At 48.6% G+C, this 65,654-nt stretch overlaps 1 long non-coding RNA gene across 50 annotated transcripts; it reads right to left on the bottom strand.

The window, feature by feature from the left end:
• Nucleotides 1-2,745: 2,745 nt before the first annotated feature.
• Nucleotides 2,746-60,737, bottom strand: LOC111559176. Of its 50 annotated transcripts, none has more exons than XR_006593280.1 (11): nt 54,262-60,733; nt 47,847-54,101; nt 41,429-47,682; nt 35,004-41,256; nt 28,569-34,827; nt 22,137-28,392; nt 15,706-21,960; nt 9,275-15,529; nt 4,984-9,101; nt 4,135-4,216; nt 2,746-2,984 (listed from the first exon to the last, which is right to left on the bottom strand). It is a non-coding gene; the product is annotated as an uncharacterized LOC111559176 (long non-coding RNA). The 50 variants fall into 50 exon arrangements; XR_006593288.1 differs by lacking the exons at nt 2,746-2,984; nt 4,135-4,216 and having other exon boundaries at nt 6,581-9,101; nt 54,262-57,149; nt 58,280-58,337; nt 59,249-60,734; XR_006593281.1 differs by lacking the exons at nt 2,746-2,984; nt 4,135-4,216 and having other exon boundaries at nt 6,581-9,101; nt 54,262-54,399; nt 55,550-55,631; nt 56,399-60,733.
• Between the last annotated feature and the right edge of the window lie 4,917 nt (nt 60,738-65,654).

The following is a 65,654-nucleotide window of genomic DNA, read 5'->3' on the forward strand; positions in this document are numbered from 1 at the left end:
CAAAGGAATGATCTATCAAACTCATTTTGAGAATTCCTGGTGCCAGCCCTGTTCTGAGAATAGAAAATCTCAAGTCACCCTGTGGGCACGTGTCCTGACTGTTCTAAGTGCAGAAGGAGAAATCAAGGCACATGGAGACATGGCCTGCCACCGTGCAGCCAGAGAGCTTACTGGATGAAGTTCAGACAGTACTGCTGCCCACCCTAGGCAACCTTATGATGGGCCCACCTCTTCTCTTTCTCCCTCTCATTTTTCATGCTTATGTCAGTTTAAGTAGCAGTGAACTAATTTAATCATTTAGAAGTAAACAAGACAGGGAAAAGTATTGTGTCTTTAACACAAACACCTCAAAACCTTCTGAGAAGGCAAAAATGGAGTTGAAACCAGATGGTTAGAGGAACCAACCATGTAAGGATTCAGGGTGAGACTTCCAGGCAGAGACAACTGTGATCACCAATGTCCTAAGGAGGTAAGAAGCCTGGTGTGTTCGAGGAATAGGAGTAGGCCAGAGTTACTGCCGTGAAGACAAGAGATGAGCAGATTGTTCGGATACGAAAACAGTAGCAGTAGATGAGCACAGAACGGGATGGATGGATACAGGATGTTTTCAGAAGATCGAATCCAGAGGACGTGGTGCTGGGTTGCAGTGGAGACCAAAGGAACACGTCACGTGAAGAGGCGTGCTTGGGACATGTTAAGTGTCTGCTCCCTTCTGGTCATCCAGCAAAGACACAGACAAATGTGGGTCTCAGGGGACAGGTTGATGCATGAGGTACGAACGTGGGAGGTCCCGTTGTGTCCATGCTCTGTGCTGGCACCAAGGATGAAACAACCCACAGAGAGAGTGTAGATGGGAAGGGCCCTGTTAAAAGCCCTGTGGAATAGGGAGTGAGCAATAAACACTGACAAGGAGCACAGTGGCCACTGGGGTTGCGAGAACATCACCCAAAGAGTAAAGTTTCAAATAGGCCAAAATACAAATTAGAAGAAAGGGAGGGAGGGACATTTTCAAGAACCAGGCAATTGTTAAGTGTACCAGAGCTATCTGAGAGGTACAGTAGGTTGAGGAGAGGACATCATCAAAGGGATTCACTGGTGCCCTTGACAGCTGTTTTCATTTGGGGGGCAGGCTGATAGAAGCTGGACTGGAGAAGTTAGCAAAAAAAAAAAAAATGGTTACAGAACAAGGAAAGACTTGCTGTTTACAGCAAGCGAAATGTGGCAGTGTCTCAGAAAGATATGGGATAAGGGATGGCTTTACGTTTTACTGCCTCTTGTATCATAGATAACAGAATGATGGAGAAATAAATGGATAGGTGATAATTGGAATCATTGCAAAGTCCTACTCCTCCTCCAGAAGATGGGCATGGGATCCAGGTGAAGGGCCTGGCCTCAGGTAGGATAAGGTCCTTTATCCCACAGGGATAGCAGAGATACAGGTGCAGATCAGGTGTTGCTGTGAAGTGGTGAGAGTTCCTGTCTGATAACTGCTCTTTTTTCTTTTCTTCTTCTTCTTCTTCTTCTTCTTCTTCTTCTTCTTCTTCTTCTTCTTCTTCTTCTTCTTCTTCTTTTTAATGTATTACCATTGAACTTCTTGAGAAGCGTGGGTCATAGAGCACTAGAAGGTTACTGCAGATAGAGAAAAGATACAGGTCAGGAGGTTGCAGGATTTCGTCTTCATTAGGGTGTACCAGGAGAGGAGAGAGGAAGGAGCAAAGACCTGTTTTGCGCGGGACAATTTATAGCCCCTTAAGCTGGCCTAATAGAATGTGACATGACCTAGTGGCCATGGAACCGGGGGTTCCCTAAAGGGCTTAATGCCTAGGCTGTAGGCGCAGTAGAGGGAGGGGGCTGGAGAACAGGCCTTTTGGGGGTGATGAGAGAGAGGAATGCTAGACAGCGACTCCAGGGAGGGGAGCGGGGTTCCTGATGTCCAGGGCCCAAGGCAGGTCCATGGGCAGCTGGATATTCGTGTTGGGGAGAACAACCCTGAGGACGGAGAGGACCGGGGGTGGCCGGTTCGTCTTCTAGGGCCTTGATAGGCCTGGAGGCAGCAGGGGAGGGAGGGCTGAGAGGAGGATAGCAACTGTGCCTTGGGACCAACGTTCACAGGCTGGAGTGGGCAGAACAATGACCAGGGGATTCGGACACGCCTCGCCCAAAGGACGGTCTGAGAGTCCGGGGATCGAGGAATAGCAGCCGGATAACAGGGGTTTGGGGCCTTGGACGAGTATGGAAACCGTCTTCAGAGCTGGGCACACAGACTGGCAAGGACCTCACTCAGTCGCCGGAACCAGGCTCAGACCCTCACAATTGGAACGCATCCCGAAGCCCTGCCTTTTCCTCTACCGGGCGCCGGAACTTCCGGACGCGGGCCTTCCTGCTTCTGTTGGCTTAGTTCCGGGGCGGGACCATAGAAGGCTATTGTGCCGAAGACCGTTGGCCGGGCCACTTCGATTGTACCGCAGCCTTCGCTCCCCCGCAGCAGCATTCCTCTTTGCCACCTCAGCTATGATCTGCAGGGCTCTTTACAGGCGAACAGAGGAAACGATGGATTTTCCTTTGTGATGTGTGTCGTTCCGTTTCTCTGGCCAGTAGGTGGCAGTGTTGCGCACTGTACCAGTTCGGACCACCTCTTCCCCCGCCTTCCGAGTTTGAAAAAACTCAGAGCTGCCTTCTTTTAAAAAAAAAAAAACAAACAAACAAACAATAACAACAACAACAAAACCAAACACAGGACCTTCCTTTTACGCATGCGCGCTTTTGGCTGCCCTGGCTGGAAATAGGTTTTTTCTACGTGTTAGGGACCCAATAAAACATGCAGCCCTGGGATAAAATCTTTCTACCTTTCAACCTGCTTTTCTTAAACTGCTGCCGAGGTTCTTCACCAACTTGGATGTCTGCGTCTCTAAGTCGTCTGCTTTTTGGCTTTTCTCCACACGTAGTGATTACCAGGCGCGGAGGGGAAGCGGTACTGGGGGGTTCTTAATGAAAGAGTACAAAGATACAGGTCGGATGATGGAAATTTTGGAAATGGATGATACTGGCGATAGTTGCACAACAGTGTGAACTTCCTGATGGAACCAACCGACGCTCATTTAAACATGCTTAACATGGTACGTTTTATGTGATCGGTTTTAGTACCACAAAAGGGAGAGAACACAGGTGACATAGGATAGAGTTTGTCCTAAATAAGTAGTTACACAAATAGGTGGAAATGAAATGCGGATTTCAAATAAGCCGTGAAAGAACCGGTAGATAACTACTGAAAAGGTACATTGCCCCTCTTGCCTTGCTTGATCTGGGTTGGCCTGCATTCCCTCCCCATTGTCTCATCGGGTCTCCCCCTTGGTACCTATTGCCTCAGTCAGTGTGCTGCTCTGGGCTGGAAGCAGTGCTCCTCTGTATCCGCGTGTGCGTGTGTAACAAGCACATTTATTGACAGTCAGGACCCTTTCTCTATGGGTGGCCTCCCACAATACATCCTGTGGTTTAGTTTCTACTCCCTTTTGTGGCTTGGGCTTTTTTCCTCTTGAGTCAGATGGATGAAGCTTCAGTTACCCTGGTAACCATTTTTCTCTTTTTAAATCATCTCAACGTCTCATCACAAAAAGACAAGGAGAGGGAGACAAGTGCTTTCCCATCTATCCTGGACCTTCAGGCAAGCTGACGCCTGAGACTGAGTGACCCAGTGAGGAGCTGCAGAAGAATGTTGCCATGACAACAGAATGGCTCACCCCCTTCCGGCACACAGCCCCTTCTCCCTCCCTCTCACTGCCTGATAGATCTCACTTCAGAATGGGAACGTGCTTTGGCTAGGACTGAAGGGATAGGTGTATCGTAGAGGATGGAAGGAGAGAGGTATAATCCTGAGATGCCTTCAGAAGGAACTGGGGGAGGAACCACAGCCTCCCCAAAAAAAGCATCCTGCACAACAGTGAGGTCCCAGAAGGCTACGGAAGCAATGAAAGCAGAGTAGCTCTAATGTGTTTGTGATTTTCTCCAGCCCTAAAGGATGCTACAGCATTGTATGCATGGCTCAGGCCCTGGAAAAGGGGGCCTGTGTTGTTAAAGGAGAATGGAGCCTGGCATCACTCGTGGAGGGCATGACAGACTTGAGAAGGACCTGCTCACCTCAGTGACAGCTCTTATGAGTTACTCCGCTGTGTCTGTCTGGTCTGCTCTTCCTTCTGTGCTCTGCTTTGGGGGTCCATTTCTGGGACATGAAACGTTGTCCTAGTTAAAGGAGAGGACAAGGCAAGGATGCCCCATCCTCCTCTAACATGGACTGATTGGAGGGTGGACAGAGCAGGGGCCTGTGGGGATGGTGAGCTGGGATCACAGATTCACCAGTGCTCCTCAGACCACAAGGGCACGGTGGGTAATTGATTCTCTCTGGCTGATGTGATCTTCATGATTATTCACTCTCAGGACTACACAGAAAAGGAGCCAAAACCCCCACTGAATTCATTGATGGTCTGCTAAGCATCTTTGATATCAATCACGTGACTGGTCTAGCTGAGGAAGTGCTCAGTCGCTCAGATTTCCACCACACCTTCCTTCTTGCCTCCAAGTGGGGAAGGTGTATGTGTGGCTTACAAGTCTCCCCGGGTGGTGCTGGAATGGGGTGTATGAAATCCTTATGTTGCTCACAGTGTCCTGGGTGGTTTCTGAGGGAAGGAGGACTCTTGTGTCCCTGGTCCACCTGGTGAAGTGACCTGCACCACCTTGCATGTGGCTGGTGTAACCTGCTTTTTCCTCTCTCCTCTTGGCCAGTACCTGCTGCTTCCTGGCTGACCCAGCCTCAGCTCACCTGTGTTGGCATGTGGAGACCTCTTGGATTCTTGGTCTCAACGTCCATCACTTCTGTGGGAAGGGCTGTTGCTCCACAGCCTCAGCTGCAGGGTCACCTAGTCTGCTGCATGCTTAGTCCTCCTTCATTAACCCCTGATGGGGAGTCACTCACTTTCCACATTTCCTTACCTGGGGATGCAGCCTCTGGAGGGTCACAGCACAGCAGGAGCCACGATCAGCTCCAGAAAGCTAAGTTCCTAAACTTCAGCCATCCCTCTGCCCAAAGAGACTGCTGGGTCAGCCTGCAAAGTGAACTCCTCTGAGTCCCAAACGCAAATCGGTGCAAAATCCTTTCCTCCACTTGTCTGATACATCTCACTTGTCCCCTCCCATTCAGGGGAGTCTGACCTGAGAGCCTTACCTCCATCGGCCACCTCTTTGTGTCATGTACTCCTCCAATACTGGGAGACAACATTCATCTTTGCTTGACCTTCATGCTGACAAGACTCCTATAGAGTATATCCAGATCCCAAAGGGAAAGCTTTAGGATTTGCTTTTATTATTATTAATTATTATTATTATTAAGCAAAAAGGGATTGGCTAGTTGAGAAAGAAACATAAAAGAGAGAGGATTACCAGTCAGTCATGCACCCTTGTGCCATTGTCAGTACGGACGATCTATAAAAGTAAACTCAGAGTTCAAAGACAGACACCATGTTTTAAAAGGGTCCTAGGAGATGCTTGTCAGCAATTGTAACATCAGTACCCAGAGAGCTTCAATCCTAAATCCTCTGCTCCCACCAGCACCTGGATACTCGGCAGCAGAGATGAACTTACCCAAAGCTTGTGATGTTTTCCAAGGGTTCTGGGGCAAATCTGGGTGTGTCTTCCTAGGTGACTAGTCCAGGAGTATTTGGAGGTTTGGCAACCTTTTTTCCAGTCTCCTGTTTACCACATAATGAATTAAAACAGCAGCACGGAGACTGGCTCCATAGTTTAATCGTTCAAAGTAACTACTTTTCTCATTACCGGGGGAAGCACAGTCTACATGACTGGAAAACAGAATTAAAGAACAACTGCCCTAAAGGTAAAATCCCCAAAATGAAAGTGTTTGCTTGAGAACTTCCCATTCTGGGCACAATGCCTTTAGTGGCCTTCCTGCTGGAGTTACAGTACAGGTTCCTGGCTCGGTCCTAACCAGGACAGTTTCTCCCTAGCTACTTCCATGGGTGTGGGTCCCATACAGACAATACACGTGGGAACACTCTGGCCTCCAGCAGCTCTTCTCAGGCTCCTGATTCTCCCACAGGCAGTCACTCACAATGCGAAGCAATGATTTATCAAACATCCTGAGAACTCCTGGTGCCAGCTTTGTTCTGAAAATAGTTTCATTCACCTTACGGGCACATGCCCTGACTGTCCTAAGTGCAGATGGAGAAACCAAGTCACAGGGACACTAAGGAACGCGCCTGCTGCTATGCAGCCTGCGAGTTCACTAGATGAAGTCTTGAGAGCACTGCTGCCCACCCTAGGTGTCCTTATGATGGGCCAACCTCTTCTCTTTCTTTCTCTCATTCATCATGGGTATCTCATTTTAAGCAGCAAGTGAAGTAATTTAACGACTGAGAAGAAAGTTTTTTTGTGTGTCATTAGTACAAACACCTCAAAACCTGCAGGAGTTACCATGGGGCACACGTGTTCCTGTGGGTTTAAAGGGAGATCATCCAGGAACCCTCCCCCGCCCCAGTGATACCCTTTCAGTAACCCACAACAAAGCAACAACAGGTGTCAGGTGACCTTTTATTCGGCATTCCATAACATTAATGAGAGCCTCTCTTAATAGGTGTGTGGTGCTCTTGTACAAGCTGGTCACGTAGCACTTATCTGGGGAGTGAGAGAATACAAACCAACCAACCAACCAACCAACCAAGGAATAAGCAAATTAGTGGGCTGTTAGGAAGAAAATAACCCAGGTCCTAGGCCAGGAACAACCTACTTTACACAAGGTGGTCACGGAGAGCCTCTCTGAGGAGGCAATAATGGAGCAGAAACCAGAAGGTTAGAAGGAACCCACCATGTAAGGATCCAGGGAGAGACTCTTCCAGGCAGCGACGACTGTGATCACCAGTGTTCTAAGGAGGGAAGAAGCATGTGCAAGGAACAGGAGTAGGCCAGAGTTACTGCCGTGAAGACAAGAGATGAGCAGATTGTTCGGATACGAAAACAGTAGCAGTAGATGAGCACAGAACGGGATGGATGGATACAGGATGTTTTCAGAAGATCGAATCCAGAGGACGTGGTGCTGGGTTGCAGTGGAGACCAAAGGAACACGTCACGTGAAGAGGCGTGCTTGGGACATGTTAAGTGTCTGCTCCCTTCTGGTCATCCAGCAAAGACACAGACAAATGTGGGTCTCAGGGGACAGGTTGATGCATGAGGTACGAACGTGGGAGGTCCCGTTGTGTCCATGCTCTGTGCTGGCACCAAGGATGAAACAACCCACAGAGAGAGTGTAGATGGGAAGGGCCCTGTTAAAAGCCCTGTGGAATAGGGAGTGAGCAATAAACACTGACAAGGAGCACAGTGGCCACTGGGGTTGCGAGAACATCACCCAAAGAGTAAAGTTTCAAATAGGCCAAAATACAAATTAGAAGAAAGGGAGGGAGGGACATTTTCAAGAACCAGGCAATTGTTAAGTGTACCAGAGCTATCTGAGAGGTACAGTAGGTTGAGGAGAGGACATCATCAAAGGGATTCACTGGTGCCCTTGACAGCTGTTTTCATTTGGGGGGCAGGCTGATAGAAGCTGGACTGGAGAAGTTAGCAAAAAAAAAAAAAAAATGGTTACAGAACAAGGGAAGACTTGCTGTTTACAGCAAGCGAAATGTGGCAGTGTCTCAGAAAGATATGGGATAAGGGATGGCTTTACGTTTTACTGCCTCTTGTATCATAGATAACAGAATGATGGAGAAATAAATGGATAGGTGATAATTGGAATCATTGCAAAGTCCTACTCCTCCTCCAGAAGATGGGCATGGGATCCAGGTGAAGGGCCTGGCCTCAGGTAGGATAAGGTCCTTTATCCCACAGGGATAGCAGAGATACAGGTGCAGATCAGGTGTTGCTGTGAAGTGGTGAGAGTTCCTGTCTGATAACTGCTCTTTTTTCTTTTCTTCTTCTTCTTCTTCTTCTTCTTCTTTTTAATGTATTACCATTGAACTTCTTGAGAAGCGTGGGTCATGGAGCACTAGAAGGTTACTGCAGATAGAGAAAAGATACAGGTCAGGAGGTTGCAGGATTTCGTCTTCATTAGGGTGTACCAGGAGAGGAGAGAGGAAGGAGCAAAGACCTGTTTTGCGCGGGACAATTTATAGCCCCTTAAGCTGGCCTAATAGAATGTGACATGACCTAGTGGCCATGGAACCGGGGGTTCCCTAAAGGGCTTAATGCCTAGGCTGTAGGCGCAGTAGAGGGAGGGGGCTGGAGAACAGGCCTTTTGGGGGTGATGAGAGAGAGGAATGCTAGACAGCGACTCCAGGGAGGGGAGCGGGGTTCCTGATGTCCAGGGCCCAAGGCAGGTCCATGGGCAGCCGGATATTCGTGTTGGGGAGAACAACCCTGAGGACGGAGAGGACCGGGGGTGGCCGGTTCGTCTTCTAGGGCCTTGATAGGCCTGGAGGCAGCAGGGGAGGGAGGGCTGAGAGGAGGATAGCAACTGTGCCTTGGGACCAACGTTCACAGGCTGGAGTGGGCAGAACAATGACCAGGGGATTCGGACACGCCTCGCCCAAAGGACGGTCTGAGAGTCCGGGGATCGGGGAATAGCAGCCGGATAACAGGGGTTTGGGGCCTTGGACGAGTATGGAAACCGTCTTCAGAGCTGGGCACACAGACTGGCAAGGACCTCACTCAGTCGCCGGAACCAGGCTCAGACCCTCACAATTGGAACGCATCCCGAAGCCCTGCCTTTTCCTCTACCGGGCGCCGGAACTTCCGGACGCGGGCCTTCCTGCTTCTGTTGGCTTAGTTCCGGGGCGGGACCGTAGAAGGCTATTGTGCCGAAGACCGTTCGGCCGGGCCACTTCGATTGTACCGCACCCTTCGCTCCCCCGCAGCAGCATTCCTCCTTGCCACCTCAGCTATGATCTGCAGGGCTCTTTACAGGCGAGCAGAGGAAACGATGGATTTTCCTTTGTGATGTGTGTCGTTCCGTTTCTCTGGCCAGTAGGTGGCAGTGTTGCGCACTGTACCAGTTCGGACCACCTCTTCCCCCGCCTTCCGAGTTTGAAAGAACTCAGAGCTGCCTTCTTTAAAAAAAAAAAAAAAAAAAAAACAAACAAACAAAACAACAACAACAAAAACCAAACACAGGACCTTCCTTTTACGCATGCGCGCTTTTGGCTGCCCTGGCTGGAAATAGGTTTTTTCTACGTGTTAGGGACCCAATAAAACATGCAGCCCTGGGATAAAATCTTTCTACCTTTCAACCTGCTTTTCTTAAACTGCTGCCGAGGTTCTTCACCAACTTGGATGTCTGCGTCTCTAAGTCGTCTGCTTTTTGGCTTTTCTCCACACGTAGTGATTACCAGGCGCGGAGGGGAAGCGGTACTGGGGGGTTCTTAATGAAAGAGTACAAAGATACAGGTCGGATGATGGAAATTTTGGAAATGGATGATACTGGCGATAGTTGCACAACAGTGTGAACTTCCTGATGGAACCAACCGACGCTCATTTAAACATGCTTAACATGGTACGTTTTATGTGATCGGTTTTAGTACCACAAAAGGGAGAGAACACAGGTGACATAGGATAGAGTTTGTCCTAAATAAGTAGTTACACAAATAGGTGGAAATGAAATGCGGATTTCAAATAAGCCGTGAAAGAACCGGTAGATAACTACTGAAAAGGTACATTGCCCCTCTTGCCTTGCTTGATCTGGGTTGGCCTGCATTCCCTCCCCATTGTCTCATCGGGTCTCCCCCTTGGTACCTATTGCCTCAGTCAGTGTGCTGCTCTGGGCTGGAAGCAGTGCTCCTCTGTATCCGCGTGTGCGTGTGTAACAAGCACATTTATTGACAGTCAGGACCCTTTCTCTATGGGTGGCCTCCCACAATACATCCTGTGGTTTAGTTTCTACTCCCTTTTGTGGCTTGGGCTTTTTTCCTCTTGAGTCAGATGGATGAAGCTTCAGTTACCCTGGTAACCATTTTTCTCTTTTTAAATCATCTCAACGTCTCATCACAAAAAGACAAGGAGAGGGAGACAAGTGCTTTCCCATCTATCCTGGACCTTCAGGCAAGCTGACGCCTGAGACTGAGTGACCCAGTGAGGAGCTGCAGAAGAATGTTGCCATGACAACAGAATGGCTCACCCCCTTCCGGCACACAGCCCCTTCTCCCTCCCTCTCACTGCCTGATAGATCTCACTTCAGAATGGGAACGTGCTTTGGCTAGGACTGAAGGGATAGGTGTATCGTAGAGGATGGAAGGAGAGAGGTATAATCCTGAGATGCCTTCAGAAGGAACTGGGGGAGGAACCACAGCCTCCCCAAAAAAAGCATCCTGCACAACAGTGAGGTCCCAGAAGGCTACGGAAGCAATGAAAGCAGAGTAGCTCTAATGTGTTTGTGATTTTCTCCAGCCCTAAAGGATGCTACAGCATTGTATGCATGGCTCAGGCCCTGGAAAAGGGGGCCTGTGTTGTTAAAGGAGAATGGAGCCTGGCATCACTCGTGGAGGGCATGACAGACTTGAGAAGGACCTGCTCACCTCAGTGACAGCTCTTATGAGTTACTCCGCTGTGTCTGTCTGGTCTGCTCTTCCTTCTGTGCTCTGCTTTGGGGGTCCATTTCTGGGACATGAAACGTTGTCCTAGTTAAAGGAGAGGACAAGGCAAGGATGCCCCATCCTCCTCTAACATGGACTGATTGGAGGGTGGACAGAGCAGGGGCCTGTGGGGATGGTGAGCTGGGATCACAGATTCACCAGTGCTCCTCAGACCACAAGGGCACGGTGGGTAATTGATTCTCTCTGGCTGATGTGATCTTCATGATTATTCACTCTCAGGACTACACAGAAAAGGAGCCAAAACCCCCACTGAATTCATTGATGGTCTGCTAAGCATCTTTGATATCAATCACGTGACTGGTCTAGCTGAGGAAGTGCTCAGTCGCTCAGATTTCCACCACACCTTCCTTCTTGCCTCCAAGTGGGGAAGGTGTATGTGTGGCTTACAAGTCTCCCCGGGTGGTGCTGGAATGGGGTGTATGAAATCCTTATGTTGCTCACAGTGTCCTGGGTGGTTTCTGAGGGAAGGAGGACTCTTGTGTCCCTGGTCCACCTGGTGAAGTGACCTGCACCACCTTGCATGTGGCTGGTGTAACCTGCTTTTTCCTCTCTCCTCTTGGCCAGTACCTGCTGCTTCCTGGCTGACCCAGCCTCAGCTCACCTGTGTTGGCATGTGGAGACCTCTTGGATTCTTGGTCTCAACGTCCATCACTTCTGTGGGAAGGGCTGTTGCTCCACAGCCTCAGCTGCAGGGTCACCTAGTCTGCTGCATGCTTAGTCCTCCTTCATTAACCCCTGATGGGGAGTCACTCACTTTCCACATTTCCTTACCTGGGGATGCAGCCTCTGGAGGGTCACAGCACAGCAGGAGCCACGATCAGCTCCAGAAAGCTAAGTTCCTAAACTTCAGCCATCCCTCTGCCCAAAGAGACTGCTGGGTCAGCCTGCAAAGTGAACTCCTCTGAGTCCCAAACGCAAATCGGTGCAAAATCCTTTCCTCCACTTGTCTGATACATCTCACTTGTCCCCTCCCATTCAGGGGAGTCTGACCTGAGAGCCTTACCTCCATCGGCCACCTCTTTGTGTCATGTACTCCTCCAATACTGGGAGACAACATTCATCTTTGCTTGACCTTCATGCTGACAAGACTCCTATAGAGTATATCCAGATCCCAAAGGGAAAGCTTTAGGATTTGCTTTTATTATTATTAATTATTATTATTATTAAGCAAAAAGGGATTGGCTAGTTGAGAAAGAAACATAAAAGAGAGAGGATTACCAGTCAGTCATGCACCCTTGTGCCATTGTCAGTACGGACGATCTATAAAAGTAAACTCAGAGTTCAAAGACAGACACCATGTTTTAAAAGGGTCCTAGGAGATGCTTGTCAGCAATTGTAACATCAGTACCCAGAGAGCTTCAATCCTAAATCCTCTGCTCCCACCAGCACCTGGATACTCGGCAGCAGAGATGAACTTACCCAAAGCTTGTGATGTTTTCCAAGGGTTCTGGGGCAAATCTGGGTGTGTCTTCCTAGGTGACTAGTCCAGGAGTATTTGGAGGTTTGGCAACCTTTTTTCCAGTCTCCTGTTTACCACATAATGAATTAAAACAGCAGCACGGAGACTGGCTCCATAGTTTAATCGTTCAAAGTAACTACTTTTCTCATTACCGGGGGAAGCACAGTCTACATGACTGGAAAACAGAATTAAAGAACAACTGCCCTAAAGGTAAAATCCCCAAAATGAAAGTGTTTGCTTGAGAACTTCCCATTCTGGGCACAATGCCTTTAGTGGCCTTCCTGCTGGAGTTACAGTACAGGTTCCTGGCTCGGTCCTAACCAGGACAGTTTCTCCCTAGCTACTTCCATGGGTGTGGGTCCCATACAGACAATACACGTGGGAACACTCTGGCCTCCAGCAGCTCTTCTCAGGCTCCTGATTCTCCCACAGGCAGTCACTCACAATGCGAAGCAATGATTTATCAAACATCCTGAGAACTCCTGGTGCCAGCTTTGTTCTGAAAATAGTTTCATTCACCTTACGGGCACATGCCCTGACTGTCCTAAGTGCAGATGGAGAAACCAAGTCACAGGGACACTAAGGAACGCGCCTGCTGCTATGCAGCCTGCGAGTTCACTAGATGAAGTCTTGAGAGCACTGCTGCCCACCCTAGGTGTCCTTATGATGGGCCAACCTCTTCTCTTTCTTTCTCTCATTCATCATGGGTATCTCATTTTAAGCAGCAAGTGAAGTAATTTAACGACTGAGAAGAAAGTTTTTTTGTGTGTCATTAGTACAAACACCTCAAAACCTGCAGGAGTTACCATGGGGCACACGTGTTCCTGTGGGTTTAAAGGGAGATCATCCAGGAACCCTCCCCCGCCCCAGTGATACCCTTTCAGTAACCCACAACAAAGCAACAACAGGTGTCAGGTGACCTTTTATTCGGCATTCCATAACATTAATGAGAGCCTCTCTTAATAGGTGTGTGGTGCTCTTGTACAAGCTGGTCACGTAGCACTTATCTGGGGAGTGAGAGAATACAAACCAACCAACCAACCAACCAACCAAGGAATAAGCAAATTAGTGGGCTGTTAGGAAGAAAATAACCCAGGTCCTAGGCCAGGAACAACCTACTTTACACAAGGTGGTCACGGAGAGCCTCTCTGAGGAGGCAATAATGGAGCAGAAACCAGAAGGTTAGAAGGAACCCACCATGTAAGGATCCAGGGAGAGACTCTTCCAGGCAGCGACGACTGTGATCACCAGTGTTCTAAGGAGGGAAGAAGCATGTGCAAGGAACAGGAGTAGGCCAGAGTTACTGCCGTGAAGACAAGAGATGAGCAGATTGTTCGGATACGAAAACAGTAGCAGTAGATGAGCACAGAACGGGATGGATGGATACAGGATGTTTTCAGAAGATCGAATCCAGAGGACGTGGTGCTGGGTTGCAGTGGAGACCAAAGGAACACGTCACGTGAAGAGGCGTGCTTGGGACATGTTAAGTGTCTGCTCCCTTCTGGTCATCCAGCAAAGACACAGACAAATGTGGGTCTCAGGGGACAGGTTGATGCATGAGGTACGAACGTGGGAGGTCCCGTTGTGTCCATGCTCTGTGCTGGCACCAAGGATGAAACAACCCACAGAGAGAGTGTAGATGGGAAGGGCCCTGTTAAAAGCCCTGTGGAATAGGGAGTGAGCAATAAACACTGACAAGGAGCACAGTGGCCACTGGGGTTGCGAGAACATCACCCAAAGAGTAAAGTTTCAAATAGGCCAAAATACAAATTAGAAGAAAGGGAGGGAGGGACATTTTCAAGAACCAGGCAATTGTTAAGTGTACCAGAGCTATCTGAGAGGTACAGTAGGTTGAGGAGAGGACATCATCAAAGGGATTCACTGGTGCCCTTGACAGCTGTTTTCATTTGGGGGGCAGGCTGATAGAAGCTGGACTGGAGAAGTTAGCAAAAAAAAAAAAAAAATGGTTACAGAACAAGGGAAGACTTGCTGTTTACAGCAAGCGAAATGTGGCAGTGTCTCAGAAAGATATGGGATAAGGGATGGCTTTACGTTTTACTGCCTCTTGTATCATAGATAACAGAATGATGGAGAAATAAATGGATAGGTGATAATTGGAATCATTGCAAAGTCCTACTCCTCCTCCAGAAGATGGGCATGGGATCCAGGTGAAGGGCCTGGCCTCAGGTAGGATAAGGTCCTTTATCCCACAGGGATAGCAGAGATACAGGTGCAGATCAGGTGTTGCTGTGAAGTGGTGAGAGTTCCTGTCTGATAACTGCTCTTTTTTCTTTTCTTCTTCTTCTTCTTCTTCTTCTTCTTTTTAATGTATTACCATTGAACTTCTTGAGAAGCGTGGGTCATGGAGCACTAGAAGGTTACTGCAGATAGAGAAAAGATACAGGTCAGGAGGTTGCAGGATTTCGTCTTCATTAGGGTGTACCAGGAGAGGAGAGAGGAAGGAGCAAAGACCTGTTTTGCGCGGGACAATTTATAGCCCCTTAAGCTGGCCTAATAGAATGTGACATGACCTAGTGGCCATGGAACCGGGGGTTCCCTAAAGGGCTTAATGCCTAGGCTGTAGGCGCAGTAGAGGGAGGGGGCTGGAGAACAGGCCTTTTGGGGGTGATGAGAGAGAGGAATGCTAGACAGCGACTCCAGGGAGGGGAGCGGGGTTCCTGATGTCCAGGGCCCAAGGCAGGTCCATGGGCAGCCGGATATTCGTGTTGGGGAGAACAACCCTGAGGACGGAGAGGACCGGGGGTGGCCGGTTCGTCTTCTAGGGCCTTGATAGGCCTGGAGGCAGCAGGGGAGGGAGGGCTGAGAGGAGGATAGCAACTGTGCCTTGGGACCAACGTTCACAGGCTGGAGTGGGCAGAACAATGACCAGGGGATTCGGACACGCCTCGCCCAAAGGACGGTCTGAGAGTCCGGGGATCGGGGAATAGCAGCCGGATAACAGGGGTTTGGGGCCTTGGACGAGTATGGAAACCGTCTTCAGAGCTGGGCACACAGACTGGCAAGGACCTCACTCAGTCGCCGGAACCAGGCTCAGACCCTCACAATTGGAACGCATCCCGAAGCCCTGCCTTTTCCTCTACCGGGCGCCGGAACTTCCGGACGCGGGCCTTCCTGCTTCTGTTGGCTTAGTTCCGGGGCGGGACCGTAGAAGGCTATTGTGCCGAAGACCGTTCGGCCGGGCCACTTCGATTGTACCGCACCCTTCGCTCCCCCGCAGCAGCATTCCTCCTTGCCACCTCAGCTATGATCTGCAGGGCTCTTTACAGGCGAGCAGAGGAAACGATGGATTTTCCTTTGTGATGTGTGTCGTTCCGTTTCTCTGGCCAGTAGGTGGCAGTGTTGCGCACTGTACCAGTTCGGACCACCTCTTCCCCCGCCTTCCGAGTTTGAAAGAACTCAGAGCTGCCTTCTTTAAAAAAAAAAAAAAAAAAAACAAACAAACAAACAACAACAACAACAACAAAAACCAAACACAGGACCTTCCTTTTACGCATGCGCGCTTTTGGCTGCCCTGGCTGGAAATAGGTTTTTTCTACGTGTTAGGGACCCAATAAAACATGCAGCCCTGGGATAAAATCTTTCTACCTTTCAACCTGCTTTTCTTAAACTGCTGCCGAGGTTCTTCACCAACTTGGATGTCTGCGTCTCTAAGTCGTCTGCTTTTTGGCTTTTCTCCACACGTAGTGATTACCAGGCGCGGAGGGGAAGCGGTACTGGGGGGTTCTTAATGAAAGAGTACAAAGATACAGGTCGGATGATGGAAATTTTGGAAATGGATGATACTGGCGATAGTTGCACAACAGTGTGAACTTCCTGATGGAACCAACCGACGCTCATTTAAACATGCTTAACATGGTACGTTTTATGTGATCGGTTTTAGTACCACAAAAGGGAGAGAACACAGGTGACATAGGATAGAGTTTGTCCTAAATAAGTAGTTACACAAATAGGTGGAAATGAAATGCGGATTTCAAATAAGCCGTGAAAGAACCGGTAGATAACTACTGAAAAGGTACATTGCCCCTCTTGCCTTGCTTGATCTGGGTTGGCCTGCATTCCCTCCCCATTGTCTCATCGGGTCTCCCCCTTGGTACCTATTGCCTCAGTCAGTGTGCTGCTCTGGGCTGGAAGCAGTGCTCCTCTGTATCCGCGTGTGCGTGTGTAACAAGCACATTTATTGACAGTCAGGACCCTTTCTCTATGGGTGGCCTCCCACAATACATCCTGTGGTTTAGTTTCTACTCCCTTTTGTGGCTTGGGCTTTTTTCCTCTTGAGTCAGATGGATGAAGCTTCAGTTACCCTGGTAACCATTTTTCTCTTTTTAAATCATCTCAACGTCTCATCACAAAAAGACAAGGAGAGGGAGACAAGTGCTTTCCCATCTATCCTGGACCTTCAGGCAAGCTGACGCCTGAGACTGAGTGACCCAGTGAGGAGCTGCAGAAGAATGTTGCCATGACAACAGAATGGCTCACCCCCTTCCGGCACACAGCCCCTTCTCCCTCCCTCTCACTGCCTGATAGATCTCACTTCAGAATGGGAACGTGCTTTGGCTAGGACTGAAGGGATAGGTGTATCGTAGAGGATGGAAGGAGAGAGGTATAATCCTGAGATGCCTTCAGAAGGAACTGGGGGAGGAACCACAGCCTCCCCAAAAAAAGCATCCTGCACAACAGTGAGGTCCCAGAAGGCTACGGAAGCAATGAAAGCAGAGTAGCTCTAATGTGTTTGTGATTTTCTCCAGCCCTAAAGGATGCTACAGCATTGTATGCATGGCTCAGGCCCTGGAAAAGGGGGCCTGTGTTGTTAAAGGAGAATGGAGCCTGGCATCACTCGTGGAGGGCATGACAGACTTGAGAAGGACCTGCTCACCTCAGTGACAGCTCTTATGAGTTACTCCGCTGTGTCTGTCTGGTCTGCTCTTCCTTCTGTGCTCTGCTTTGGGGGTCCATTTCTGGGACATGAAACGTTGTCCTAGTTAAAGGAGAGGACAAGGCAAGGATGCCCCATCCTCCTCTAACATGGACTGATTGGAGGGTGGACAGAGCAGGGGCCTGTGGGGATGGTGAGCTGGGATCACAGATTCACCAGTGCTCCTCAGACCACAAGGGCACGGTGGGTAATTGATTCTCTCTGGCTGATGTGATCTTCATGATTATTCACTCTCAGGACTACACAGAAAAGGAGCCAAAACCCCCACTGAATTCATTGATGGTCTGCTAAGCATCTTTGATATCAATCACGTGACTGGTCTAGCTGAGGAAGTGCTCAGTCGCTCAGATTTCCACCACACCTTCCTTCTTGCCTCCAAGTGGGGAAGGTGTATGTGTGGCTTACAAGTCTCCCCGGGTGGTGCTGGAATGGGGTGTATGAAATCCTTATGTTGCTCACAGTGTCCTGGGTGGTTTCTGAGGGAAGGAGGACTCTTGTGTCCCTGGTCCACCTGGTGAAGTGACCTGCACCACCTTGCATGTGGCTGGTGTAACCTGCTTTTTCCTCTCTCCTCTTGGCCAGTACCTGCTGCTTCCTGGCTGACCCAGCCTCAGCTCACCTGTGTTGGCATGTGGAGACCTCTTGGATTCTTGGTCTCAACGTCCATCACTTCTGTGGGAAGGGCTGTTGCTCCACAGCCTCAGCTGCAGGGTCACCTAGTCTGCTGCATGCTTAGTCCTCCTTCATTAACCCCTGATGGGGAGTCACTCACTTTCCACATTTCCTTACCTGGGGATGCAGCCTCTGGAGGGTCACAGCACAGCAGGAGCCACGATCAGCTCCAGAAAGCTAAGTTCCTAAACTTCAGCCATCCCTCTGCCCAAAGAGACTGCTGGGTCAGCCTGCAAAGTGAACTCCTCTGAGTCCCAAACGCAAATCGGTGCAAAATCCTTTCCTCCACTTGTCTGATACATCTCACTTGTCCCCTCCCATTCAGGGGAGTCTGACCTGAGAGCCTTACCTCCATCGGCCACCTCTTTGTGTCATGTACTCCTCCAATACTGGGAGACAACATTCATCTTTGCTTGACCTTCATGCTGACAAGACTCCTATAGAGTATATCCAGATCCCAAAGGGAAAGCTTTAGGATTTGCTTTTATTATTATTAATTATTATTATTATTAAGCAAAAAGGGATTGGCTAGTTGAGAAAGAAACATAAAAGAGAGAGGATTACCAGTCAGTCATGCACCCTTGTGCCATTGTCAGTACGGACGATCTATAAAAGTAAACTCAGAGTTCAAAGACAGACACCATGTTTTAAAAGGGTCCTAGGAGATGCTTGTCAGCAATTGTAACATCAGTACCCAGAGAGCTTCAATCCTAAATCCTCTGCTCCCACCAGCACCTGGATACTCGGCAGCAGAGATGAACTTACCCAAAGCTTGTGATGTTTTCCAAGGGTTCTGGGGCAAATCTGGGTGTGTCTTCCTAGGTGACTAGTCCAGGAGTATTTGGAGGTTTGGCAACCTTTTTTCCAGTCTCCTGTTTACCACATAATGAATTAAAACAGCAGCACGGAGACTGGCTCCATAGTTTAATCGTTCAAAGTAACTACTTTTCTCATTACCGGGGGAAGCACAGTCTACATGACTGGAAAACAGAATTAAAGAACAACTGCCCTAAAGGTAAAATCCCCAAAATGAAAGTGTTTGCTTGAGAACTTCCCATTCTGGGCACAATGCCTTTAGTGGCCTTCCTGCTGGAGTTACAGTACAGGTTCCTGGCTCGGTCCTAACCAGGACAGTTTCTCCCTAGCTACTTCCATGGGTGTGGGTCCCATACAGACAATACACGTGGGAACACTCTGGCCTCCAGCAGCTCTTCTCAGGCTCCTGATTCTCCCACAGGCAGTCACTCACAATGCGAAGCAATGATTTATCAAACATCCTGAGAACTCCTGGTGCCAGCTTTGTTCTGAAAATAGTTTCATTCACCTTACGGGCACATGCCCTGACTGTCCTAAGTGCAGATGGAGAAACCAAGTCACAGGGACACTAAGGAACGCGCCTGCTGCTATGCAGCCTGCGAGTTCACTAGATGAAGTCTTGAGAGCACTGCTGCCCACCCTAGGTGTCCTTATGATGGGCCAACCTCTTCTCTTTCTTTCTCTCATTCATCATGGGTATCTCATTTTAAGCAGCAAGTGAAGTAATTTAACGACTGAGAAGAAAGTTTTTTTGTGTGTCATTAGTACAAACACCTCAAAACCTGCAGGAGTTACCATGGGGCACACGTGTTCCTGTGGGTTTAAAGGGAGATCATCCAGGAACCCTCCCCCGCCCCAGTGATACCCTTTCAGTAACCCACAACAAAGCAACAACAGGTGTCAGGTGACCTTTTATTCGGCATTCCATAACATTAATGAGAGCCTCTCTTAATAGGTGTGTGGTGCTCTTGTACAAGCTGGTCACGTAGCACTTATCTGGGGAGTGAGAGAATACAAACCAACCAACCAACCAACCAACCAAGGAATAAGCAAATTAGTGGGCTGTTAGGAAGAAAATAACCCAGGTCCTAGGCCAGGAACAACCTACTTTACACAAGGTGGTCACGGAGAGCCTCTCTGAGGAGGCAATAATGGAGCAGAAACCAGAAGGTTAGAAGGAACCCACCATGTAAGGATCCAGGGAGAGACTCTTCCAGGCAGCGACGACTGTGATCACCAGTGTTCTAAGGAGGGAAGAAGCATGTGCAAGGAACAGGAGTAGGCCAGAGTTACTGCCGTGAAGACAAGAGATGAGCAGATTGTTCGGATACGAAAACAGTAGCAGTAGATGAGCACAGAACGGGATGGATGGATACAGGATGTTTTCAGAAGATCGAATCCAGAGGACGTGGTGCTGGGTTGCAGTGGAGACCAAAGGAACACGTCACGTGAAGAGGCGTGCTTGGGACATGTTAAGTGTCTGCTCCCTTCTGGTCATCCAGCAAAGACACAGACAAATGTGGGTCTCAGGGGACAGGTTGATGCATGAGGTACGAACGTGGGAGGTCCCGTTGTGTCCATGCTCTGTGCTGGCACCAAGGATGAAACAACCCACAGAGAGAGTGTAGATGGGAAGGGCCCTGTTAAAAGCCCTGTGGAATAGGGAGTGAGCAATAAACACTGACAAGGAGCACAGTGGCCACTGGGGTTGCGAGAACATCACCCAAAGAGTAAAGTTTCAAATAGGCCAAAATACAAATTAGAAGAAAGGGAGGGAGGGACATTTTCAAGAACCAGGCAATTGTTAAGTGTACCAGAGCTATCTGAGAGGTACAGTAGGTTGAGGAGAGGACATCATCAAAGGGATTCACTGGTGCCCTTGACAGCTGTTTTCATTTGGGGGGCAGGCTGATAGAAGCTGGACTGGAGAAGTTAGCAAAAAAAAAAAAAAAATGGTTACAGAACAAGGGAAGACTTGCTGTTTACAGCAAGCGAAATGTGGCAGTGTCTCAGAAAGATATGGGATAAGGGATGGCTTTACGTTTTACTGCCTCTTGTATCATAGATAACAGAATGATGGAGAAATAAATGGATAGGTGATAATTGGAATCATTGCAAAGTCCTACTCCTCCTCCAGAAGATGGGCATGGGATCCAGGTGAAGGGCCTGGCCTCAGGTAGGATAAGGTCCTTTATCCCACAGGGATAGCAGAGATACAGGTGCAGATCAGGTGTTGCTGTGAAGTGGTGAGAGTTCCTGTCTGATAACTGCTCTTTTTTCTTTTCTTCTTCTTCTTCTTCTTCTTCTTCTTTTTAATGTATTACCATTGAACTTCTTGAGAAGCGTGGGTCATGGAGCACTAGAAGGTTACTGCAGATAGAGAAAAGATACAGGTCAGGAGGTTGCAGGATTTCGTCTTCATTAGGGTGTACCAGGAGAGGAGAGAGGAAGGAGCAAAGACCTGTTTTGCGCGGGACAATTTATAGCCCCTTAAGCTGGCCTAATAGAATGTGACATGACCTAGTGGCCATGGAACCGGGGGTTCCCTAAAGGGCTTAATGCCTAGGCTGTAGGCGCAGTAGAGGGAGGGGGCTGGAGAACAGGCCTTTTGGGGGTGATGAGAGAGAGGAATGCTAGACAGCGACTCCAGGGAGGGGAGCGGGGTTCCTGATGTCCAGGGCCCAAGGCAGGTCCATGGGCAGCCGGATATTCGTGTTGGGGAGAACAACCCTGAGGACGGAGAGGACCGGGGGTGGCCGGTTCGTCTTCTAGGGCCTTGATAGGCCTGGAGGCAGCAGGGGAGGGAGGGCTGAGAGGAGGATAGCAACTGTGCCTTGGGACCAACGTTCACAGGCTGGAGTGGGCAGAACAATGACCAGGGGATTCGGACACGCCTCGCCCAAAGGACGGTCTGAGAGTCCGGGGATCGGGGAATAGCAGCCGGATAACAGGGGTTTGGGGCCTTGGACGAGTATGGAAACCGTCTTCAGAGCTGGGCACACAGACTGGCAAGGACCTCACTCAGTCGCCGGAACCAGGCTCAGACCCTCACAATTGGAACGCATCCCGAAGCCCTGCCTTTTCCTCTACCGGGCGCCGGAACTTCCGGACGCGGGCCTTCCTGCTTCTGTTGGCTTAGTTCCGGGGCGGGACCGTAGAAGGCTATTGTGCCGAAGACCGTTCGGCCGGGCCACTTCGATTGTACCGCACCCTTCGCTCCCCCGCAGCAGCATTCCTCCTTGCCACCTCAGCTATGATCTGCAGGGCTCTTTACAGGCGAGCAGAGGAAACGATGGATTTTCCTTTGTGATGTGTGTCGTTCCGTTTCTCTGGCCAGTAGGTGGCAGTGTTGCGCACTGTACCAGTTCGGACCACCTCTTCCCCCGCCTTCCGAGTTTGAAAGAACTCAGAGCTGCCTTCTTTAAAAAAAAAAAAAAAAAAAACAAACAAACAAACAACAACAACAACAACAAAAACCAAACACAGGACCTTCCTTTTACGCATGCGCGCTTTTGGCTGCCCTGGCTGGAAATAGGTTTTTTCTACGTGTTAGGGACCCAATAAAACATGCAGCCCTGGGATAAAATCTTTCTACCTTTCAACCTGCTTTTCTTAAACTGCTGCCGAGGTTCTTCACCAACTTGGATGTCTGCGTCTCTAAGTCGTCTGCTTTTTGGCTTTTCTCCACACGTAGTGATTACCAGGCGCGGAGGGGAAGCGGTACTGGGGGGTTCTTAATGAAAGAGTACAAAGATACAGGTCGGATGATGGAAATTTTGGAAATGGATGATACTGGCGATAGTTGCACAACAGTGTGAACTTCCTGATGGAACCAACCGACGCTCATTTAAACATGCTTAACATGGTACGTTTTATGTGATCGGTTTTAGTACCACAAAAGGGAGAGAACACAGGTGACATAGGATAGAGTTTGTCCTAAATAAGTAGTTACACAAATAGGTGGAAATGAAATGCGGATTTCAAATAAGCCGTGAAAGAACCGGTAGATAACTACTGAAAAGGTACATTGCCCCTCTTGCCTTGCTTGATCTGGGTTGGCCTGCATTCCCTCCCCATTGTCTCATCGGGTCTCCCCCTTGGTACCTATTGCCTCAGTCAGTGTGCTGCTCTGGGCTGGAAGCAGTGCTCCTCTGTATCCGCGTGTGCGTGTGTAACAAGCACATTTATTGACAGTCAGGACCCTTTCTCTATGGGTGGCCTCCCACAATACATCCTGTGGTTTAGTTTCTACTCCCTTTTGTGGCTTGGGCTTTTTTCCTCTTGAGTCAGATGGATGAAGCTTCAGTTACCCTGGTAACCATTTTTCTCTTTTTAAATCATCTCAACGTCTCATCACAAAAAGACAAGGAGAGGGAGACAAGTGCTTTCCCATCTATCCTGGACCTTCAGGCAAGCTGACGCCTGAGACTGAGTGACCCAGTGAGGAGCTGCAGAAGAATGTTGCCATGACAACAGAATGGCTCACCCCCTTCCGGCACACAGCCCCTTCTCCCTCCCTCTCACTGCCTGATAGATCTCACTTCAGAATGGGAACGTGCTTTGGCTAGGACTGAAGGGATAGGTGTATCGTAGAGGATGGAAGGAGAGAGGTATAATCCTGAGATGCCTTCAGAAGGAACTGGGGGAGGAACCACAGCCTCCCCAAAAAAAGCATCCTGCACAACAGTGAGGTCCCAGAAGGCTACGGAAGCAATGAAAGCAGAGTAGCTCTAATGTGTTTGTGATTTTCTCCAGCCCTAAAGGATGCTACAGCATTGTATGCATGGCTCAGGCCCTGGAAAAGGGGGCCTGTGTTGTTAAAGGAGAATGGAGCCTGGCATCACTCGTGGAGGGCATGACAGACTTGAGAAGGACCTGCTCACCTCAGTGACAGCTCTTATGAGTTACTCCGCTGTGTCTGTCTGGTCTGCTCTTCCTTCTGTGCTCTGCTTTGGGGGTCCATTTCTGGGACATGAAACGTTGTCCTAGTTAAAGGAGAGGACAAGGCAAGGATGCCCCATCCTCCTCTAACATGGACTGATTGGAGGGTGGACAGAGCAGGGGCCTGTGGGGATGGTGAGCTGGGATCACAGATTCACCAGTGCTCCTCAGACCACAAGGGCACGGTGGGTAATTGATTCTCTCTGGCTGATGTGATCTTCATGATTATTCACTCTCAGGACTACACAGAAAAGGAGCCAAAACCCCCACTGAATTCATTGATGGTCTGCTAAGCATCTTTGATATCAATCACGTGACTGGTCTAGCTGAGGAAGTGCTCAGTCGCTCAGATTTCCACCACACCTTCCTTCTTGCCTCCAAGTGGGGAAGGTGTATGTGTGGCTTACAAGTCTCCCCGGGTGGTGCTGGAATGGGGTGTATGAAATCCTTATGTTGCTCACAGTGTCCTGGGTGGTTTCTGAGGGAAGGAGGACTCTTGTGTCCCTGGTCCACCTGGTGAAGTGACCTGCACCACCTTGCATGTGGCTGGTGTAACCTGCTTTTTCCTCTCTCCTCTTGGCCAGTACCTGCTGCTTCCTGGCTGACCCAGCCTCAGCTCACCTGTGTTGGCATGTGGAGACCTCTTGGATTCTTGGTCTCAACGTCCATCACTTCTGTGGGAAGGGCTGTTGCTCCACAGCCTCAGCTGCAGGGTCACCTAGTCTGCTGCATGCTTAGTCCTCCTTCATTAACCCCTGATGGGGAGTCACTCACTTTCCACATTTCCTTACCTGGGGATGCAGCCTCTGGAGGGTCACAGCACAGCAGGAGCCACGATCAGCTCCAGAAAGCTAAGTTCCTAAACTTCAGCCATCCCTCTGCCCAAAGAGACTGCTGGGTCAGCCTGCAAAGTGAACTCCTCTGAGTCCCAAACGCAAATCGGTGCAAAATCCTTTCCTCCACTTGTCTGATACATCTCACTTGTCCCCTCCCATTCAGGGGAGTCTGACCTGAGAGCCTTACCTCCATCGGCCACCTCTTTGTGTCATGTACTCCTCCAATACTGGGAGACAACATTCATCTTTGCTTGACCTTCATGCTGACAAGACTCCTATAGAGTATATCCAGATCCCAAAGGGAAAGCTTTAGGATTTGCTTTTATTATTATTAATTATTATTATTATTAAGCAAAAAGGGATTGGCTAGTTGAGAAAGAAACATAAAAGAGAGAGGATTACCAGTCAGTCATGCACCCTTGTGCCATTGTCAGTACGGACGATCTATAAAAGTAAACTCAGAGTTCAAAGACAGACACCATGTTTTAAAAGGGTCCTAGGAGATGCTTGTCAGCAATTGTAACATCAGTACCCAGAGAGCTTCAATCCTAAATCCTCTGCTCCCACCAGCACCTGGATACTCGGCAGCAGAGATGAACTTACCCAAAGCTTGTGATGTTTTCCAAGGGTTCTGGGGCAAATCTGGGTGTGTCTTCCTAGGTGACTAGTCCAGGAGTATTTGGAGGTTTGGCAACCTTTTTTCCAGTCTCCTGTTTACCACATAATGAATTAAAACAGCAGCACGGAGACTGGCTCCATAGTTTAATCGTTCAAAGTAACTACTTTTCTCATTACCGGGGGAAGCACAGTCTACATGACTGGAAAACAGAATTAAAGAACAACTGCCCTAAAGGTAAAATCCCCAAAATGAAAGTGTTTGCTTGAGAACTTCCCATTCTGGGCACAATGCCTTTAGTGGCCTTCCTGCTGGAGTTACAGTACAGGTTCCTGGCTCGGTCCTAACCAGGACAGTTTCTCCCTAGCTACTTCCATGGGTGTGGGTCCCATACAGACAATACACGTGGGAACACTCTGGCCTCCAGCAGCTCTTCTCAGGCTCCTGATTCTCCCACAGGCAGTCACTCACAATGCGAAGCAATGATTTATCAAACATCCTGAGAACTCCTGGTGCCAGCTTTGTTCTGAAAATAGTTTCATTCACCTTACGGGCACATGCCCTGACTGTCCTAAGTGCAGATGGAGAAACCAAGTCACAGGGACACTAAGGAACGCGCCTGCTGCTATGCAGCCTGCGAGTTCACTAGATGAAGTCTTGAGAGCACTGCTGCCCACCCTAGGTGTCCTTATGATGGGCCAACCTCTTCTCTTTCTTTCTCTCATTCATCATGGGTATCTCATTTTAAGCAGCAAGTGAAGTAATTTAACGACTGAGAAGAAAGTTTTTTTGTGTGTCATTAGTACAAACACCTCAAAACCTGCAGGAGTTACCATGGGGCACACGTGTTCCTGTGGGTTTAAAGGGAGATCATCCAGGAACCCTCCCCCGCCCCAGTGATACCCTTTCAGTAACCCACAACAAAGCAACAACAGGTGTCAGGTGACCTTTTATTCGGCATTCCATAACATTAATGAGAGCCTCTCTTAATAGGTGTGTGGTGCTCTTGTACAAGCTGGTCACGTAGCACTTATCTGGGGAGTGAGAGAATACAAACCAACCAACCAACCAACCAACCAAGGAATAAGCAAATTAGTGGGCTGTTAGGAAGAAAATAACCCAGGTCCTAGGCCAGGAACAACCTACTTTACACAAGGTGGTCACGGAGAGCCTCTCTGAGGAGGCAATAATGGAGCAGAAACCAGAAGGTTAGAAGGAACCCACCATGTAAGGATCCAGGGAGAGACTCTTCCAGGCAGCGACGACTGTGATCACCAGTGTTCTAAGGAGGGAAGAAGCATGTGCAAGGAACAGGAGTAGGCCAGAGTTACTGCCGTGAAGACAAGAGATGAGCAGATTGTTCGGATACGAAAACAGTAGCAGTAGATGAGCACAGAACGGGATGGATGGATACAGGATGTTTTCAGAAGATCGAATCCAGAGGACGTGGTGCTGGGTTGCAGTGGAGACCAAAGGAACACGTCACGTGAAGAGGCGTGCTTGGGACATGTTAAGTGTCTGCTCCCTTCTGGTCATCCAGCAAAGACACAGACAAATGTGGGTCTCAGGGGACAGGTTGATGCATGAGGTACGAACGTGGGAGGTCCCGTTGTGTCCATGCTCTGTGCTGGCACCAAGGATGAAACAACCCACAGAGAGAGTGTAGATGGGAAGGGCCCTGTTAAAAGCCCTGTGGAATAGGGAGTGAGCAATAAACACTGACAAGGAGCACAGTGGCCACTGGGGTTGCGAGAACATCACCCAAAGAGTAAAGTTTCAAATAGGCCAAAATACAAATTAGAAGAAAGGGAGGGAGGGACATTTTCAAGAACCAGGCAATTGTTAAGTGTACCAGAGCTATCTGAGAGGTACAGTAGGTTGAGGAGAGGACATCATCAAAGGGATTCACTGGTGCCCTTGACAGCTGTTTTCATTTGGGGGGCAGGCTGATAGAAGCTGGACTGGAGAAGTTAGCAAAAAAAAAAAAAAAAATGGTTACAGAACAAGGGAAGACTTGCTGTTTACAGCAAGCGAAATGTGGCAGTGTCTCAGAAAGATATGGGATAAGGGATGGCTTTACGTTTTACTGCCTCTTGTATCATAGATAACAGAATGATGGAGAAATAAATGGATAGGTGATAATTGGAATCATTGCAAAGTCCTACTCCTCCTCCAGAAGATGGGCATGGGATCCAGGTGAAGGGCCTGGCCTCAGGTAGGATAAGGTCCTTTATCCCACAGGGATAGCAGAGATACAGGTGCAGATCAGGTGTTGCTGTGAAGTGGTGAGAGTTCCTGTCTGATAACTGCTCTTTTTTCTTTTCTTCTTCTTCTTCTTCTTCTTCTTCTTTTTAATGTATTACCATTGAACTTCTTGAGAAGCGTGGGTCATGGAGCACTAGAAGGTTACTGCAGATAGAGAAAAGATACAGGTCAGGAGGTTGCAGGATTTCGTCTTCATTAGGGTGTACCAGGAGAGGAGAGAGGAAGGAGCAAAGACCTGTTTTGCGCGGGACAATTTATAGCCCCTTAAGCTGGCCTAATAGAATGTGACATGACCTAGTGGCCATGGAACCGGGGGTTCCCTAAAGGGCTTAATGCCTAGGCTGTAGGCGCAGTAGAGGGAGGGGGCTGGAGAACAGGCCTTTTGGGGGTGATGAGAGAGAGGAATGCTAGACAGCGACTCCAGGGAGGGGAGCGGGGTTCCTGATGTCCAGGGCCCAAGGCAGGTCCATGGGCAGCTGGATATTCGTGTTGGGGAGAACAACCCTGAGGACGGAGAGGACCGGGGGTGGCCGGTTCGTCTTCTAGGGCCTTGATAGGCCTGGAGGCAGCAGGGGAGGGAGGGCTGAGAGGAGGATAGCAACTGTGCCTTGGGACCAACGTTCACAGGCTGGAGTGGGCAGAACAATGACCAGGGGATTCGGACACGCCTCGCCCAAAGGACGGTCTGAGAGTCCGGGGATCGGGGAATAGCAGCCGGATAACAGGGGTTTGGGGCCTTGGACGAGTATGGAAACCGTCTTCAGAGCTGGGCACACAGACTGGCAAGGACCTCACTCAGTCGCCGGAACCAGGCTCAGACCCTCACAATTGGAACGCATCCCGAAGCCCTGCCTTTTCCTCTACCGGGCGCCGGAACTTCCGGACGCGGGCCTTCCTGCTTCTGTTGGCTTAGTTCCGGGGCGGGACCGTAGAAGGCTATTGTGCCGAAGACCGTTCGGCCGGGCCACTTCGATTGTACCGCACCCTTCGCTCCCCCGCAGCAGCATTCCTCCTTGCCACCTCAGCTATGATCTGCAGGGCTCTTTACAGGCGAGCAGAGGAAACGATGGATTTTCCTTTGTGATGTGTGTCGTTCCGTTTCTCTGGCCAGTAGGTGGCAGTGTTGCGCACTGTACCAGTTCGGACCACCTCTTCCCCCGCCTTCCGAGTTTGAAAGAACTCAGAGCTGCCTTCTTTAAAAAAAAAAAAAAAAAAAACAAACAAACAAACAACAACAACAACAACAAAAACCAAACACAGGACCTTCCTTTTACGCATGCGCGCTTTTGGCTGCCCTGGCTGGAAATAGGTTTTTTCTACGTGTTAGGGACCCAATAAAACATGCAGCCCTGGGATAAAATCTTTCTACCTTTCAACCTGCTTTTCTTAAACTGCTGCCGAGGTTCTTCACCAACTTGGATGTCTGCGTCTCTAAGTCGTCTGCTTTTTGGCTTTTCTCCACACGTAGTGATTACCAGGCGCGGAGGGGAAGCGGTACTGGGGGGTTCTTAATGAAAGAGTACAAAGATACAGGTCGGATGATGGAAATTTTGGAAATGGATGATACTGGCGATAGTTGCACAACAGTGTGAACTTCCTGATGGAACCAACCGACGCTCATTTAAACATGCTTAACATGGTACGTTTTATGTGATCGGTTTTAGTACCACAAAAGGGAGAGAACACAGGTGACATAGGATAGAGTTTGTCCTAAATAAGTAGTTACACAAATAGGTGGAAATGAAATGCGGATTTCAAATAAGCCGTGAAAGAACCGGTAGATAACTACTGAAAAGGTACATTGCCCCTCTTGCCTTGCTTGATCTGGGTTGGCCTGCATTCCCTCCCCATTGTCTCATCGGGTCTCCCCCTTGGTACCTATTGCCTCAGTCAGTGTGCTGCTCTGGGCTGGAAGCAGTGCTCCTCTGTATCCGCGTGTGCGTGTGTAACAAGCACATTTATTGACAGTCAGGACCCTTTCTCTATGGGTGGCCTCCCACAATACATCCTGTGGTTTAGTTTCTACTCCCTTTTGTGGCTTGGGCTTTTTTCCTCTTGAGTCAGATGGATGAAGCTTCAGTTACCCTGGTAACCATTTTTCTCTTTTTAAATCATCTCAACGTCTCATCACAAAAAGACAAGGAGAGGGAGACAAGTGCTTTCCCATCTATCCTGGACCTTCAGGCAAGCTGACGCCTGAGACTGAGTGACCCAGTGAGGAGCTGCAGAAGAATGTTGCCATGACAACAGAATGGCTCACCCCCTTCCGGCACACAGCCCCTTCTCCCTCCCTCTCACTGCCTGATAGATCTCACTTCAGAATGGGAACGTGCTTTGGCTAGGACTGAAGGGATAGGTGTATCGTAGAGGATGGAAGGAGAGAGGTATAATCCTGAGATGCCTTCAGAAGGAACTGGGGGAGGAACCACAGCCTCCCCAAAAAAAGCATCCTGCACAACAGTGAGGTCCCAGAAGGCTACGGAAGCAATGAAAGCAGAGTAGCTCTAATGTGTTTGTGATTTTCTCCAGCCCTAAAGGATGCTACAGCATTGTATGCATGGCTCAGGCCCTGGAAAAGGGGGCCTGTGTTGTTAAAGGAGAATGGAGCCTGGCATCACTCGTGGAGGGCATGACAGACTTGAGAAGGACCTGCTCACCTCAGTGACAGCTCTTATGAGTTACTCCGCTGTGTCTGTCTGGTCTGCTCTTCCTTCTGTGCTCTGCTTTGGGGGTCCATTTCTGGGACATGAAACGTTGTCCTAGTTAAAGGAGAGGACAAGGCAAGGATGCCCCATCCTCCTCTAACATGGACTGATTGGAGGGTGGACAGAGCAGGGGCCTGTGGGGATGGTGAGCTGGGATCACAGATTCACCAGTGCTCCTCAGACCACAAGGGCACGGTGGGTAATTGATTCTCTCTGGCTGATGTGATCTTCATGATTATTCACTCTCAGGACTACACAGAAAAGGAGCCAAAACCCCCACTGAATTCATTGATGGTCTGCTAAGCATCTTTGATATCAATCACGTGACTGGTCTAGCTGAGGAAGTGCTCAGTCGCTCAGATTTCCACCACACCTTCCTTCTTGCCTCCAAGTGGGGAAGGTGTATGTGTGGCTTACAAGTCTCCCCGGGTGGTGCTGGAATGGGGTGTATGAAATCCTTATGTTGCTCACAGTGTCCTGGGTGGTTTCTGAGGGAAGGAGGACTCTTGTGTCCCTGGTCCACCTGGTGAAGTGACCTGCACCACCTTGCATGTGGCTGGTGTAACCTGCTTTTTCCTCTCTCCTCTTGGCCAGTACCTGCTGCTTCCTGGCTGACCCAGCCTCAGCTCACCTGTGTTGGCATGTGGAGACCTCTTGGATTCTTGGTCTCAACGTCCATCACTTCTGTGGGAAGGGCTGTTGCTCCACAGCCTCAGCTGCAGGGTCACCTAGTCTGCTGCATGCTTAGTCCTCCTTCATTAACCCCTGATGGGGAGTCACTCACTTTCCACATTTCCTTACCTGGGGATGCAGCCTCTGGAGGGTCACAGCACAGCAGGAGCCACGATCAGCTCCAGAAAGCTAAGTTCCTAAACTTCAGCCATCCCTCTGCCCAAAGAGACTGCTGGGTCAGCCTGCAAAGTGAACTCCTCTGAGTCCCAAACGCAAATCGGTGCAAAATCCTTTCCTCCACTTGTCTGATACATCTCACTTGTCCCCTCCCATTCAGGGGAGTCTGACCTGAGAGCCTTACCTCCATCGGCCACCTCTTTGTGTCATGTACTCCTCCAATACTGGGAGACAACATTCATCTTTGCTTGACCTTCATGCTGACAAGACTCCTATAGAGTATATCCAGATCCCAAAGGGAAAGCTTTAGGATTTGCTTTTATTATTATTAATTATTATTATTATTAAGCAAAAAGGGATTGGCTAGTTGAGAAAGAAACATAAAAGAGAGAGGATTACCAGTCAGTCATGCACCCTTGTGCCATTGTCAGTACGGACGATCTATAAAAGTAAACTCAGAGTTCAAAGACAGACACCATGTTTTAAAAGGGTCCTAGGAGATGCTTGTCAGCAATTGTAACATCAGTACCCAGAGAGCTTCAATCCTAAATCCTCTGCTCCCACCAGCACCTGGATACTCGGCAGCAGAGATGAACTTACCCAAAGCTTGTGATGTTTTCCAAGGGTTCTGGGGCAAATCTGGGTGTGTCTTCCTAGGTGACTAGTCCAGGAGTATTTGGAGGTTTGGCAACCTTTTTTCCAGTCTCCTGTTTACCACATAATGAATTAAAACAGCAGCACGGAGACTGGCTCCATAGTTTAATCGTTCAAAGTAACTACTTTTCTCATTACCGGGGGAAGCACAGTCTACATGACTGGAAAACAGAATTAAAGAACAACTGCCCTAAAGGTAAAATCCCCAAAATGAAAGTGTTTGCTTGAGAACTTCCCATTCTGGGCACAATGCCTTTAGTGGCCTTCCTGCTGGAGTTACAGTACAGGTTCCTGGCTCGGTCCTAACCAGGACAGTTTCTCCCTAGCTACTTCCATGGGTGTGGGTCCCATACAGACAATACACGTGGGAACACTCTGGCCTCCAGCAGCTCTTCTCAGGCTCCTGATTCTCCCACAGGCAGTCACTCACAATGCGAAGCAATGATTTATCAAACATCCTGAGAACTCCTGGTGCCAGCTTTGTTCTGAAAATAGTTTCATTCACCTTACGGGCACATGCCCTGACTGTCCTAAGTGCAGATGGAGAAACCAAGTCACAGGGACACTAAGGAACGCGCCTGCTGCTATGCAGCCTGCGAGTTCACTAGATGAAGTCTTGAGAGCACTGCTGCCCACCCTAGGTGTCCTTATGATGGGCCAACCTCTTCTCTTTCTTTCTCTCATTCATCATGGGTATCTCATTTTAAGCAGCAAGTGAAGTAATTTAACGACTGAGAAGAAAGTTTTTTTGTGTGTCATTAGTACAAACACCTCAAAACCTGCAGGAGTTACCATGGGGCACACGTGTTCCTGTGGGTTTAAAGGGAGATCATCCAGGAACCCTCCCCCGCCCCAGTGATACCCTTTCAGTAACCCACAACAAAGCAACAACAGGTGTCAGGTGACCTTTTATTCGGCATTCCATAACATTAATGAGAGCCTCTCTTAATAGGTGTGTGGTGCTCTTGTACAAGCTGGTCACGTAGCACTTATCTGGGGAGTGAGAGAATACAAACCAACCAACCAACCAACCAACCAACCAAGGAATAAGCAAATTAGTGGGCTGTTAGGAAGAAAATAACCCAGGTCCTAGGCCAGGAACAACCTACTTTACACAAGGTGGTCACGGAGAGCCTCTCTGAGGAGGCAATAATGGAGCAGAAACCAGAAGGTTAGAAGGAACCCACCATGTAAGGATCCAGGGAGAGACTCTTCCAGGCAGCGACGACTGTGATCACCAGTGTTCTAAGGAGGGAAGAAGCATGTGCAAGGAACAGGAGTAGGCCAGAGTTACTGCCGTGAAGACAAGAGATGAGCAGATTGTTCGGATACGAAAACAGTAGCAGTAGATGAGCACAGAACGGGATGGATGGATACAGGATGTTTTCAGAAGATCGAATCCAGAGGACGTGGTGCTGGGTTGCAGTGGAGACCAAAGGAACACGTCACGTGAAGAGGCGTGCTTGGGACATGTTAAGTGTCTGCTCCCTTCTGGTCATCCAGCAAAGACACAGACAAATGTGGGTCTCAGGGGACAGGTTGATGCATGAGGTACGAACGTGGGAGGTCCCGTTGTGTCCATGCTCTGTGCTGGCACCAAGGATGAAACAACCCACAGAGAGAGTGTAGATGGGAAGGGCCCTGTTAAAAGCCCTGTGGAATAGGGAGTGAGCAATAAACACTGACAAGGAGCACAGTGGCCACTGGGGTTGCGAGAACATCACCCAAAGAGTAAAGTTTCAAATAGGCCAAAATACAAATTAGAAGAAAGGGAGGGAGGGACATTTTCAAGAACCAGGCAATTGTTAAGTGTACCAGAGCTATCTGAGAGGTACAGTAGGTTGAGGAGAGGACATCATCAAAGGGATTCACTGGTGCCCTTGACAGCTGTTTTCATTTGGGGGGCAGGCTGATAGAAGCTGGACTGGAGAAGTTAGCAAAAAAAAAAAAAAAATGGTTACAGAACAAGGGAAGACTTGCTGTTTACAGCAAGCGAAATGTGGCAGTGTCTCAGAAAGATATGGGATAAGGGATGGCTTTACGTTTTACTGCCTCTTGTATCATAGATAACAGAATGATGGAGAAATAAATGGATAGGTGATAATTGGAATCATTGCAAAGTCCTACTCCTCCTCCAGAAGATGGGCATGGGATCCAGGTGAAGGGCCTGGCCTCAGGTAGGATAAGGTCCTTTATCCCACAGGGATAGCAGAGATACAGGTGCAGATCAGGTGTTGCTGTGAAGTGGTGAGAGTTCCTGTCTGATAACTGCTCTTTTTTCTTTTCTTCTTCTTCTTCTTCTTCTTCTTCTTTTTAATGTATTACCATTGAACTTCTTGAGAAGCGTGGGTCATGGAGCACTAGAAGGTTACTGCAGATAGAGAAAAGATACAGGTCAGGAGGTTGCAGGATTTCGTCTTCATTAGGGTGTACCAGGAGAGGAGAGAGGAAGGAGCAAAGACCTGTTTTGCGCGGGACAATTTATAGCCCCTTAAGCTGGCCTAATAGAATGTGACATGACCTAGTGGCCATGGAACCGGGGGTTCCCTAAAGGGCTTAATGCCTAGGCTGTAGGCGCAGTAGAGGGAGGGGGCTGGAGAACAGGCCTTTTGGGGGTGATGAGAGAGAGGAATGCTAGACAGCGACTCGAGGGAGGGGAGCGGGGTTCCTGATGTCCAGGGCCCAAGGCAGGTCCATGGGCAGCTGGATATTCGTGTTGGGGAGAACAACCCTGAGGACGGAGAGGACCGGGGGTGGCCGGTTCGTCTTCTAGGGCCTTGATAGGCCTGGAGGCAGCAGGGGAGGGAGGGCTGAGAGGAGGATAGCAACTGTGCCTTGGGACCAACGTTCACAGGCTGGAGTGGGCAGAACAATGACCAGGGGATTCGGACACGCCTCGCCCAAAGGACGGTCTGAGAGTCCGGGGATCGGGGAATAGCAGCCGGATAACAGGGGTTTGGGGCCTTGGACGAGTATGGAAACCGTCTTCAGAGCTGGGCACACAGACTGGCAAGGACCTCACTCAGTCGCCGGAACCAGGCTCAGACCCTCACAATTGGAACGCATCCCGAAGCCCTGCCTTTTCCTCTACCGGGCGCCGGAACTTCCGGACGCGGGCCTTCCTGCTTCTGTTGGCTTAGTTCCGGGGCGGGACCGTAGAAGGCTATTGTGCCGAAGACCGTTCGGCCGGGCCACTTCGATTGTACCGCACCCTTCGCTCCCCCGCAGCAGCATTCCTCCTTGCCACCTCAGCTATGATCTGCAGGGCTCTTTACAGGCGAGCAGAGGAAACGATGGATTTTCCTTTGTGATGTGTGTCGTTCCGTTTCTCTGGCCAGTAGGTGGCAGTGTTGCGCACTGTACCAGTTCGGACCACCTCTTCCCCCGCCTTCCGAGTTTGAAAGAACTCAGAGCTGCCTTCTTTAAAAAAAAAAAAAAAAAAAACAAACAAACAAACAACAACAACAACAACAAAAACCAAACACAGGACCTTCCTTTTACGCATGCGCGCTTTTGGCTGCCCTGGCTGGAAATAGGTTTTTTCTACGTGTTAGGGACCCAATAAAACATGCAGCCCTGGGATAAAATCTTTCTACCTTTCAACCTGCTTTTCTTAAACTGCTGCCGAGGTTCTTCACCAACTTGGATGTCTGCGTCTCTAAGTCGTCTGCTTTTTGGCTTTTCTCCACACGTAGTGATTACCAGGCGCGGAGGGGAAGCGGTACTGGGGGGTTCTTAATGAAAGAGTACAAAGATACAGGTCGGATGATGGAAATTTTGGAAATGGATGATACTGGCGATAGTTGCACAACAGTGTGAACTTCCTGATGGAACCAACCGATGCTCATTTAAACATGCTTAACATGGTACGTTTTATGTGATCGGTTTTAGTACCACAAAAGGGAGAGAACACAGGTGACATAGGATAGAGTTTGTCCTAAATAAGTAGTTACACAAATAGGTGGAAATGAAATGCGGATTTCAAATAAGCCGTGAAAGAACCGGTAGATAACTACTGAAAAGGTACATTGCCCCTCTTGCCTTGCTTGATCTGGGTTGGCCTGCATTCCCTCCCCATTGTCTCATCGGGTCTCCCCCTTGGTACCTATTGCCTCAGTCAGTGTGCTGCTCTGGGCTGGAAGCAGTGCTCCTCTGTATCCGCGTGTGCGTGTGTAACAAGCACATTTATTGACAGTCAGGACCCTTTCTCTATGGGTGGCCTCCCACAATACATCCTGTGGTTTAGTTTCTACTCCCTTTTGTGGCTTGGGCTTTTTTCCTCTTGAGTCAGATGGATGAAGCTTCAGTTACCCTGGTAACCATTTTTCTCTTTTTAAATCATCTCAACGTCTCATCACAAAAAGACAAGGAGAGGGAGACAAGTGCTTTCCCATCTATCCTGGACCTTCAGGCAAGCTGACGCCTGAGACTGAGTGACCCAGTGAGGAGCTGCAGAAGAATGTTGCCATGACAACAGAATGGCTCACCCCCTTCCGGCACACAGCCCCTTCTCCCTCCCTCTCACTGCCTGATAGATCTCACTTCAGAATGGGAACGTGCTTTGGCTAGGACTGAAGGGATAGGTGTATCGTAGAGGATGGAAGGAGAGAGGTATAATCCTGAGATGCCTTCAGAAGGAACTGGGGGAGGAACCACAGCCTCCCCAAAAAAAGCATCCTGCACAACAGTGAGGTCCCAGAAGGCTACGGAAGCAATGAAAGCAGAGTAGCTCTAATGTGTTTGTGATTTTCTCCAGCCCTAAAGGATGCTACAGCATTGTATGCATGGCTCAGGCCCTGGAAAAGGGGGCCTGTGTTGTTAAAGGAGAATGGAGCCTGGCATCACTCGTGGAGGGCATGACAGACTTGAGAAGGACCTGCTCACCTCAGTGACAGCTCTTATGAGTTACTCCGCTGTGTCTGTCTGGTCTGCTCTTCCTTCTGTGCTCTGCTTTGGGGGTCCATTTCTGGGACATGAAACGTTGTCCTAGTTAAAGGAGAGGACAAGGCAAGGATGCCCCATCCTCCTCTAACATGGACTGATTGGAGGGTGGACAGAGCAGGGGCCTGTGGGGATGGTGAGCTGGGATCACAGATTCACCAGTGCTCCTCAGACCACAAGGGCACGGTGGGTAATTGATTCTCTCTGGCTGATGTGATCTTCATGATTATTCACTCTCAGGACTACACAGAAAAGGAGCCAAAACCCCCACTGAATTCATTGATGGTCTGCTAAGCATCTTTGATATCAATCACGTGACTGGTCTAGCTGAGGAAGTGCTCAGTCGCTCAGATTTCCACCACACCTTCCTTCTTGCCTCCAAGTGGGGAAGGTGTATGTGTGGCTTACAAGTCTCCCCGGGTGGTGCTGGAATGGGGTGTATGAAATCCTTATGTTGCTCACAGTGTCCTGGGTGGTTTCTGAGGGAAGGAGGACTCTTGTGTCCCTGGTCCACCTGGTGAAGTGACCTGCACCACCTTGCATGTGGCTGGTGTAACCTGCTTTTTCCTCTCTCCTCTTGGCCAGTACCTGCTGCTTCCTGGCTGACCCAGCCTCAGCTCACCTGTGTTGGCATGTGGAGACCTCTTGGATTCTTGGTCTCAACGTCCATCACTTCTGTGGGAAGGGCTGTTGCTCCACAGCCTCAGCTGCAGGGTCACCTAGTCTGCTGCATGCTTAGTCCTCCTTCATTAACCCCTGATGGGGAGTCACTCACTTTCCACATTTCCTTACCTGGGGATGCAGCCTCTGGAGGGTCACAGCACAGCAGGAGCCACGATCAGCTCCAGAAAGCTAAGTTCCTAAACTTCAGCCATCCCTCTGCCCAAAGAGACTGCTGGGTCAGCCTGCAAAGTGAACTCCTCTGAGTCCCAAACGCAAATCGGTGCAAAATCCTTTCCTCCACTTGTCTGATACATCTCACTTGTCCCCTCCCATTCAGGGGAGTCTGACCTGAGAGCCTTACCTCCATCGGCCACCTCTTTGTGTCATGTACTCCTCCAATACTGGGAGACAACATTCATCTTTGCTTGACCTTCATGCTGACAAGACTCCTATAGAGTATATCCAGATCCCAAAGGGAAAGCTTTAGGATTTGCTTTTATTATTATTATTATTATTATTATTAAGCAAAAAGGGATTGGCTAGTTGAGAAAGAAACATAAAAGAGAGAGGATTACCAGTCAGTCATGCACCCTTGTGCCATTGTCAGTACGGACGATCTATAAAAGTAAACTCAGAGTTCAAAGACAGACACCATGTTTTAAAAGGGTCCTAGGAGATGCTTGTCAGCAATTGTAACATCAGTACCCAGAGAGCTTCAATCCTAAATCCTCTGCTCCCACCAGCACCTGGATACTCGGCAGCAGAGATGAACTTACCCAAAGCTTGTGATGTTTTCCAAGGGTTCTGGGGCAAATCTGGGTGTGTCTTCCTAGGTGACTAGTCCAGGAGTATTTGGAGGTTTGGCAACCTTTTTTCCAGTCTCCTGTTTACCACATAATGAATTAAAACAGCAGCACGGAGACTGGCTCCATAGTTTAATCGTTCAAAGTAACTACTTTTCTCATTACCGGGGGAAGCACAGTCTACATGACTGGAAAACAGAATTAAAGAACAACTGCCCTAAAGGTAAAATCCCCAAAATGAAAGTGTTTGCTTGAGAACTTCCCATTCTGGGCACAATGCCTTTAGTGGCCTTCCTGCTGGAGTTACAGTACAGGTTCCTGGCTCGGTCCTAACCAGGACAGTTTCTCCCTAGCTACTTCCATGGGTGTGGGTCCCATACAGACAATACACGTGGGAACACTCTGGCCTCCAGCAGCTCTTCTCAGGCTCCTGATTCTCCCACAGGCAGTCACTCACAATGCGAAGCAATGATTTATCAAACATCCTGAGAACTCCTGGTGCCAGCTTTGTTCTGAAAATAGTTTCATTCACCTTACGGGCACATGCCCTGACTGTCCTAAGTGCAGATGGAGAAACCAAGTCACAGGGACACTAAGGAACGCGCCTGCTGCTATGCAGCCTGCGAGTTCACTAGATGAAGTCTTGAGAGCACTGCTGCCCACCCTAGGTGTCCTTATGATGGGCCAACCTCTTCTCTTTCTTTCTCTCATTCATCATGGGTATCTCATTTTAAGCAGCAAGTGAAGTAATTTAACGACTGAGAAGAAAGTTTTTTTGTGTGTCATTAGTACAAACACCTCAAAACCTGCAGGAGTTACCATGGGGCACACGTGTTCCTGTGGGTTTAAAGGGAGATCATCCAGGAACCCTCCCCCGCCCCAGTGATACCCTTTCAGTAACCCACAACAAAGCAACAACAGGTGTCAGGTGACCTTTTATTCGGCATTCCATAACATTAATGAGAGCCTCTCTTAATAGGTGTGTGGTGCTCTTGTACAAGCTGGTCACGTAGCACTTATCTGGGGAGTGAGAGAATACAAACCAACCAACCAACCAACCAACCAAGGAATAAGCAAATTAGTGGGCTGTTAGGAAGAAAATAACCCAGGTCCTAGGCCAGGAACAACCTACTTTACACAAGGTGGTCACGGAGAGCCTCTCTGAGGAGGCAATAATGGAGCAGAAACCAGAAGGTTAGAAGGAACCCACCATGTAAGGATCCAGGGAGAGACTCTTCCAGGCAGCGACGACTGTGATCACCAGTGTTCTAAGGAGGGAAGAAGCATGTGCAAGGAACAGGAGTAGGCCAGAGTTACTGCCGTGAAGACAAGAGATGAGCAGATTGTTCGGATACGAAAACAGTAGCAGTAGATGAGCACAGAACGGGATGGATGGATACAGGATGTTTTCAGAAGATCGAATCCAGAGGACGTGGTGCTGGGTTGCAGTGGAGACCAAAGGAACACGTCACGTGAAGAGGCGTGCTTGGGACATGTTAAGTGTCTGCTCCCTTCTGGTCATCCAGCAAAGACACAGACAAATGTGGGTCTCAGGGGACAGGTTGATGCATGAGGTACGAACGTGGGAGGTCCCGTTGTGTCCATGCTCTGTGCTGGCACCAAGGATGAAACAACCCACAGAGAGAGTGTAGATGGGAAGGGCCCTGTTAAAAGCCCTGTGGAATAGGGAGTGAGCAATAAACACTGACAAGGAGCACAGTGGCCACTGGGGTTGCGAGAACATCACCCAAAGAGTAAAGTTTCAAATAGGCCAAAATACAAATTAGAAGAAAGGGAGGGAGGGACATTTTCAAGAACCAGGCAATTGTTAAGTGTACCAGAGCTATCTGAGAGGTACAGTAGGTTGAGGAGAGGACATCATCAAAGGGATTCACTGGTGCCCTTGACAGCTGTTTTCATTTGGGGGGCAGGCTGATAGAAGCTGGACTGGAGAAGTTAGCAAAAAAAAAAAAAAAAAATGGTTACAGAACAAGGGAAGACTTGCTGTTTACAGCAAGCGAAATGTGGCAGTGTCTCAGAAAGATATGGGATAAGGGATGGCTTTACGTTTTACTGCCTCTTGTATCATAGATAACAGAATGATGGAGAAATAAATGGATAGGTGATAATTGGAATCATTGCAAAGTCCTACTCCTCCTCCAGAAGATGGGCATGGGATCCAGGTGAAGGGCCTGGCCTCAGGTAGGATAAGGTCCTTTATCCCACAGGGATAGCAGAGATACAGGTGCAGATCAGGTGTTGCTGTGAAGTGGTGAGAGTTCCTGTCTGATAACTGCTCTTTTTTCTTTTCTTCTTCTTCTTCTTCTTCTTCTTTTTAATGTATTACCATTGAACTTCTTGAGAAGCGTGGGTCATGGAGCACTAGAAGGTTACTGCAGATAGAGAAAAGATACAGGTCAGGAGGTTGCAGGATTTCGTCTTCATTAGGGTGTACCAGGAGAGGAGAGAGGAAGGAGCAAAGACCTGTTTTGCGCGGGACAATTTATAGCCCCTTAAGCTGGCCTAATAGAATGTGACATGACCTAGTGGCCATGGAACCGGGGGTTCCCTAAAGGGCTTAATGCCTAGGCTGTAGGCGCAGTAGAGGGAGGGGGCTGGAGAACAGGCCTTTTGGGGGTGATGAGAGAGAGGAATGCTAGACAGCGACTCGAGGGAGGGGAGCGGGGTTCCTGATGTCCAGGGCCCAAGGCAGGTCCATGGGCAGCTGGATATTCGTGTTGGGGAGAACAACCCTGAGGACGGAGAGGACCGGGGGTGGCCGGTTCGTCTTCTAGGGCCTTGATAGGCCTGGAGGCAGCAGGGGAGGGAGGGCTGAGAGGAGGATAGCAACTGTGCCTTGGGACCAACGTTCACAGGCTGGAGTGGGCAGAACAATGACCAGGGGATTCGGACACGCCTCGCCCAAAGGACGGTCTGAGAGTCCGGGGATCGGGGAATAGCAGCCGGATAACAGGGGTTTGGGGCCTTGGACGAGTATGGAAACCGTCTTCAGAGCTGGGCACACAGACTGGCAAGGACCTCACTCAGTCGCCGGAACCAGGCTCAGACCCTCACAATTGGAACGCATCCCGAAGCCCTGCCTTTTCCTCTACCGGGCGCCGGAACTTCCGGACGCGGGCCTTCCTGCTTCTGTTGGCTTAGTTCCGGGGCGGGACCGTAGAAGGCTATTGTGCCGAAGACCGTTCGGCCGGGCCACTTCGATTGTACCGCACCCTTCGCTCCCCCGCAGCAGCATTCCTCCTTGCCACCTCAGCTATGATCTGCAGGGCTCTTTACAGGCGAGCAGAGGAAACGATGGATTTTCCTTTGTGATGTGTGTCGTTCCGTTTCTCTGGCCAGTAGGTGGCAGTGTTGCGCACTGTACCAGTTCGGACCACCTCTTCCCCCGCCTTCCGAGTTTGAAAGAACTCAGAGCTGCCTTCTTTAAAAAAAAAAAAAAAAAAAAAACAAAAACAAAAAAAACAACAACAAAAACCAAACACAGGACCTTCCTTTTACGCATGCGCGCTTTTGGCTGCCCTGGCTGGAAATAGGTTTTTTCTACGTGTTAGGGACCCAATAAAACATGCAGCCCTGGGATAAAATCTTTCTACCTTTCAACCTGCTTTTCTTAAACTGCTGCCGAGGTTCTTCACCAACTTGGATGTCTGCGTCTCTAAGTCGTCTGCTTTTTGGCTTTTCTCCACACGTAGTGATTACCAGGCGCGGAGGGGAAGCGGTACTGGGGGGTTCTTAATGAAAGAGTACAAAGATACAGGTCGGATGATGGAAATTTTGGAAATGGATGATACTGGCGATAGTTGCACAACAGTGTGAACTTCCTGATGGAACCAACCGATGCTCATTTAAACATGCTTAACATGGTACGTTTTATGTGATCGGTTTTAGTACCACAAAAGGGAGAGAACACAGGTGACATAGGATAGAGTTTGTCCTAAATAAGTAGTTACACAAATAGGTGGAAATGAAATGCGGATTTCAAATAAGCCGTGAAAGAACCGGTAGATAACTACTGAAAAGGTACATTGCCCCTCTTGCCTTGCTTGATCTGGGTTGGCCTGCATTCCCTCCCCATTGTCTCATCGGGTCTCCCCCTTGGTACCTATTGCCTCAGTCAGTGTGCTGCTCTGGGCTGGAAGCAGTGCTCCTCTGTATCCGCGTGTGCGTGTGTAACAAGCACATTTATTGACAGTCAGGACCCTTTCTCTATGGGTGGCCTCCCACAATACATCCTGTGGTTTAGTTTCTACTCCCTTTTGTGGCTTGGGCTTTTTTCCTCTTGAGTCAGATGGATGAAGCTTCAGTTACCCTGGTAACCATTTTTCTCTTTTTAAATCATCTCAACGTCTCATCACAAAAAGACAAGGAGAGGGAGACAAGTGCTTTCCCATCTATCCTGGACCTTCAGGCAAGCTGACGCCTGAGACTGAGTGACCCAGTGAGGAGCTGCAGAAGAATGTTGCCATGACAACAGAATGGCTCACCCCCTTCCGGCACACAGCCCCTTCTCCCTCCCTCTCACTGCCTGATAGATCTCACTTCAGAATGGGAACGTGCTTTGGCTAGGACTGAAGGGATAGGTGTATCGTAGAGGATGGAAGGAGAGAGGTATAATCCTGAGATGCCTTCAGAAGGAACTGGGGGAGGAACCACAGCCTCCCCAAAAAAAGCATCCTGCACAACAGTGAGGTCCCAGAAGGCTACGGAAGCAATGAAAGCAGAGTAGCTCTAATGTGTTTGTGATTTTCTCCAGCCCTAAAGGATGCTACAGCATTGTATGCATGGCTCAGGCCCTGGAAAAGGGGGCCTGTGTTGTTAAAGGAGAATGGAGCCTGGCATCACTCGTGGAGGGCATGACAGACTTGAGAAGGACCTGCTCACCTCAGTGACAGCTCTTATGAGTTACTCCGCTGTGTCTGTCTGGTCTGCTCTTCCTTCTGTGCTCTGCTTTGGGGGTCCATTTCTGGGACATGAAACGTTGTCCTAGTTAAAGGAGAGGACAAGGCAAGGATGCCCCATCCTCCTCTAACATGGACTGATTGGAGGGTGGACAGAGCAGGGGCCTGTGGGGATGGTGAGCTGGGATCACAGATTCACCAGTGCTCCTCAGACCACAAGGGCACGGTGGGTAATTGATTCTCTCTGGCTGATGTGATCTTCATGATTATTCACTCTCAGGACTACACAGAAAAGGAGCCAAAACCCCCACTGAATTCATTGATGGTCTGCTAAGCATCTTTGATATCAATCACGTGACTGGTCTAGCTGAGGAAGTGCTCAGTCGCTCAGATTTCCACCACACCTTCCTTCTTGCCTCCAAGTGGGGAAGGTGTATGTGTGGCTTACAAGTCTCCCCGGGTGGTGCTGGAATGGGGTGTATGAAATCCTTATGTTGCTCACAGTGTCCTGGGTGGTTTCTGAGGGAAGGAGGACTCTTGTGTCCCTGGTCCACCTGGTGAAGTGACCTGCACCACCTTGCATGTGGCTGGTGTAACCTGCTTTTTCCTCTCTCCTCTTGGCCAGTACCTGCTGCTTCCTGGCTGACCCAGCCTCAGCTCACCTGTGTTGGCATGTGGAGACCTCTTGGATTCTTGGTCTCAACGTCCATCACTTCTGTGGGAAGGGCTGTTGCTCCACAGCCTCAGCTGCAGGGTCACCTAGTCTGCTGCATGCTTAGTCCTCCTTCATTAACCCCTGATGGGGAGTCACTCACTTTCCACATTTCCTTACCTGGGGATGCAGCCTCTGGAGGGTCACAGCACAGCAGGAGCCACGATCAGCTCCAGAAAGCTAAGTTCCTAAACTTCAGCCATCCCTCTGCCCAAAGAGACTGCTGGGTCAGCCTGCAAAGTGAACTCCTCTGAGTCCCAAACGCAAATCGGTGCAAAATCCTTTCCTCCACTTGTCTGATACATCTCACTTGTCCCCTCCCATTCAGGGGAGTCTGACCTGAGAGCCTTACCTCCATCGGCCACCTCTTTGTGTCATGTACTCCTCCAATACTGGGAGACAACATTCATCTTTGCTTGACCTTCATGCTGACAAGACTCCTATAGAGTATATCCAGATCCCAAAGGGAAAGCTTTAGGATTTGCTTTTATTATTATTATTATTATTATTATTAAGCAAAAAGGGATTGGCTAGTTGAGAAAGAAACATAAAAGAGAGAGGATTACCAGTCAGTCATGCACCCTTGTGCCATTGTCAGTACGGACGATCTATAAAAGTAAACTCAGAGTTCAAAGACAGACACCATGTTTTAAAAGGGTCCTAGGAGATGCTTGTCAGCAATTGTAACATCAGTACCCAGAGAGCTTCAATCCTAAATCCTCTGCTCCCACCAGCACCTGGATACTCGGCAGCAGAGATGAACTTACCCAAAGCTTGTGATGTTTTCCAAGGGTTCTGGGGCAAATCTGGGTGTGTCTTCCTAGGTGACTAGTCCAGGAGTATTTGGAGGTTTGGCAACCTTTTTTCCAGTCTCCTGTTTACCACATAATGAATTAAAACAGCAGCACGGAGACTGGCTCCATAGTTTAATCGTTCAAAGTAACTACTTTTCTCATTACCGGGGGAAGCACAGTCTACATGACTGGAAAACAGAATTAAAGAACAACTGCCCTAAAGGTAAAATCCCCAAAATGAAAGTGTTTGCTTGAGAACTTCCCATTCTGGGCACAATGCCTTTAGTGGCCTTCCTGCTGGAGTTACAGTACAGGTTCCTGGCTCGGTCCTAACCAGGACAGTTTCTCCCTAGCTACTTCCATGGGTGTGGGTCCCATACAGACAATACACGTGGGAACACTCTGGCCTCCAGCAGCTCTTCTCAGGCTCCTGATTCTCCCACAGGCAGTCACTCACAATGCGAAGCAATGATTTATCAAACATCCTGAGAACTCCTGGTGCCAGCTTTGTTCTGAAAATAGTTTCATTCACCTTACGGGCACATGCCCTGACTGTCCTAAGTGCAGATGGAGAAACCAAGTCACAGGGACACTAAGGAACGCGCCTGCTGCTATGCAGCCTGCGAGTTCACTAGATGAAGTCTTGAGAGCACTGCTGCCCACCCTAGGTGTCCTTATGATGGGCCAACCTCTTCTCTTTCTTTCTCTCATTCATCATGGGTATCTCATTTTAAGCAGCAAGTGAAGTAATTTAACGACTGAGAAGAAAGTTTTTTTGTGTGTCATTAGTACAAACACCTCAAAACCTGCAGGAGTTACCATGGGGCACACGTGTTCCTGTGGGTTTAAAGGGAGATCATCCAGGAACCCTCCCCCGCCCCAGTGATACCCTTTCAGTAACCCACAACAAAGCAACAACAGGTGTCAGGTGACCTTTTATTCGGCATTCCATAACATTAATGAGAGCCTCTCTTAATAGGTGTGTGGTGCTCTTGTACAAGCTGGTCACGTAGCACTTATCTGGGGAGTGAGAGAATACAAACCAACCAACCAACCAACCAACCAAGGAATAAGCAAATTAGTGGGCTGTTAGGAAGAAAATAACCCAGGTCCTAGGCCAGGAACAACCTACTTTACACAAGGTGGTCACGGAGAGCCTCTCTGAGGAGGCAATAATGGAGCAGAAACCAGAAGGTTAGAAGGAACCCACCATGTAAGGATCCAGGGAGAGACTCTTCCAGGCAGCGACGACTGTGATCACCAGTGTTCTAAGGAGGGAAGAAGCATGTGCAAGGAACAGGAGTAGGCCAGAGTTACTGCCGTGAAGACAAGAGATGAGCAGATTGTTCGGATACGAAAACAGTAGCAGTAGATGAGCACAGAACGGGATGGATGGATACAGGATGTTTTCAGAAGATCGAATCCAGAGGACGTGGTGCTGGGTTGCAGTGGAGACCAAAGGAACACGTCACGTGAAGAGGCGTGCTTGGGACATGTTAAGTGTCTGCTCCCTTCTGGTCATCCAGCAAAGACACAGACAAATGTGGGTCTCAGGGGACAGGTTGATGCATGAGGTACGAACGTGGGAGGTCCCGTTGTGTCCATGCTCTGTGCTGGCACCAAGGATGAAACAACCCACAGAGAGAGTGTAGATGGGAAGGGCCCTGTTAAAAGCCCTGTGGAATAGGGAGTGAGCAATAAACACTGACAAGGAGCACAGTGGCCACTGGGGTTGCGAGAACATCACCCAAAGAGTAAAGTTTCAAATAGGCCAAAATACAAATTAGAAGAAAGGGAGGGAGGGACATTTTCAAGAACCAGGCAATTGTTAAGTGTACCAGAGCTATCTGAGAGGTACAGTAGGTTGAGGAGAGGACATCATCAAAGGGATTCACTGGTGCCCTTGACAGCTGTTTTCATTTGGGGGGCAGGCTGATAGAAGCTGGACTGGAGAAGTTAGCAAAAAAAAAAAAAAAAAAATGGTTACAGAACAAGGGAAGACTTGCTGTTTACAGCAAGCGAAATGTGGCAGTGTCTCAGAAAGATATGGGATAAGGGATGGCTTTACGTTTTACTGCCTCTTGTATCATAGATAACAGAATGATGGAGAAATAAATGGATAGGTGATAATTGGAATCATTGCAAAGTCCTACTCCTCCTCCAGAAGATGGGCATGGGATCCAGGTGAAGGGCCTGGCCTCAGGTAGGATAAGGTCCTTTATCCCACAGGGATAGCAGAGATACAGGTGCAGATCAGGTGTTGCTGTGAAGTGGTGAGAGTTCCTGTCTGATAACTGCTCTTTTTTCTTTTCTTCTTCTTCTTCTTCTTCTTCTTTTTAATGTATTACCATTGAACTTCTTGAGAAGCGTGGGTCATGGAGCACTAGAAGGTTACTGCAGATAGAGAAAAGATACAGGTCAGGAGGTTGCAGGATTTCGTCTTCATTAGGGTGTACCAGGAGAGGAGAGAGGAAGGAGCAAAGACCTGTTTTGCGCGGGACAATTTATAGCCCCTTAAGCTGGCCTAATAGAATGTGACATGACCTAGTGGCCATGGAACCGGGGGTTCCCTAAAGGGCTTAATGCCTAGGCTGTAGGCGCAGTAGAGGGAGGGGGCTGGAGAACAGGCCTTTTGGGGGTGATGAGAGAGAGGAATGCTAGACAGCGACTCGAGGGAGGGGAGCGGGGTTCCTGATGTCCAGGGCCCAAGGCAGGTCCATGGGCAGCTGGATATTCGTGTTGGGGAGAACAACCCTGAGGACGGAGAGGACCGGGGGTGGCCGGTTCGTCTTCTAGGGCCTTGATAGGCCTGGAGGCAGCAGGGGAGGGAGGGCTGAGAGGAGGATAGCAACTGTGCCTTGGGACCAACGTTCACAGGCTGGAGTGGGCAGAACAATGACCAGGGGATTCGGACACGCCTCGCCCAAAGGACGGTCTGAGAGTCCGGGGATCGGGGAATAGCAGCCGGATAACAGGGGTTTGGGGCCTTGGACGAGTATGGAAACCGTCTTCAGAGCTGGGCACACAGACTGGCAAGGACCTCACTCAGTCGCCGGAACCAGGCTCAGACCCTCACAATTGGAACGCATCCCGAAGCCCTGCCTTTTCCTCTACCGGGCGCCGGAACTTCCGGACGCGGGCCTTCCTGCTTCTGTTGGCTTAGTTCCGGGGCGGGACCGTAGAAGGCTATTGTGCCGAAGACCGTTCGGCCGGGCCACTTCGATTGTACCGCACCCTTCGCTCCCCCGCAGCAGCATTCCTCCTTGCCACCTCAGCTATGATCTGCAGGGCTCTTTACAGGCGAGCAGAGGAAACGATGGATTTTCCTTTGTGATGTGTGTCGTTCCGTTTCTCTGGCCAGTAGGTGGCAGTGTTGCGCACTGTACCAGTTCGGACCACCTCTTCCCCCGCCTTCCGAGTTTGAAAAAACTCAGAGCTGCCTTCTTTTAAAAAAAAAAAAAAAACAAAAACAAAAAAAAAAAAAAAAACCAAACACAGGACCTTCCTTTTACGCATGCGCGCTTTTGGCTGCCCTGGCTGGAAATAGGTTTTTTCTACGTGTTAGGGACCCAATAAAACATGCAGCCCTGGGATAAAATCTTTCTACCTTTCAACCTGCTTTTCTTAAACTGCTGCCGAGGTTCTTCACCAACTTGGATGTCTGCGTCTCTAAGTCGTCTGCTTTTTGGCTTTTCTCCACACGTAGTGATTACCAGGCGCGGAGGGGAAGCGGTACTGGGGGGTTCTTAATGAAAGAGTACAAAGATACAGGTCGGATGATGGAAATTTTGGAAATGGATGATACTGGCGATAGTTGCACAACAGTGTGAACTTCCTGATGGAACCAACCGATGCTCATTTAAACATGCTTAACATGGTACGTTTTATGTGATCGGTTTTAGTACCACAAAAGGGAGAGAACACAGGTGACATAGGATAGAGTTTGTCCTAAATAAGTAGTTACACAAATAGGTGGAAATGAAATGCGGATTTCAAATAAGCCGTGAAAGAACCGGTAGATAACTACTGAAAAGGTACATTGCCCCTCTTGCCTTGCTTGATCTGGGTTGGCCTGCATTCCCTCCCCATTGTCTCATCGGGTCTCCCCCTTGGTACCTATTGCCTCAGTCAGTGTGCTGCTCTGGGCTGGAAGCAGTGCTCCTCTGTATCCGCGTGTGCGTGTGTAACAAGCACATTTATTGACAGTCAGGACCCTTTCTCTATGGGTGGCCTCCCACAATACATCCTGTGGTTTAGTTTCTACTCCCTTTTGTGGCTTGGGCTTTTTTCCTCTTGAGTCAGATGGATGAAGCTTCAGTTACCCTGGTAACCATTTTTCTCTTTTTAAATCATCTCAACGTCTCATCACAAAAAGACAAGGAGAGGGAGACAAGTGCTTTCCCATCTATCCTGGACCTTCAGGCAAGCTGACGCCTGAGACTGAGTGACCCAGTGAGGAGCTGCAGAAGAATGTTGCCATGACAACAGAATGGCTCACCCCCTTCCGGCACACAGCCCCTTCTCCCTCCCTCTCACTGCCTGATAGATCTCACTTCAGAATGGGAACGTGCTTTGGCTAGGACTGAAGGGATAGGTGTATCGTAGAGGATGGAAGGAGAGAGGTATAATCCTGAGATGCCTTCAGAAGGAACTGGGGGAGGAACCACAGCCTCCCCAAAAAAAGCATCCTGCACAACAGTGAGGTCCCAGAAGGCTACGGAAGCAATGAAAGCAGAGTAGCTCTAATGTGTTTGTGATTTTCTCCAGCCCTAAAGGATGCTACAGCATTGTATGCATGGCTCAGGCCCTGGAAAAGGGGGCCTGTGTTGTTAAAGGAGAATGGAGCCTGGCATCACTCGTGGAGGGCATGACAGACTTGAGAAGGACCTGCTCACCTCAGTGACAGCTCTTATGAGTTACTCCGCTGTGTCTGTCTGGTCTGCTCTTCCTTCTGTGCTCTGCTTTGGGGGTCCATTTCTGGGACATGAAACGTTGTCCTAGTTAAAGGAGAGGACAAGGCAAGGATGCCCCATCCTCCTCTAACATGGACTGATTGGAGGGTGGACAGAGCAGGGGCCTGTGGGGATGGTGAGCTGGGATCACAGATTCACCAGTGCTCCTCAGACCACAAGGGCACGGTGGGTAATTGATTCTCTCTGGCTGATGTGATCTTCATGATTATTCACTCTCAGGACTACACAGAAAAGGAGCCAAAACCCCCACTGAATTCATTGATGGTCTGCTAAGCATCTTTGATATCAATCACGTGACTGGTCTAGCTGAGGAAGTGCTCAGTCGCTCAGATTTCCACCACACCTTCCTTCTTGCCTCCAAGTGGGGAAGGTGTATGTGTGGCTTACAAGTCTCCCCGGGTGGTGCTGGAATGGGGTGTATGAAATCCTTATGTTGCTCACAGTGTCCTGGGTGGTTTCTGAGGGAAGGAGGACTCTTGTGTCCCTGGTCCACCTGGTGAAGTGACCTGCACCACCTTGCATGTGGCTGGTGTAACCTGCTTTTTCCTCTCTCCTCTTGGCCAGTACCTGCTGCTTCCTGGCTGACCCAGCCTCAGCTCACCTGTGTTGGCATGTGGAGACCTCTTGGATTCTTGGTCTCAACGTCCATCACTTCTGTGGGAAGGGCTGTTGCTCCACAGCCTCAGCTGCAGGGTCACCTAGTCTGCTGCATGCTTAGTCCTCCTTCATTAACCCCTGATGGGGAGTCACTCACTTTCCACATTTCCTTACCTGGGGATGCAGCCTCTGGAGGGTCACAGCACAGCAGGAGCCACGATCAGCTCCAGAAAGCTAAGTTCCTAAACTTCAGCCATCCCTCTGCCCAAAGAGACTGCTGGGTCAGCCTGCAAAGTGAACTCCTCTGAGTCCCAAACGCAAATCGGTGCAAAATCCTTTCCTCCACTTGTCTGATACATCTCACTTGTCCCCTCCCATTCAGGGGAGTCTGACCTGAGAGCCTTACCTCCATCGGCCACCTCTTTGTGTCATGTACTCCTCCAATACTGGGAGACAACATTCATCTTTGCTTGACCTTCATGCTGACAAGACTCCTATAGAGTATATCCAGATCCCAAAGGGAAAGCTTTAGGATTTGCTTTTATTATTATTATTATTATTATTATTAAGCAAAAAGGGATTGGCTAGTTGAGAAAGAAACATAAAAGAGAGAGGATTACCAGTCAGTCATGCACCCTTGTGCCATTGTCAGTACGGACGATCTATAAAAGTAAACTCAGAGTTCAAAGACAGACACCATGTTTTAAAAGGGTCCTAGGAGATGCTTGTCAGCAATTGTAACATCAGTACCCAGAGAGCTTCAATCCTAAATCCTCTGCTCCCACCAGCACCTGGATACTCGGCAGCAGAGATGAACTTACCCAAAGCTTGTGATGTTTTCCAAGGGTTCTGGGGCAAATCTGGGTGTGTCTTCCTAGGTGACTAGTCCAGGAGTATTTGGAGGTTTGGCAACCTTTTTTCCAGTCTCCTGTTTACCACATAATGAATTAAAACAGCAGCACGGAGACTGGCTCCATAGTTTAATCGTTCAAAGTAACTACTTTTCTCATTACCGGGGGAAGCACAGTCTACATGACTGGAAAACAGAATTAAAGAACAACTGCCCTAAAGGTAAAATCCCCAAAATGAAAGTGTTTGCTTGAGAACTTCCCATTCTGGGCACAATGCCTTTAGTGGCCTTCCTGCTGGAGTTACAGTACAGGTTCCTGGCTCGGTCCTAACCAGGACAGTTTCTCCCTAGCTACTTCCATGGGTGTGGGTCCCATACAGACAATACACGTGGGAACACTCTGGCCTCCAGCAGCTCTTCTCAGGCTCCTGATTCTCCCACAGGCAGTCACTCACAATGCGAAGCAATGATTTATCAAACATCCTGAGAACTCCTGGTGCCAGCTTTGTTCTGAAAATAGTTTCATTCACCTTACGGGCACATGCCCTGACTGTCCTAAGTGCAGATGGAGAAACCAAGTCACAGGGACACTAAGGAACGCGCCTGCTGCTATGCAGCCTGCGAGTTCACTAGATGAAGTCTTGAGAGCACTGCTGCCCACCCTAGGTGTCCTTATGATGGGCCAACCTCTTCTCTTTCTTTCTCTCATTCATCATGGGTATCTCATTTTAAGCAGCAAGTGAAGTAATTTAACGACTGAGAAGAAAGTTTTTTTGTGTGTCATTAGTACAAACACCTCAAAACCTGCAGGAGTTACCATGGGGCACACGTGTTCCTGTGGGTTTAAAGGGAGATCATCCAGGAACCCTCCCCCGCCCCAGTGATACCCTTTCAGTAACCCACAACAAAGCAACAACAGGTGTCAGGTGACCTTTTATTCGGCATTCCATAACATTAATGAGAGCCTCTCTTAATAGGTGTGTGGTGCTCTTGTACAAGCTGGTCACGTAGCACTTATCTGGGGAGTGAGAGAATACAAACCAACCAACCAACCAACCAACCAAGGAATAAGCAAATTAGTGGGCTGTTAGGAAGAAAATAACCCAGGTCCTAGGCCAGGAACAACCTACTTTACACAAGGTGGTCACGGAGAGCCTCTCTGAGGAGGCAATAATGGAGCAGAAACCAGAAGGTTAGAAGGAACCCACCATGTAAGGATCCAGGGAGAGACTCTTCCAGGCAGCGACGACTGTGATCACCAGTGTTCTAAGGAGGGAAGAAGCATGTGCAAGGAACAGGAGTAGGCCAGAGTTACTGCCGTGAAGACAAGAGATGAGCAGATTGTTCGGATACGAAAACAGTAGCAGTAGATGAGCACAGAACGGGATGGATGGATACAGGATGTTTTCAGAAGATCGAATCCAGAGGACGTGGTGCTGGGTTGCAGTGGAGACCAAAGGAACACGTCACGTGAAGAGGCGTGCTTGGGACATGTTAAGTGTCTGCTCCCTTCTGGTCATCCAGCAAAGACACAGACAAATGTGGGTCTCAGGGGACAGGTTGATGCATGAGGTACGAACGTGGGAGGTCCCGTTGTGTCCATGCTCTGTGCTGGCACCAAGGATGAAACAACCCACAGAGAGAGTGTAGATGGGAAGGGCCCTGTTAAAAGCCCTGTGGAATAGGGAGTGAGCAATAAACACTGACAAGGAGCACAGTGGCCACTGGGGTTGCGAGAACATCACCCAAAGAGTAAAGTTTCAAATAGGCCAAAATACAAATTAGAAGAAAGGGAGGGAGGGACATTTTCAAGAACCAGGCAATTGTTAAGTGTACCAGAGCTATCTGAGAGGTACAGTAGGTTGAGGAGAGGACATCATCAAAGGGATTCACTGGTGCCCTTGACAGCTGTTTTCATTTGGGGGGCAGGCTGATAGAAGCTGGACTGGAGAAGTTAGCAAAAAAAAAAAAAAAAAAAATGGTTACAGAACAAGGGAAGACTTGCTGTTTACAGCAAGCGAAATGTGGCAGTGTCTCAGAAAGATATGGGATAAGGGATGGCTTTACGTTTTACTGCCTCTTGTATCATAGATAACAGAATGATGGAGAAATAAATGGATAGGTGATAATTGGAATCATTGCAAAGTCCTACTCCTCCTCCAGAAGATGGGCATGGGATCCAGGTGAAGGGCCTGGCCTCAGGTAGGATAAGGTCCTTTATCCCACAGGGATAGCAGAGATACAGGTGCAGATCAGGTGTTGCTGTGAAGTGGTGAGAGTTCCTGTCTGATAACTGCTCTTTTTTCTTTTCTTCTTCTTCTTCTTCTTCTTCTTTTTAATGTATTACCATTGAACTTCTTGAGAAGCGTGGGTCATGGAGCACTAGAAGGTTACTGCAGATAGAGAAAAGATACAGGTCAGGAGGTTGCAGGATTTCGTCTTCATTAGGGTGTACCAGGAGAGGAGAGAGGAAGGAGCAAAGACCTGTTTTGCGCGGGACAATTTATAGCCCCTTAAGCTGGCCTAATAGAATGTGACATGACCTAGTGGCCATGGAACCGGGGGTTCCCTAAAGGGCTTAATGCCTAGGCTGTAGGCGCAGTAGAGGGAGGGGGCTGGAGAACAGGCCTTTTGGGGGTGATGAGAGAGAGGAATGCTAGACAGCGACTCGAGGGAGGGGAGCGGGGTTCCTGATGTCCAGGGCCCAAGGCAGGTCCATGGGCAGCTGGATATTCGTGTTGGGGAGAACAACCCTGAGGACGGAGAGGACCGGGGGTGGCCGGTTCGTCTTCTAGGGCCTTGATAGGCCTGGAGGCAGCAGGGGAGGGAGGGCTGAGAGGAGGATAGCAACTGTGCCTTGGGACCAACGTTCACAGGCTGGAGTGGGCAGAACAATGACCAGGGGATTCGGACACGCCTCGCCCAAAGGACGGTCTGAGAGTCCGGGGATCGGGGAATAGCAGCCGGATAACAGGGGTTTGGGGCCTTGGACGAGTATGGAAACCGTCTTCAGAGCTGGGCACACAGACTGGCAAGGACCTCACTCAGTCGCCGGAACCAGGCTCAGACCCTCACAATTGGAACGCATCCCGAAGCCCTGCCTTTTCCTCTACCGGGCGCCGGAACTTCCGGACGCGGGCCTTCCTGCTTCTGTTGGCTTAGTTCCGGGGCGGGACCGTAGAAGGCTATTGTGCCGAAGACCGTTCGGCCGGGCCACTTCGATTGTACCGCACCCTTCGCTCCCCCGCAGCAGCATTCCTCCTTGCCACCTCAGCTATGATCTGCAGGGCTCTTTACAGGCGAGCAGAGGAAACGATGGATTTTCCTTTGTGATGTGTGTCGTTCCGTTTCTCTGGCCAGTAGGTGGCAGTGTTGCGCACTGTACCAGTTCGGACCACCTCTTCCCCCGCCTTCCGAGTTTGAAAAAACTCAGAGCTGCCTTCTTTTAAAAAAAAAAACAAAACAAAACAAAAAAAAAAAAAACCAAACACAGGACCTTCCTTTTACGCATGCGCGCTTTTGGCTGCCCTGGCTGGAAATAGGTTTTTTCTACGTGTTAGGGACCCAATAAAACATGCAGCCCTGGGATAAAATCTTTCTACCTTTCAACCTGCTTTTCTTAAACTGCTGCCGAGGTTCTTCACCAACTTGGATGTCTGCGTCTCTAAGTCGTCTGCTTTTTGGCTTTTCTCCACACGTAGTGATTACCAGGCGCGGAGGGGAAGCGGTACTGGGGGGTTCTTAATGAAAGAGTACAAAGATACAGGTCGGATGATGGAAATTTTGGAAATGGATGATACTGGCGATAGTTGCACAACAGTGTGAACTTCCTGATGGAACCAACCGATGCTCATTTAAACATGCTTAACATGGTACGTTTTATGTGATCGGTTTTAGTACCACAAAAGGGAGAGAACACAGGTGACATAGGATAGAGTTTGTCCTAAATAAGTAGTTACACAAATAGGTGGAAATGAAATGCGGATTTCAAATAAGCCGTGAAAGAACCGGTAGATAACTACTGAAAAGGTACATTGCCCCTCTTGCCTTGCTTGATCTGGGTTGGCCTGCATTCCCTCCCCATTGTCTCATCGGGTCTCCCCCTTGGTACCTATTGCCTCAGTCAGTGTGCTGCTCTGGGCTGGAAGCAGTGCTCCTCTGTATCCGCGTGTGCGTGTGTAACAAGCACATTTATTGACAGTCAGGACCCTTTCTCTATGGGTGGCCTCCCACAATACATCCTGTGGTTTAGTTTCTACTCCCTTTTGTGGCTTGGGCTTTTTTCCTCTTGAGTCAGATGGATGAAGCTTCAGTTACCCTGGTAACCATTTTTCTCTTTTTAAATCATCTCAACGTCTCATCACAAAAAGACAAGGAGAGGGAGACAAGTGCTTTCCCATCTATCCTGGACCTTCAGGCAAGCTGACGCCTGAGACTGAGTGACCCAGTGAGGAGCTGCAGAAGAATGTTGCCATGACAACAGAATGGCTCACCCCCTTCCGGCACACAGCCCCTTCTCCCTCCCTCTCACTGCCTGATAGATCTCACTTCAGAATGGGAACGTGCTTTGGCTAGGACTGAAGGGATAGGTGTATCGTAGAGGATGGAAGGAGAGAGGTATAATCCTGAGATGCCTTCAGAAGGAACTGGGGGAGGAACCACAGCCTCCCCAAAAAAAGCATCCTGCACAACAGTGAGGTCCCAGAAGGCTACGGAAGCAATGAAAGCAGAGTAGCTCTAATGTGTTTGTGATTTTCTCCAGCCCTAAAGGATGCTACAGCATTGTATGCATGGCTCAGGCCCTGGAAAAGGGGGCCTGTGTTGTTAAAGGAGAATGGAGCCTGGCATCACTCGTGGAGGGCATGACAGACTTGAGAAGGACCTGCTCACCTCAGTGACAGCTCTTATGAGTTACTCCGCTGTGTCTGTCTGGTCTGCTCTTCCTTCTGTGCTCTGCTTTGGGGGTCCATTTCTGGGACATGAAACGTTGTCCTAGTTAAAGGAGAGGACAAGGCAAGGATGCCCCATCCTCCTCTAACATGGACTGATTGGAGGGTGGACAGAGCAGGGGCCTGTGGGGATGGTGAGCTGGGATCACAGATTCACCAGTGCTCCTCAGACCACAAGGGCACGGTGGGTAATTGATTCTCTCTGGCTGATGTGATCTTCATGATTATTCACTCTCAGGACTACACAGAAAAGGAGCCAAAACCCCCACTGAATTCATTGATGGTCTGCTAAGCATCTTTGATATCAATCACGTGACTGGTCTAGCTGAGGAAGTGCTCAGTCGCTCAGATTTCCACCACACCTTCCTTCTTGCCTCCAAGTGGGGAAGGTGTATGTGTGGCTTACAAGTCTCCCCGGGTGGTGCTGGAATGGGGTGTATGAAATCCTTATGTTGCTCACAGTGTCCTGGGTGGTTTCTGAGGGAAGGAGGACTCTTGTGTCCCTGGTCCACCTGGTGAAGTGACCTGCACCACCTTGCATGTGGCTGGTGTAACCTGCTTTTTCCTCTCTCCTCTTGGCCAGTACCTGCTGCTTCCTGGCTGACCCAGCCTCAGCTCACCTGTGTTGGCATGTGGAGACCTCTTGGATTCTTGGTCTCAACGTCCATCACTTCTGTGGGAAGGGCTGTTGCTCCACAGCCTCAGCTGCAGGGTCACCTAGTCTGCTGCATGCTTAGTCCTCCTTCATTAACCCCTGATGGGGAGTCACTCACTTTCCACATTTCCTTACCTGGGGATGCAGCCTCTGGAGGGTCACAGCACAGCAGGAGCCACGATCAGCTCCAGAAAGCTAAGTTCCTAAACTTCAGCCATCCCTCTGCCCAAAGAGACTGCTGGGTCAGCCTGCAAAGTGAACTCCTCTGAGTCCCAAACGCAAATCGGTGCAAAATCCTTTCCTCCACTTGTCTGATACATCTCACTTGTCCCCTCCCATTCAGGGGAGTCTGACCTGAGAGCCTTACCTCCATCGGCCACCTCTTTGTGTCATGTACTCCTCCAATACTGGGAGACAACATTCATCTTTGCTTGACCTTCATGCTGACAAGACTCCTATAGAGTATATCCAGATCCCAAAGGGAAAGCTTTAGGATTTGCTTTTATTATTATTATTATTATTATTAAGCAAAAAGGGATTGGCTAGTTGAGAAAGAAACATAAAAGAGAGAGGATTACCAGTCAGTCATGCACCCTTGTGCCATTGTCAGTACGGACGATCTATAAAAGTAAACTCAGAGTTCAAAGACAGACACCATGTTTTAAAAGGGTCCTAGGAGATGCTTGTCAGCAATTGTAACATCAGTACCCAGAGAGCTTCAATCCTAAATCCTCTGCTCCCACCAGCACCTGGATACTCGGCAGCAGAGATGAACTTACCCAAAGCTTGTGATGTTTTCCAAGGGTTCTGGGGCAAATCTGGGTGTGTCTTCCTAGGTGACTAGTCCAGGAGTATTTGGAGGTTTGGCAACCTTTTTTCCAGTCTCCTGTTTACCACATAATGAATTAAAACAGCAGCACGGAGACTGGCTCCATAGTTTAATCGTTCAAAGTAACTACTTTTCTCATTACCGGGGGAAGCACAGTCTACATGACTGGAAAACAGAATTAAAGAACAACTGCCCTAAAGGTAAAATCCCCAAAATGAAAGTGTTTGCTTGAGAACTTCCCATTCTGGGCACAATGCCTTTAGTGGCCTTCCTGCTGGAGTTACAGTACAGGTTCCTGGCTCGGTCCTAACCAGGACAGTTTCTCCCTAGCTACTTCCATGGGTGTGGGTCCCATACAGACAATACACGTGGGAACACTCTGGCCTCCAGCAGCTCTTCTCAGGCTCCTGATTCTCCCACAGGCAGTCACTCACAATGCGAAGCAATGATTTATCAAACATCCTGAGAACTCCTGGTGCCAGCTTTGTTCTGAAAATAGTTTCATTCACCTTACGGGCACATGCCCTGACTGTCCTAAGTGCAGATGGAGAAACCAAGTCACAGGGACACTAAGGAACGCGCCTGCTGCTATGCAGCCTGCGAGTTCACTAGATGAAGTCTTGAGAGCACTGCTGCCCACCCTAGGTGTCCTTATGATGGGCCAACCTCTTCTCTTTCTTTCTCTCATTCATCATGGGTATCTCATTTTAAGCAGCAAGTGAAGTAATTTAACGACTGAGAAGAAAGTTTTTTTGTGTGTCATTAGTACAAACACCTCAAAACCTGCAGGAGTTACCATGGGGCACACGTGTTCCTGTGGGTTTAAAGGGAGATCATCCAGGAACCCTCCCCCGCCCCAGTGATACCCTTTCAGTAACCCACAACAAAGCAACAACAGGTGTCAGGTGACCTTTTATTCGGCATTCCATAACATTAATGAGAGCCTCTCTTAATAGGTGTGTGGTGCTCTTGTACAAGCTGGTCACGTAGCACTTATCTGGGGAGTGAGAGAATACAAACCAACCAACCAACCAACCAACCAAGGAATAAGCAAATTAGTGGGCTGTTAGGAAGAAAATAACCCAGGTCCTAGGCCAGGAACAACCTACTTTACACAAGGTGGTCACGGAGAGCCTCTCTGAGGAGGCAATAATGGAGCAGAAACCAGAAGGTTAGAAGGAACCCACCATGTAAGGATCCAGGGAGAGACTCTTCCAGGCACCGACGACTGTGATCACCAGTGTTCTAAGGAGGGAAGAAGCATGTGCAAGGAACAGGAGTAGGCCAGAGTTACTGCCGTGAAGACAAGAGATGAGCAGATTGTTCGGATACGAAAACAGTAGCAGTAGATGAGCACAGAACGGGATGGATGGATACAGGATGTTTTCAGAAGATCGAATCCAGAGGACGTGGTGCTGGGTTGCAGTGGAGACCAAAGGAACACGTCACGTGAAGAGGCGTGCTTGGGACATGTTAAGTGTCTGCTCCCTTCTGGTCATCCAGCAAAGACACAGACAAATGTGGGTCTCAGGGGACAGGTTGATGCATGAGGTACGAACGTGGGAGGTCCCGTTGTGTCCATGCTCTGTGCTGGCACCAAGGATGAAACAACCCACAGAGAGAGTGTAGATGGGAAGGGCCCTGTTAAAAGCCCTGTGGAATAGGGAGTGAGCAATAAACACTGACAAGGAGCACAGTGGCCAATGGGGTTGGAGAAGCAATGCCCAGATAGTAAATTGTCAAATACACAAAAATAAAAAATTGAAGAAAGGGAGGGAGGGATAGATAAAAACCGAGGCAATTATGACATGTACCAAAGGTATGTGAGAGGTACAGTTATTTGAGGAGAGGACATTATCATAGAGCTTGGCGATATGAAGATCACTGGCCTTGACCAATATTTTCTTTTGGGAGGCAGGCTGACAAAATAGGATTGAGGTGGGTAGCAAGGAAAATGGTTACAGAACAAGGGGGACTTGCTGTTTGCAGCAAGGGAAATGTGGCAGGCTGTGTCTCAGAAAGATATGGGATAAGGGATGGCTTTATGCTTTAGTTCATCGTATAATAGGGTTGACAAATAGGAGGATGCTCGCAGATAACAGGTGATCGAGATACAAATGGACAGGTGACAATTGGGGATCATTGCAAAGGCTTACCTTTCCTCCAGAAGATGGGCACAGGATCCAGGTGATGGGCCTGGCCTCAAGTGAGATCAGGTCCCTTATTCCACAGAGGCAGAAGAGATACAGGTGCAGATCCCATGTTGCTGGAAGTGGTGAGAGTTCCTGTTTGATAGCTGCTCTCTTTTTTTCTCTTAATGTATTACCAATGAACATCTAGAGGAGCAATGGTGCTGGAGTTCTGGAAAGCTAGTGCAGGTACAGAAGATACAGTTGTGGAACGTGCAGAGTTAGTTTTTTTGTTTGTTTTTGAAAGAGCGAGAGAGCACAAGTGGGTGAACAAAGGAGGGGCAGAAAGAGGGACAGAATCCTTGCAGGCTCTATGCTGACACGCAGAGGTGGAGTTCAATCTTAGGACTATGGCACCAAGACCTGAGAGAAATCAAGAGTAGGACGCCTCCACCTACTGAGACACCCAGGCGCCCAAAGCTTGTTCCTTATTTGGGTGTACCAAGAAAGGAGGGAGGAGGAAGGAAGGAGAAAAAGACCAGTGTTGTGGGGGAGAATTTATAGTCCCGGGTAAACTGGGGAAGGAGGGTCCTGATGGAACGAAGGGAGTTTGGGGCCCCTGGATGGAAGCCCCCAAAGGGTTGAATGTTGCAGATGTAGAGGCATTAGAGGGAAGAGGAGAACAAGGGCATTGTGTCTGGGGTGATGAGAGAGGAATGCTCCACAGCAACCCTAGGGAGTGGAGCGGGGTTTCCTGATGCCCAGGGCATTGGGTAGGAGGACATCCATGAGAGATATGGGAAACAAAGGCAGGAAATGGGGCATAGGATTAAATTTCCTCATAACCTGCAGCCTGTTGACAATTACTTGAGGCTGGCATAGCCAAACATTTCTCCAGCAACTCCCTACTGTCTTAATGCTAATGCTTTGCTAGAGGGAAAAACAACCTTAGCTTGACGATAGCTAGGCCTCCCAAATCCTGTGATCTTCTTCAGTATATGAAAATCTCATTGGAACCTTCCCCTGGACTTTACCTCTTCCAACTCCCTAATATATAATCTGTCTTTCCTCACAGTCCCGTCCTGTCCCCGTGAATTAATAAAATCATCTATTTGCACTAAAAGCGTCTTCGAAAATTCTTTCTTGGTCATTGGGCTCCGGACCCAACGAACCCCCCACCATCATCCGAAAAACCTCATCACTGAGGACGGATAAGCCCGGGGCGGCAGGGTCCCTTCCTGAACCTTGAGATGACTGGGAGGCAGCAGAGGACGGAGGGCTTAGAAGAGGACAGCGAGGGAAAAGCGGACAAGCATGTTCACAGGTTGGGGTGGGCAGAAGGACAATGACCAGGGGATTCTTACACGCGACGCCTGCAGGACACCGAGGACGCCTGGGAATCCGGAGACAGGACCCAGATATCACCCTAGAACGGATCCGGAAGCCTACCGAGACCGGGGCACACAGACTGGCACCGACTTCACTCAGGCCCTCGCGCCGGCCCAGAACCCTCCAATCGCAGTGCAGTCCCGACTCTGGCGCATTCTCCCTTCTGGGTTTTGGACTTCCGGGGGCGGAACTTCGTACCGCGGTGGCACAGTTCCCGGGCCGGGCGGCATAAATTTTTGTGCCAAGGATGGTTCGGCAGGGTGATTTCGGGCGTTCTTCTTTTTCTGCCCCTCTCAGCGGCATTACACTTGACTCCCTTAGCCATAATCTCCATAGCTCTTCAAGGTAGAGCAGCGAAAAAGATGTATTTTCTTTTGGGATGTGTGGCGTTCAGTTTCTTTTGCCAGTAGGTGGCGGTGTTGCGCCGTGTCTCCATTCTCCCCTCCTTTCACCCACCGTTTGTGCTTGAAAAAACTGTTTCCTTTTTTTTTTTTTTTTTTTTTTGTTGTAAAGTGGTGGCTTTTTGCAGTCCAGGGCGGGTAAGGCTGGTTGGAACTGGATTTTCTTTGTTCGAGGAAATCGTTTCTGAAACACCTGGCTGAAGAGCACACCTTTTTGCCTTTTCCGTTGGGTTATCTCTGGGGCTGCTTAGGTTTCTCAGCAACGTGTTTTCTCGTTTTTTGAGGTTTCTTTTTGTGGTCTGTACCCACTGTGTCCTGAGTTTTCTGTACCTTGGTCTTCCATATGGTAAAATAAATTCTTTCACTATCGAAGCCACTCAACCTCAGTATATAAAATTTGGAAGGCGAAGTTAGTAGGAAGCTAATTGTATCCACAGTCACATCACCCAGCGATGACCATTAATAATATTTCGTGATACATTTCCTTAGAGGTTTTTCATTCATAAAAGTGAATTTAAACATGGCGTTCTTATGCCATCTTGTCATGAACATCTCTTTTTAAACTCGAATTTTTAGCATATTACTCTTGTAGAAATCATTTCAAAACGGATTTTTAAAATTTTTATTCACTTGTCTTCCCAAAACAATAGTCTAAGAGAGTGAAAAAATTAATATCTGAGATGGAAAGCAGAAATAACTTGTGACTCCCATCTCAAAGGCGATTATCATAATGGAACGAACCTTTGTAAGGTAGGGGTTGTTTGTTTTGCTGTTTTTGCCAACCTGTGTATTTTCAGCACACCAACAAAATGGTGCCTAGCAGTGCATTCTCAGTATATATTTGTTGAAAAATTGGAACACATACCTCATTTCCTTTTGAGGCTTTTTTTTTTTTTGGTAAATATATTTTTTTATGATACTGAAATGGTACTGTATGAACAGTTTCAAAATTGCTTCCCCTCCCCCCTTTCATTAAGCACTTTATTGTGGGCAACAACTATGTTATTACATTTTTTTTTTAAGTTTTGCTGGCTGTTTTACCCTCTTCCCCAGTGAGTCTTTTGTTTCATTCTTGTAACGGGGGCAAGAACACATCCTGCAAACCAATGTGCAATGTAATTCTGACAGACCTCAGGCCTGATTGTTGGGGCCCTGTTTGAGGAGCCTTGAGACTCTTGAAAATTGACTTCTTCTTTGTATGCCACAATTTCTGTAGGTATAAAATGAGGGAAGTAATAGCATCTGGTTTATGGAGTGGTTTATGGCCTGCATAAATAATCCAACAGGTTCTTAATGTTTATTTATTTTTGAGACAGAGCATGAAGGGGGGGGGGAGGGTCAGAGAGAGAGGAAGACACAGAATCCGAAGCAGGCTCCAGGCTCCAAGCTGTCAGCAAAGAGCCCAACGTGAGGCTCGAGATCATGACCTGAGTCGAAGTCGGAAGCTCAACAGACTGAGCCATCCAGGTGCCCCAATAACCCAACAGGTTCTTAGCTTGAGCCTGGCACTTATAGAGATCACGTTATTGTTGTATTATCTCTAATATTCTCTATAATGTGTAGTAGGTACAGATCTTCAAGCCACAAGAGTGTAATAAAATGTCCTCTAAATTTATTTACAGCACACTCATAATTTTTGGGGGAAATTCAGTCAAGTAAATGCATAGAAGGAACACAGTTATACATTCCTCAAAGATTACACTTACATAAGATGAAAAGAATATTATTGTACATGCATACTTGCACCATCTCTGATTTTTAAAATCATTTTCCAAGAGGTTTATTGAAATGAAAAGACGTCAATGCTTTTAACACACTCAGTGTATCTTGCACGAAAAGAATCCCCATTTGTGTTGCCACCAACATTCTGTGAGAAATCTTCGTTTTTCATGCTCTCACTGGTATGTATTCATGTTTTTTTTTTAATTAACTTTTTGATTTTAACAATTATATGAGAAGATCTTGGCCCACATTTTGACACATCCAGTGCAAACACTTTTCTTGGATTTTGCTTTTTAATTGTTTGTGGTTTTCAGATGCACAGATAATTTTATTTTTATGTAGCTAATTCCATCCATCTTTCATGCATAGCTGTACCCTTTGGTACAAGGCTGGAAAAAGTCCTTCCTAATCCACCTGTCCTGTTAATTATTTTCATCCCCACTCCTCATTATGAGTCCAGTCCCCTGACTAGTAAACTCCCCACTAAAATGCCTTGAAGATGCAAAACAAATGAACATTCAGAGTAACTACAGAGAGTTAGGATTTAACCCCTAACTATGTGGCACGATCTGAGATTTCCCACTTACTAGAAGGCTGACTGAAATGACTCTCTGATCCATCTCAGCACAACTTTTATTTTTTTGAAGTTTTTATAAAGGTTTATTTATTTTTGAGGGAGAGAGAGTGCATACAAGTGGGGGACGGGCGTGGCGGGGGGGGGGGGGGGCAGACAGAGGATCAGAAGCAGACTCCGGCTGACAGCAGCAAGCCCAATGCAGGGCTCAAATGGTGAGATCATGACCTGAGCTGAAGTTGGTTCCTCAACCAACTGAGCCACCCAGGCACCCCCAGTACAACTTTTAGTAGGACCAGGAGGTGCCAGAGCCTTCTTTGACAAAGCCACTTGGGTAACCATAAAGGAGAACTGAACTAATCCCGATAGAAATTACACCCCCTCTGCACATGGTATAGCCCTAGAGAAAAGAGAATGTCTTCTAAATGGGATCCTTGAAGCTCCCTCCCCATCCCGCAGTATTTCCTGGGGGAACAATCCAATCCTGTTGACAGGGGTGGGATGAATCCATCTAAACTATAGAGATTGATTAGAGATCACTTTCAGGAATGCTGGGTGTTGGGCATTAATGCTAGTACCATCACAAGAGATCACTCCCTTTTTTTGTTAATGGCCTTACTCCTGAAATATCAGCTGCTGCTCAGTAGCAGAAAATAGGCTGGCAAACCTTGCCATCCATGAGTTATAATAAGCACAGCATTTTGTGAATAGTTTGATAAAGAGAAAACTACAGACACACACTTAAGAAACCACAACTTCAACAACTGGAAGGAAACAAAAGGCCCTCCACAAAGACAACACAGATAGACAACGTATGTACCTTTGGTGTGCTTTATGATTTCAGAATGCTGTGGAAACAATGGGGTTCCCTAAGTGCTTTTGGTACTCACATTAAGCATGGTGAGCAAGGTCAAGCTTTGCTAGAAGCCTCCCTCCTCCCATAGGAATTGGCTGTAATCCTAGTTGAAGCTCATACTAGGGAATAAACCCATGAGACAAAAGGAAATTCCTTGGCTGACCAGTATGCTAAACAGTTGGCTCTCATCCAGGTTCATCAAATTAAACACGGTCTGGGGGCACCTGGGTGGCTCAGTTGGTTAAGCATCTGACTCTTGATTTCAGCTCAGGTCATAATCTCATGATTCGTGAGTTCGAGCCCTGCATCAGGCTCTGTGCTGACAGCATGGTGCCTGCTTGGGATTCTCTCTCTCTCTCTCTCTCCCTCTCTCTCTGCCCCTCCACAGCTCATGCACAGGTTCATGCTCTCTCTCCCTCAAAATAAATAAACATGAAAAAAAAATGGTCTGGTTACTCCAGATCGTTTCTATCAAACCTTCAGACAACCACAGTCATAAGCATGAGATTCTGTTAAAAAGATATGACTATGGCGATTCCTCAAAAAATGATTAAACATCAAATTACCATATGATCCAGCCATTTCACTTCTAGGTACATATCCAGAAGAATTGACAGCAGGGAGTTGAATAGGTATTGTGCTCCTATATTCAGAGTAGCACGATTCATAATAGCTAGGTGAAGATGGAAGGAACCCAGGTGTCCATAGATGGATGAACAGACAAAATGTAGTATATATAGACAATGGAATATTATTCAGCCTTAAGAAGAAAGGAAATTCTGACACATGCTACGGCATGGATGAATTTTACAGATGTTATGCTAAGTGAAATAAGCCAGTCACAAATGGACAAATACAGTATGATACTACTTAACATGAGATAACTAAAGTAGTCCAGTTCATAGAGACAGAAAGTAGGATGGTGGGTGCCAGGGGCTGGAGGGAGGGAGAAATGGGGGAGTTTTTATTTAGCTGGTAGAGTTTTAGTTTTGCAAGATAAAAAGAGTTTTGGAGGTGCCTGGCTGGTTCAGTCAGTGGACTATTGATCTCGGGTTATGAGTTTGAGACCCACGTTGGATGTAGAGATTACTTAAAAGTTACAAACAGGGAGGCAAACCATAAGAGACTCTTAAATACAGAGAACTGAGGGTTGATGGGGGGGGTTGGGGGGGCCAGGAAAATGGGTGATAGGCATTAAGGAGGGCACTTGTTGGGATGAGCACTGTGTGTTGTATGTAAGCAATGAATCACGGGAATCTGCTCCTGAAGCCAAGACTACACCGTATACACTGTATGTTAGCTAACTTGCCAATAAATTATTTAAAAATAATAAAATAAAAACTAAAATCTGAAAAAAAAGTTCTGGAGATGGATGGTCGTAATGGTTGTACAATAATGTGAATGTACTTAATACCCACAAACTCTATACTTTAAAATGGTTAAAATGCTAAATGTGTCATGTATGTTTGGCCACAATAAAAAAAATTGGAA

Source organism: Felis catus, chromosome X (assembly GCF_018350175.1).
Source record: "Felis catus isolate Fca126 chromosome X, F.catus_Fca126_mat1.0, whole genome shotgun sequence".
Taxonomy (NCBI): Eukaryota; Metazoa; Chordata; class Mammalia; order Carnivora; family Felidae; genus Felis; species Felis catus.